This window comes from Neltuma alba, unplaced genomic scaffold, assembly GCF_004799145.2.
Source record: "Neltuma alba isolate B1F8T4 unplaced genomic scaffold, ASM479914v2 tig00010170_pilon, whole genome shotgun sequence".
Lineage (NCBI taxonomy): Eukaryota > Viridiplantae > Streptophyta > Magnoliopsida > Fabales > Fabaceae > Neltuma > Neltuma alba.
The window spans coordinates 328,509-400,597 of NW_021635113.1; the positions used below are offsets into that span (position 1 = coordinate 328,509).

General features: G+C 35.8%; 3 protein-coding genes across 3 annotated transcripts; 1 reads left to right on the forward strand and 2 right to left on the reverse strand.

The window, feature by feature from the left end:
• The first annotated feature begins 17,815 nt into the window (after nucleotides 1-17,815).
• On the forward strand, nucleotides 17,816-19,285 carry LOC114754600 (uncharacterized). The gene is made up of 3 exons (XM_028943399.1): nucleotides 17,816-18,472; nucleotides 18,539-18,640; nucleotides 18,812-19,285. Exons 1-3 carry the CDS (start codon nucleotides 17,816-17,818, stop codon nucleotides 19,283-19,285), a joined length of 1,233 nt encoding a protein of 410 aa, XP_028799232.1.
• A 22,543-nt stretch (nucleotides 19,286-41,828) lies between these two features.
• On the reverse strand, nucleotides 41,829-42,182 carry LOC114754601 (vegetative cell wall protein gp1-like). The gene has a single exon (XM_028943400.1). The coding sequence runs from the start codon at nucleotides 42,180-42,182 to the stop codon at nucleotides 41,829-41,831; it is 354 nt and encodes a 117-aa protein (XP_028799233.1).
• Nucleotides 42,183-54,960: 12,778 nt separating this feature from the next.
• LOC114754602 (hydroquinone glucosyltransferase) lies at nucleotides 54,961-59,286 on the reverse strand. The gene is made up of 2 exons (XM_028943401.1): nucleotides 58,528-59,286; nucleotides 54,961-55,707 (listed from the first exon to the last, which is right to left on the reverse strand). Exons 1-2 carry the CDS (start codon nucleotides 59,224-59,226, stop codon nucleotides 54,961-54,963), a joined length of 1,446 nt encoding a protein of 481 aa, XP_028799234.1. The 5' UTR covers nucleotides 59,227-59,286.
• Between the last annotated feature and the right edge of the window lie 12,803 nt (nucleotides 59,287-72,089).

The following is a 72,089-nucleotide window of genomic DNA, read 5'->3' on the forward strand; positions in this document are numbered from 1 at the left end:
TTTTAAAAATTCATAACTAATTCTAGAAAAATTAAAATGAGATGGTTCTAATTTTTATGGAAAGCTCTTGACATGCTCTTTAAAGGAAAAATACTCATTGGCATCCCAAACTTATGCATTATCCCAGATTTTGTTCAAAGTGGTATTGTTTATTTGGACATTTTTTAATTTTCTAGGATTTATGCCCAATTTCGGAATGACATAACTTTCTGTACAAAACTCCAAATTTGATTAATTGCTACTTGTTTTAAAGCTAAAAATGAGATCTATAAGCCTGCCAAGTTTCAGCTCATAACTCATCTGATTGCATAAAATTTCATTGGTCAAACTTGGCCCTTAAAAAGTCAACTTTTATCCCCTTTTTGTAATTTTTTTCCTTTTTCTTTTCTTTTCCTCACACATAACCTTTTCAATCATACAACACATACTTAAACATGATTCCTTAGTCATTACTCACATGTAAAGCATCCTGAATCATTGATATACTATTCCAACATAGTTCATGATTGTACATAATAATACATAACAATACATAATAAATTACAAAACATAATTCAATGGCATTAGATTCAACCCTCCTCCAATATGATTTCCTTCTCTTTCTCCTTGCCTTTGGTAACACCACTTGAGGTTCCTATTGATTGTTATACATTGAGGGGAATGAGATTTCATAGAAATCTCAGTAGTAATGAATCGTAACCATCATGTTAATCAAGCTTTGCATAATGCATTATGTTATAATACTCCAAAACATTCTCAATTCATTATGTCATGCATTATGCCATGAAATAAAACAAGCTCATAATCATGTTGGCATATCATTATGCATTTAGCCAAAGCATGTCAAGTATCATAAAATCAACCATTACCATAACATAATTCAATCAACACAAAGCAAGCAACATAAACACATTAACTAAGCAAGAAAAATAATCAAATTATAGATTCAATGCTACCTCTTATACTTGAATGATAAGTCTCATATTTTATATATGTTTCCCAGTCTAAACCTATGCTTTTATGGTCTTTAATTGTGTAATTTGGGTTAAGATAGAGGTTATTGTGCATAAGGGGTATAAGGGACAATTATGTGTTTTTGTCGCACCTTACTATCAGATCCACGTAGAATTTAATTAAAACCATTTTAGACCACATTGGATGCTCTTGCGCTCAAAATTCATGAAAAACACTGATTTTTGGATTTTTACTGTTCATCGGGTAAAAATTCAGTTTTCTGGCCCAACTTCAAAAATTCATAACTTAATCTAGAAAAATCAAAATGGAGCGGTTCAAAATTCTATAAAACGATATTTGAATTATCTTTCAAGAAAAAATAATCTTATGAACCAATTCCATTGGAAAAAGTGTCAGGTGTTTGTGAAATTCACCTCTGTCCATTTGGCAAAAATCCTTTTTCCAGATCCTGAACCTTAACTTTGAAAAATCATTAAAAATCGTGTAGTTGGCCATTTTTAACATGGTACCTATTGATTTGAAGCCCAGGACGTGGAATTTAAGTATACCAAATTTCGTTGGAAATTCATTTGGTAACTTAATAAAACATGGCCCTAAACGAACGTCCTACTTAGAGATTACAGCACCAACCATTGATATTTATACATAACCAAAAGTCCACGAATTTTTATGGTGTGACACCATAATTTAGCCTCCAATCTGCAGCTTGCTCTTGGAAGTTTTAGACCCTAAAATGTTAGATTGTATTTGGGGAATGAGATTTTAAGAAATCCCAGCAGCAAGATCAATCAACCAAAATATTAACATGCATCAATTACAAGCATCCCAACCTTTTGCTATTACTAGGGAACTACTTTACCTCATACATGTAGCACTCTAACATGCAATAGCCAAGGCACATAAAGCAAGGAGTATAGCTACACAATCATCATCATCATCATCATTTAGTTCAACCACATAATAGCACATGAAATTGCATAGCAATCAATGCAACATTCAACATTAAGGTCAATTAAATCTTACTACCTTAATCCAATGCTCTTTGATTTTCTTGTTCTTCTTTCTTGCTTCCACAAATTCCAAACCCTAGTATGGCAATCCACAAAAAGGGTAGCAAGAATCATCAACCATTCCACATAAGAATCAATAACATAACTCGAGTAATTCCTAAACCCCTTAAAGCTTCAATCTTTATTCTTGAATTTTTAGAGTTTATTTCCTTTAACCCTAAAAATTCCCTCTTGACTCATTCCTACATGATTTTTCATGTAGATTCCAAATATCTACTTGGATTTAACAAAATAAATTTCCTTCTTTCAGTTTCAGCTTGACCGAACCATTAGGGTTAAAAATCCAAAAATTGCAACTTTGATTCTATGGCTTCCAACTCTTGTTCTTTAGGTTTACCCTACACTATTTTCCATTTTGAACACAATGGAAGCCTCAAAACTTTGAAAAACACATCCTAGGGTTCAGATCTTGCTTTGGCCGAAATGAGTCTTAAGCAACACAACCAAGGAAACACTCCAAAATCAACCTACAACCACTTGTAACCACTAGGATCTACCATACTTTGAAGTGTTCTAGCAAAATTGGACCATAAAACTTCCTCCCCTACCCCAAAAGTATTTTAAACAGCTCCAAATGAAGAGAGAAAACCAAAAATTTCAACCATACAAAGCAATAAAACAAAGCAAGGAACATCCTAAGACAACTTACCAAGCTTGGATCTTAGTTGGAAGATCAAATATGCTTGCTTTTTGCTTGATTTTCCTTCAAGTTCTCTCTTTTCTCTCTTGATCTCACCTTGGCTGAAATATGATCTGAATATGAGGGGAGAAAGACCTCACTTAATGCTCCCAAAATATCTCATCTACCCACATTAATGAGATGCCAAGTGTCAAATGCTTACTTAGTCTTAATCCTCTCTCTTAATTAACTTCAATTATAATGTAATTAAATTCCAAAGTCAAGATCCTCTCCATTGGTAGCTTAACACTTGGAAAGCTTTAATCACTATCCATTGAAGGCTTGACAAGTGGCAACTCATGGGCCAAGCAAAGTGTAAGACTCTGATTAATACTTTATTGGTGCACTTTTACTCCGGGTTTAACTTCTTTTCTATAATTACAGTGCTCTGCCTCTGTAATTATTTTTTGCTAGATCCATAAATTATTCTCCTCATTTTTATCTTTCCAAATTGCCCTCTTTGTCTCAAATTTAATTTCTCAATAATTAAATAAAAAGGAAAACTATTTTCCTTCTCTTTAGTGATTTTTCCTCTTTTCAAAGGAATTGGGAAAAAAATCTTGGATACTTGAGGGTCTTCTTTTAATTTCATAATCTTTTATAATTCCTTGGATATCGTAGGAATTTTCTTGGGATTTTATTCTCCTTAAAAATATTTATTTGGAATTTTTCAAATAAAAGATCTTAAACTAGCTTAAATTGCCCTTAAATTACTTTGTAATTTCTCTAAGGGCAATTTGATCATAAAACTAATTTTATAATCCCATATAATTCTCAAAGAATATTGTCCTTATTTTTTTCTTAATTTCCTGAGGCTTGGAAATATTTTTCCATAATTATTTTTGCCCAATTTTTCTTAATTAGTCAAACTTTTCATAATCGACTTGGAAAATTATAATAATTATTTTCCATCAGAAATCTTCTATTTCTCCTTATCCTTTTTGACCCTTAATTATTTAGGAATATCCCTATTCGTAAATTCCATATTACTGGATGTGACATTTCTCCCCTTCTAAATAAATTTCGTCCTCGAAATTTGAAGCGTATCTCATTGGAAAAGTTCAGGATACTTTTCTTCTATCTTAGTCTCTATCTCCCTCGTAGCTTTTTCCAATGTAAGATCTTTCTAGACAACCTCGACCAGCAAAAACTGCCTGTTTCTCAGCTGTTTGACTTTCTGATCAATGATTCGCTCTAGTATGATCTTAAAAAACGGGTTGTCTTGGAGCGCAATGTCATCATAGCTTATGACATGTGTCGGGTCTAGATGGTACTTCTTCCATTAGGAGTTATAGAAGACATCATAAACTTGACTTACATTTAGTGGAAGGGTCACTTATAATCTACTGGTCTAGTCTTGGACAAAATTTAAAACGGTCCACCGTAGTTTGAACTTAACTTCTTAAACTTCAGGGATCGACTGACTTCCGTTATTGGTTACACTTTAATCACCAACCTTAATCTTTAATAGTATCCTCTAATATCTGAGTAGCTCTTTTTTCTACTTTCAGCCGTTAGAAGTCTTTGCTGAATAACTTTAATTTATTGGAAGTTTGATCCACTATATGAGGACCATACTTACTTCTTTCACTGAGCTCTATCCAACACAAGGGAGATCTACACTTCCTCCCGAAAAGTGCTTCGTATGGCGCCATTCGGATACTTGAATGGAAATGGTTATCTTAAGTGAATTCGGCTAACGGTAAGTACATATCCTAGTTATTGCCAAAATCAAGCACATATGCGTGTAGCATATCTTCTAACATCCATAATATTCTTTGTGTCTGCCCATCCGTCTCAGGATGGTAGGCTATACTGAAGTTGAGAGTAGTGTCCATTTTTTTCATAAGGACCTCCAAAACTTCAAGTAAATCTCAGGTCTTAGTCTAAAACCATATTGCTTAGGACACTCAGTAGCCTAACAGCTTTCTTAACTTTCATCTTCCATTATCTGCTAGACTTAGTGCATTCTTACTAAAATGGCTAACATTTCTGGCTTTTGCACCCTCTTACATTACTTCCTAGAGGTTACCGATCATTGGGTTACTCTTGCCCAGGCATACTTAACTGAACAATGCTAACAGGAAACTAAGGCACTGATTCTGATAGGCTCAACCTTGGTATTTTACTGTCTTAAATCCCTTTCCTGATCTATCTTTAGTCGGATCTTTTCTACTTACATTCTTGTCTCTTGCCTCATCTTAAGGATTTATCCATCAACATTCCATCTGTCTCTGTATCGCATGGGTTCTTCCTGTATCTAGAGCTAGCCTGAATGTCTCTTTTACAGGTCTTATGGCTCTAACTCCTCTAACTTTAGCTTTCCTCTATTAAGCAAAAGGAAATTGAATCTAGCCTAATTAATGATAAGGTTTTCTGGAAGGAAGTCGTGGGTACTCTCTCGGTATCGGTTTACAACTGAAAGAGGTTTCCACATCCTCAACCCATCCCTAGTCCTTATCTTCCCAAAGTAGTACCATACTCTTAAGATCTCTGGGATACTTTTGACCATAGGACTAAGTATAGTCACCTTCTCTCAGTTAGTCAGCTGACTAATAATTCTCCAAAACTGTTCCAAGAACCAATACCATTCTCTTAGACTTCATGTCAATTCCCTAGGCTACCTATTTGTCTCTATAGGTGCCTAAGCCAATATGTCTTAGGAGTTCTCTTATTCCTCTAGCTATTCTTACCATCTCTTACTATTTTAGAACGTTATAAAGAGAGAACTTGCAACTTCTCTTTCCTCTACCTTTCTTTTCAATAGGAGCATACTCTAACAGGCATAATGCCTGGCATTTCAAATGCAAGGAGTGTAAGCTTTTACTGGTTGCTATGTCTATAGCGTGCCAACGAGGCATCTCATCCCTAAAAAGGGAGCTTCTCTTTCTGTTTGCAATTGCTTTCGAAAGTCATAGGGAGAGGTCTTTGACGTTCTTCCTCTTTTTACTTGCTCTAGTACTCTGCTAAGCTCATATACATCTGAGCTTAGCTTTGTTCTTGGCTAGTCATACTTCCATTGGGTAAGGTCGACTTCGCTTGCCTTGCCTTAACTGCTTCCTTTTCCTGCTCGGATAGGGTACCTTACTCCATCTTAAGCAATGTAAATTTTAATCTGGAGGACCAATTCTCACCCTCTCTAGGAAAACTCCTAGCTAAGACCTTATCCCTTAAAAAAGGTTCCTCTCAACCTAAACCCCAAGCAACTGAGTATCTCTTAACATTAAGGGAAACATGCCAAACTCTAAGCTAGTTCCCTGCATAGCTATCTGTCTCGTCCTCTTCTTCTTGATCCTTAAGACATTTCACTAGGACTCTCCATCTTACTTCACTATCTCAAAGTTTCTATTCATCTATTCCAGGATTTGAGATAGCTACTCTATCATGGTGTCCTAGCCCTAGCGAGGCTGTAAGAGTTTGTCTAACTTAGGTTGCCACTTACACCTTCTTAATAGTGTAAAGACTCAACCCCTAACTGTCTCGTTTGACCTTCTTTATGACTTCTACTTATCTTACTCTCTGTGACCTCTAAAAGTCGTTGTGTCTCGCTAAGATACCACCTCAACATCTGACAGTTATTGTGTTCATTTTTCGTGACTAGAATCCTTGTTTACAGCGATAGAAGTTACCACCTCCTTTGGTAATCACTCTGTATTCATCCATCGCCACTAATTCCCTTGGTTTATCATGACGAAACACACTTTTCTCTTAACCTCTACTAGTCTTAGGTAGCTTCATTTATCGTACCATTGCCTGTCTAGGCATCTGTTACGAAGTTTAACTTAACTTCTGGATTTAACTCCATTTCCCTTGGAGGTAGGATCAGGGTTTTATCCTTGCTGTTATGGGAAGACAACCAATTCAATCCAATTACCCCATCAACTTCATAGAAGGCATACTTATCAAGTCTAAGGCAATATAATAGTGCTCATAACCAAGCTAAGCCTTCTAAAACAATTTAAAAGATAAGAAAATGACTAGCACTCGAATCAAACACTGCAATCACAGGGTGGTTATTAATAATGATCATGCCTCAGCTCATTTCCGAAGACTTCTGAGTTTCTTTCCCTGTGATGGAAAATACTTATCCTCAGGTACGCGGCCTTGCCTTTTTTGTACTCTATGGACATTCTCTTAAGAAGTGTCCAAGTTTACTGCAAGTATAGCAGACATTCTGTCTGGCCATATATGGTCTGTTACCATGATTCTTACTATAGGTTGGGCATTCTTTGCCATTTGAGGGCTTGCCTCCCTTTTTACTCTTTCGGTTGTCCTATGGCCTCTTTCTCTTCCTGTTGGCGTCAGAAGAGGTGCCACCCTGATCTCCCTTCTCTAACTTGGGAGTAGGCATCAAATGATGGTTCAAGCTGTTCGCTGTAATTCGACAGGCCTCAACTGCCTTGTTGAAGTGCTCGAACTGCCGGGGAGCAATCATCTCCCTCAAGGACTGCTTTAGTCCTCTGACCATCTTTTGGTCATCTACCATTCATCATCTCGGTGACACAAGTAACTAAAGTAGTGGGAAAGACGTCTAAACTTAGCTAAGTACTCATCAAATGACTCGCTATTCCTCTACTTCAGGGTTAGGAATTCTGCTTCCTTTTCATCCCTAATTGACCTCATAAATACTTTTCGTAAGACTGCTCTAGGAACACTTCCTATGTCGCTCTCGTGTTCCGAGTATCCAAAAGAATCTTGATATTCTTCCTACTAATTATCAGTGTCCTTTTCTAGTTGGTAGATAACCATTTGGGCTTTCCACTTAGTCAGACAGTTCAGAACTTTGAAAATCATGATCCAGTCCTCTGCTGCTTGGATGTCAATCACTCCATCGAAGGATGGTGGATTGTGCTTGCAAAAGTGAGTCATCCACTACTGGATGCTGTCGGTGTCTACTGCTGGCATTATCGATCTAGGTAATTGTTATGTTGCTTGCGCTGCTGAGCTTTCTTCCTCTGGCTGCCTCCTGTTGAGGTTAGCCACTGCCACTGCTACCGCTGCTACTACTACAGCATCTCTTTCTTGTTCCTAGCTAGCTTATGCCACCTTCAGCCCTCCAATAGCCTTTTATTACTATTCTAAGCAATCCAAAATTAATCGTAGTGGATTAGAAGGGACCTTTACGTCGTGTCCTGAGGGTCTTTCTAGCAAAGCATTTCATCGGGTTCTAACCACTATGCTAACTAAACAAACAGTATATCCGAGGAACAAGAAATAAACATCATGCTTGGATTTCATTTAGTAACATATGCATGCATAATACATCAGTCATTAGTCACAGTAATATAGTTTAACATACATAGCCATCAAACATGCCAGACTAACCTACTCAGGTTAGCTGTACCAAAACAAAGTTCTACATTAATTTTACGAGGATCTGACTATCTAAAAATAGTGAATCTTAACAAAGTTTTCAACATGCTGGATGTAATCCTTAACAACTAAATCCACTATCTAATTCAGGTGACAGAACTCATGTACCCAGAAGGATAAATATGGAAGTATGTCCGTCATCATAAAGATCCAGTCCTTGGTGTCTAGATAAGGGTTACCCAGTCCTTGAATCTGATATAACACCTTTACTCCCTGGAGGTATTCTAGGTAGATGTTCAGGTCTTGCTCATCCTCGTCTTTCCTAATATGTCGACCTAAGAATTCCAACTTCTCTCTCAGCTGATCCTGACTACAGATCTTAGGCTCAGTTGGAACAGGGATACGTAGTCTAGGTGTTAGGGGTATCCCTGGCTTGGTACTAGGTTTGGGATGTCACTTGGGTGTACACTTGGGCTAACAAGCTGTCAATGAGACTGAATGTCAAAACTAGGATCCATTGGTTCCTGATACATTTCAATTGTGGGATCCACCGAGTTACTGGGTACAGGAAGGTTCATTAAATCCTCAACAGTAACCCCTAAAAGGTTAGCCCCATGCTCTGGATAATTGTTGGATTTCTTTGTTGAGTATCTTGGGCTAGCAGTCCCCATAGTCCATCCCATCAGCTCCTCTTTGGTGATATCAGTCATGTTAACATCCCAATCATTGACCGACTTCTCAGATCTTGCGTCCTAATCCATTGTGTTTTCCATCACAACTCTTGCAACAATATGTCAATTTTTCCTTTAACTGACATATTAACTAAGCAGAACATTCTATCCTATGCTAGAACCTTCGCTCTGATAGCAAAAATGTCACACCTTACCATCGGATCCACTTAGAATTTAATTAAACCATTTTAGACCACATTGGATGGTCTTGGGCTCAAAATTCATGAAAAATGCTGATTTTCAGATTTTTACTGTTCATCGGGTAAAAATCTAGTTTTCTAGCCCAACTTCAAAAATTCATAACTTAATATAGAAAAATTAAAATAGAGTGGCTCAAAATTTTGTAAAAATCTCTTTGAATTCTCTTTCAAGGAAAAATAATCTTATGCACCAATTCTATTGGAAAAAGCGTCAGGTTCTTGTGAAATTCACCTCTGTCCATTTGGCAAAAATCCTTTTTCCAGATTCTAAACCTTAACTTTGAAAAATCATTAAAAATCGTGTAGTTGGCCATTTTTAACGTGCTACCTATCGATTTGAAGATCAGGACATGAACTTTAAGTATACCAATTCGTTTGGTAACTTAATAAACAATGGCCCTAAACAAACGTCCTGCTTAGAGATTACAGCACCAACCATTGATATTTATATATAACTAAATGTCCACGAATTTTTATGGTGTGACACCATAATTTAGCCTCCAATCTGCAACTTACTCTTGGGAGTTTCAGGCCCTAAAATGTTAGATTGTATTTGGGGAATGAGATTTTATGAAATCCCTGTAGCAAGATCAATCAACCAAAACATTAACGTGCATTAATTATAAGCATTCCAACTTTTTGCTATTAATAGGGAACTACTTTACCTCATACATGTAGCACTCTAACATGCAATAGCCAAGGCACATAAAGGAGTATAGCTACACAATCATCATCATCATCATCATTTAGTTCAACCACATAATAGCATATGAAATTGCATAGCAATCAATGCAACACTCAACATTAAGGCTAGCTAATTAAATCTTATTACCTTAATCCAATGCTCTTTGATTTTCTTGTTCTTCTTTCTTGCTTCCACAAATGCCAAACCCTAGTATGGCAATCCACAAAAAGGGCAACAAGAATCATCAACCATTCCACATAAGAATTGTAACATCTCAAATTTTGGCTCATAGATACAAGTAATAGCACAAGGAAAGGATAATTACTAAGTCCAATGCAACGAAAGTCCCGGAGATCCTTCAGAAGGAAAAAGAGATTTTTCAAGGGTAAATGTGTAAAATAATAGTGTTCGAGGACTAAAGAATGATGAACTGGAAACAACTAAGGGCCAGAGGTTATACTAGAAACTTGCAAGAGATGGTTTCGAAGGTTAGGCTTAAGGAGGGACCAAATTGCAAAGAAGAGATTTCGAGGCCAACTAGGGACCTAATTGTAAATAATAAAGGTTCTAGTTGGCCAATGCCCAGAGCTAACCAAAAGGGCCCAAATGACTTAGAAAAATTTCTGAAAAATGGGAATAGGATCCCAGAGTCGATATAAGGCTAGAAATGACGGAAATGCCCTGAAGTCATTCCAGGGTTTTGGATAATCTGAGATAGTAACTTAAATTGAATTATTTAAGCCATGAGAAAACATCAAATAATCAGGAAAAACTGGGGAACAATAATTGAGGAATTTACACATATTGTAAAATTAATTCCGTCCCCAAAAACTAACGAGGTTAGTTTTAATTAAATTTAAAGCCTATTTATACCCTATCCGAGGAAAGTCAAAATAGCTGTTTAAGGTTTGACTTTTGGCTTAAGAAAAATTAGAGGAAATCCTTGTGATGAAAGAGAAAGAATGAAACCCAGAGACAGATCGATAGAGTTGTGAGCCAGTAGAAAAGAATTCGGCAAAATCGACTCTGATTAAATATTATTCAATTAATTAAGTCACTGAGGAGAGAGGGATGGGATATTCCTTTCTCTATAAGTATACCTTGAGAAGATTAAGTTAAGAGTTAATAGAAGATATATTGGCAATGCTCAGAAACGCAGAAGGGAGCTGGACTGACAATGTCGGGTCCCTCAAGGGTCAAAATGGTAAATTTATGAAAAATTCTTAAAAATTTCCTAAAAATGGAAAAAAGGTACATTAGGGGTTTTTGAGTCATATATGATGTTTTGGGAGTGAAAATAAGCCAAAATAAATTATTGCGACATTTCTCAAAAATAGTGATTTTTGAAGAAAAAAGTGAAAGTTGAGGAAATATAATTATTTTAATTATACAAGGGCCTCAATAATTCAAGAAAAAATATGATTAAGTTCCTTGGGAATATATGTGAATGTATAAAATTGTTCCCAAGCATTGGAAGTGAAGGAAATAATTTATGGAGAATTTACTTCTGAAATTCTATCAGTAAAAGCCCGATTTCGGAGAAAGTGTGAAATAAATAGTTAGAGGTTATGAAAAATCCCCAAACTTTTCAGATCATACTTTTATATTAAATTTCGATTTTTCATGGAAACAAATAAATTTTTGGAGGCCCCGAGCTATTTTTCCTCATAAAGGCCTAAAAGGAGAAAATCGGGTAACGGATTACGGTTGGGATTGAACTAGATTAATCCCACTGCTTCCAAACCAGATTTGGGGCACTTAGTGAGCCCAAAGAATAAGAGGATTTCATGCTCTCTAAGCCCATGCACATAGTCAAGTTGGTTTGGATAAGGTTTAATCATGACTTTGCAAAATATCTCAAGTAAGCTTGTGAAATAAGCTTGCATATGTGGCTGATTGTTTCCCTTCCACTTGGTCTGAAATTTTGAAGATATTTTAGGTAGGATAATGCTGATTAATAGGAGAGAGAGAAGGCAGCACATGTGGCAAATTTCTTAGAGAAGAAACAAAGATCAATAGCTAGGACTAAATCAGAACCGACGGCCAGGATTTGTTCTACCTTTCTATAAATACCCCTCCCCACCCCTCCATTTCGTCCAAGCACCTTGAACCCATGGGGAAGCTCTTGCAAAATGGTTTCTAGAGAGAGAAAGAAGAGGGAGAAAGAAAGGCCAAGTGATCCCAAGCTAGATCAAGCTCTAAAACAAGGTATGAGTGTCGTTTTTGATGTAGTTTCTACCTCCCTTGTTATTTTTGAGCTGGTGGTTGGTTTGATTGGATTTTTGATGATTGAAATCCTATAGGGAGGTGCTACATGAAATTTATTGGAATAGGAGAAGATGAAATGGATGTTAGAAGAATGTTTAACGGCTTGGAAACAACAAGAATCAAGTATGTTCAAGAAAGAATCAAGTAGAGATAAGTTGATAACTTGATTCTAATAATCATTTTTCATCATGTATTGATGTGTTTAGGATCTTGGAACATCCAAGAGGATGTTTAATGGTGTTAACCAAAAATCCATAGGGTTGGAAAGACAAGGGAATGAAGAAAGCTATGTTACAAGATAGTAAACTTATCTATATTGTGTGCTTGATATGTATGCTTGCATGATGTGGTTGTGTTGCCATGATGTGACTAAGCTATGATAAAATGTTTGCAAAGTTATGTTTACAAGTTTATGTTATGCTTTGCCTTGGCAATATGTTATGAAAGTATGAAATGCTTTAGCTTACTTTCCATGGCATTCATGTGTTAATGTTATAACATGTCATGCATGTGCAATATGTCTTGCATGCTTATAGGTAGTATTTGCTATTGAGATTTTCCCGAATCTCACCCGTCCCTAACCAACCATTTAGGTCAATCAATGGTGGGCAATAATGGCACGAGAGGCAAGAGAAGAAAATGGAGAATTATTGACGTTAATGAATGATGTTATTACTCAATGTGTAATTCTCCTATTATGTAATTTATGTTATGGATGCCAATGATGCCATGTATTTAATTAAAATATTTATGGGATTAATAGAAATATATGAGGATGATTGGGAAAGTGTAAACCCAATTTATGTATGCCAAAGAAATAGAAAGAATTAAAGTAAAAAGGAGGTTGAGGGATAAAACGTAGGTTCTAAAGCAGTGAGTTTATGGCTCCAGTTTGACCTATCAAATGAATGAGTTAAGCCATGAAATTTGGTAGAGTTATAGTACACATCCCAGGCTTTAAAATGAGTGCAAGATCACCTTAATTGGATGTGTACACAAGGAGATATGATTTTTATGGCATTAGTTATGATTTTTCAAAATTGGACTTGAAATCTGAATTTAAACAGTGAATAGTAATCCGAGCAGTTATGTTGATATTTTAAATCCATGGGCTTGTGTCATGACTTGCTTGAACCATAACACTTACAAATGCACACTCTGAGGGGTTAAAGGTAGGATGTTTCAAGAATCAATAACATAACTCAAGTAATTCCTAAACCCCTTAAAGCTTCAATCTTTATTCTTGAATTTTTAGAGTTTATTTCCTTTAACCCTAAAAATTCCCTCTTGACTCATTCCTACATAATTTTTCATGTAGATTCCAAATATCTACTTGGATTTAACAAAATAAATTTCCTTCTTTCAGTTTTAGCTTGACCGAACCATTAGGGTTAAAAATCCAAAAATTGCAACTTTGATTCTATGGCTTCTAACTCTTGTTCTTTAGGTTTACCCTACACTATTTTCCATTTTGAACACAATGGAAGCCTCAAAAATTTGAAAAACACATCCTAGAGTTCAGATCTTGCAGTTGCCAAAATGGGTCTTGTTAGAAAGCCTATGATACTCGCCTATCATTATGCATGAGAATAAAATTCCTGATTGTATGTTGTCATTGATTGGAATTTATTTCTGAATGATTCTAACTGATTATTCTCACCGTCCGGACCCTATATATTGTAATCATCTCATATGGAATAATATATGGAGTGAAATATTCACAGTTTAGACATAGTATCAGAGCTGTGGGTTTGGATCCGTCCTGAACCCTTGCCGTAAATAGAAAGAGCGAGGATAGAGAGTGAGACGCCGGCACCCTCAGATCTGAAGGCTAGAGAAGGACGTGACTGACACCACCCCTCCAATCCTCACTGGAATCCTCTAATCGGTGCATCCCCAGAAGCCAGCATCCAACGGAGCAGCGCGTGAAGCTCACGCGCCTTCACAAGCCTTTGCGTGTGAATCCCACGCGCTGTCACAAACCTCCGAGCATGAAGCCCACCCGCCATCGCCAGATTCATCCCAGTACAGCACTTCGTCTAGAAGATGAATCCATCAGACTTTCCACCACTTTTTGGGTCTGTTCGCAATATGCCTATCACAAAAGGCACCATTCCAATGGCTTTTATGTTTGGCACATCCTCAAATACTCAAGGTACTCCTTCTTCACCTGTAGCCCCTTCTAAAACCTCTGATTCAATGCTAGATTTGACAATAGCCACTGAACAGCAAGCTATGATGGTGGCTCACAAACTAAATGGTAGCAACTATCTCTAATGGTCCCAAAGTGTATTGATGTATCTACGTGGGAAGCATAAGGAAAAGTATATCAATAGAGAAGCAAAACAACCGGCACACAATGATCCCAATTTTGACACCTGGTTCGCTGAAAATAATCAGGTGATGTCTTTGTAACATCCAAAGTTTTAAGCCTAGAAGTTCCAGAAATAGCCTAAATTAAATAGGTTACCAGACCCCTGTGAGCAGAAGTCCCAAAGATGAGAAAGAAAGTCAAAGCAGTTTCAGGGACTACACTGCAAAGTAAAAGTTTTTAGGGGCTCGGGTATAATTAAGGTTAGAGGCTCCAATAAAGTCTCGAAGGCCCAAAAAGAGAAAAGAGGCTAGACACAGGTCAAAGGTTAAGTTAGAAACCTCAAAGAGAGGATTGTATGAAGCTAAGTCCAAGTAAGGACTAAACTGTAAATTCAGAAAGTTATGACCAACAGGGGTAAAAATGGAATAGTACGCAGAGAATTCTAAGAAAATCCTAGAAAATTGGAAATAATATTCTAAGGCTCTTCTATGAAGAGAAAAGATGAAAATACCCCTGAGGCAGCTTCAACGGAATTTATGAGGTTATTACCGGTAAAAAGTATACCATGTGAGGTAATTATTTAAAATAGCAAGAGACTTCAAAAGTGTATACAAAAATGAGATTAAAGGGTTGAAAGGTTGTACTAATTTATAAAATTATTCCCGCAACCAAAAGGCCAGTAGAGTGGCTTTAAGAAATTAAAGAGCCGGTTTTGCCAATAAAAGGGCATTTTGGTAAATGAATTTTTATGCAAGGTTTAAAGGAAGTGTTATGGCCTAAGAAAATTCATAGATATTCTCTAGAATTAAAGAGAATTTATGGATCTGACAGAAAATAATTACAGAGGCCAGAGCACTGTAATTAGAGAAAAGAAGTTAAACCTGGAGTAAAAGTGCACCGATAAAGTATTAATCAGAGTCTTGCACTTTACTTGGGCCACAAGTCGCCACTTGTCAAGCCTTTAATGGATGGTAATTAAAGCTTTCCAAGTGTCAAGCTACCAATGGAGAGGATCTTGACTTTGGAATTTAATTACATTATGATTTAAGTTAATTAAGAGAGAGGATTAAGATTAAGTAGGCTAATGACACTTGGCATAACATTAATGATGGTTGGTGGGATATTTTGTACACATTAATGAGCTCATCTCTCCCCTAAATCAGATGGGAATTTCGTGCAAGGCATGAAGAGAGGGTAAAAGAGAGAGTTTTGAGGGAAAACCAAGAGAAAGGCATCAACTTTGGTCATACAATCAAGGTTCAAGGTGAGTTCTTGGCTCTAGATGTGTTCTTGCCTTGGTTTCTTTCTCTTTTATGGTTGAAAATATGTCTTCTCTCCCTTTTGATGGCTGGTCGAAATGGTTGATGAGTGGGGAAGGGAGTTTGGTTGTTAGATCTTGCTAGAACACCTCAAAGTATGGTAGATCCAAGTGGATCTATGTGAAAATTGGAAGAATTACGTGCTGATTTGATGGCTTTTTCGAATTAGTTACTGTTTATATCTAGTTCTGAAATTTGGCATGCTTAAAGTATACTCTATGAGCTTTAAATGCATGGGTAGAAAACTTTATTTGGATATGTGTACGATTTATGGTGATTTTTCAAAGTTAGGATTTGAAATCTGGAAACAGTGTTGAACTTTTGGGAGATTGTCGAGTTCCGTACAATTATGGTACTGTTCTGGGTAGAATTGGTTCCTGAAACTATTTTTCCTTTAAATTTAACTTAATTATCTTTCAGTGAGACTTGGAAGCACTCAATTTGGAGTTTTCTAGATTTAATTATGAATTTTCAAAGTTGAGCAAAAATTCTGGAGATTCTGCGTGAACAGTACCCGCGAACCAAAATTTCCAGATTTGATATTTTTGAATCTAAAGCCATCTAAAGTGGTCCTAATTGATAGGAAATAGATCATAAGGATATAAAATGATAAGATTTATATTAGAAAAGTAGAAAGAAAACCCTAAGACTAAGAGAAAGGGTTGAGGTTTAAGAAAGCTAGTCTTGAACTTTATGTAATTTCTTGGTCCTAATGGGTTGTGTGACCAATGTGATTATGTTTAGGATCTTGGAACATCTAAGAGGATGTTTGATGATGTTGGGCAAAAGCTACCATGGTTGGAAAGTCATGGGAGTCAAAGGAAAAGTGAAAGGAAAGCTTGAGGTGCAAGGTAGTGAACTTACCTATTGTCATTGCTTGATGTTGTATGCTTGTGTGTTGCCGTGTACATGTTATTGAATGTTATTGTGACATGTTTTAGCTACTGTAATTGCTATTCATGATGAGTAGATTATGTCTCCATGGCCATGCATCAAGAATTTAGCTTTGAGCATGCTAGTATGTCACTAATTAACAAGAGAATAAACAAGTTGCGTGTAGTGCATGAGCATCCATTTAGCATGATTAATATGGTATTGTTTGCTACTGAGATTCTCCCAAATCTCACCCCCTCCCTAACCAACCATTTAGGTCAATCAATGATGGGCACTAATGGCATGAGAAGCAAGGAGAAGAAGTGGAGAATTATTAATGCAAATGATTGATATGAATATTCAATGTATAATTCTCCTATGCTGTAAATTATGTTATAAATGCTATTACTTCAATGTATATGCTTAGGATGTTTATGGCATGAATGAAAGTATATGAGTATGAATGAGAAAGATTAAGCCCATGCTATGTATGTCAAAGAAATAAAAAGAATTAAAGTAAGGAGATATTAAGGGATAAAACGTAGGTCCTGAAGCAGTTAATTTCAAGCTTCAGTTCGACCTATCATATGAATGAGTTAAGCTACAGAATTTGGTACACTTATAATGCATATCCCAAGCTTTAAAATGAGTGGTAAATCACATCATTTGGATGTGTATACAATGAGATATGAATTTTCAAAGTTAAGGTGCAGAATCTGGAAAGTCCAGATTTTACCAAATGAATAGTAATCTTAATCCAATAAACTGTACGAATTGGGCAAGAATAAGTCCAATTGAGTATTTTTACCTTAAAGAGCATTGAAGTAGCTTTCCGTAGAATTTTGTAACACCTCCATACGATTTTTCTAGAATTAGTTATGGTTTTTTAAAGTTGGACCTGTAATCTGAAAACTGGACAGTGAACAGTAATTTTCCGAAAATTAACGTCCAAATTGAAATTTTTAAGCTTAAGACCATCCAAAGTGGTCTGGAATGGTTCTAAATGAATGCTAAGGTATTATATAAGTAAGGTGTGACAGTCTTGGCTATGCAACTCAATGACTCTCGAAATCAGTAAGGGACACCTTCTTGCAAGCACAGCCAAGGAGATCTGGGATGCTGCTAAGCACACTTACTCTACATTAGACAACACTGCTGCTTTGTTGGACCTAAGGAGGCAACTCAAAGAACTGAAGTAAGGAAGCTTGACTGTAACACAATACTACAGTACTCTGACAAAGATATGGCAGCAATTAGATCTCTTTGAAGTACATCCTTGGAAGAATATTGATGATGCTAATTACTACAGACAGCTAGTTGAAAAGGGATGAACATATGATTTTCTGTTGGGCCTAAATGATGTTTTTGAAGAAGTAAGAGGCAGAATTATGGGTCTAAAGCCCCTTCCATCCCTATTTGTAGTCTTCAGTATGGTTAAGTTAGAAGAAAGTCGGAGACACCTCACCCAGGGTAACCAAACTCCAGTTGATGGCTTAGCTTTAGTCATAAGAGGTCCCCAGACATCAGAGAGCTCTGAAAGAAAAGGGAACAAGTGGTGCAATCACTGTAACAAGAAAGGCCACACCAGAGATGAATGCTGGAAACTACATGGAAAGCCAACCCATGGGAAACAGCAACAACGTCGAGATGGAAAAAGCCACCACGCCTCCTCTGAGGAAAGAGGCGATGATGGAGACTGCTTAACCAGAGAAGAACTTCAAATGCTCCGTAAGATGCTTGAAAGGCAAAACTCATCAAAAAAGGTTCCCAACGTGAACTTGATTCAGTCAAGAAATTCTGTTATTGCTCTTAATGCAATGGTCACTAGTGATGAGACATGGATTGTTGACTCCGGTGCTACAGACCACATGACTGGTACTAAATCCCTCTTCAAAACTCTCAATTCTTGCCATGAGAACCTCAGAGTAAAAGTGGCAACTGGACTATATACTAAAGTTGAGGGTGTTGGCACTGTGGCCCTCTCTGATGATCTGGAAATTCATAACGTTTTGTTTGTTCCTGCTCTCACTTACAATCTTATATCTGTAAGCAAACTGACTAAAAGACAAGTATATCGGGTGATCTTTGATGATGTTAATTGTGTTTTTCAGGATTCGATCTTGGGGAGGAAGATTTTGACTACTAAGGAATGGGATAGACTCTACTACTTTGAAGGAAAGGATATGAAGAAAAAAGGAGCAAGGAAGGCTATGGTTAGCTCCAATTCTCAAAATAAAAATGTAATGTTATGGCATCAAAGATTAGGCCACCCTAGTTTTGATTATATGAAGCATGTGTTTCCAACATTATTCAATAAAAATTCTTCTCCTTTCCGATGTGAAACTTGTCAAATTGCTAAACAAACTCGCACATCTTATCCCAAGCATATTTACAAACCCACTAACCCTTTTACAATGATCCACACCGACATTTGGGGACCCGCCAGAACCAAAACCCGAACGGGCACAAGGTGGTTTATCACATTCATCGATGATCATACACGGGTTACATGGGTTTATCTGATGAAAGAGAAATCTGAAACCTTACAAATTTTCAAAAACTTTCACTCTTTTGTGAAAACCCAATTCCAAACTCCCATCAAAGTACTGAGGAGTGACAATGCCAAAGAGTATGTGAGTGGAGCCTTTAGGGAATTTCTTGAGGAACAGGGAATCCATCACCAAACCTTGTGTGTCTATACCCCACAACAAAATGGAGTTGCCGAGTGGAAAAATAGGCACCTTTTGGAAGTAACCCGAGCCATTATGATGGAAAGAAATGTTCCAAGCATGTTTTGGGGAGATGCGGTGCTAACTGTAGCCTATCTTATTAACCGAATGGCCTCCAAAATTGAGTAAAATGGCTAATTACACCTGAACCTGAGACCAACGCACCTCCTAATCCTCCTGAACCCTATATACCACACGAAGAAATCCCTGAACCTGAACCGGAAACCCCTAAACCTACACCTCAACCAGAACAGCCCAAAACCCCCACAAACAATACTCATACAATGGAAATGAATGCTGAAATTAATGCAGGGGTGATAGAGCACTCAAGATCTCAATCAAGTGAACAAGACAATAGTAGTAGGGTTCTTTCCATTCCAAGGCAGCAATATGATTCCAATCCGGAGTTGGATCCTGAAGAACTAGGATGGCCTATTGCACTTAGAAAGGGGGTAAGGTCTTGTACTTAGCATCCTATACAAAGATTTGTCTCTTATGGCAATCTATCCGCTAGAATGCAAACCTTTGTGGTGAATAGCTCACAAGTGAAAATTCCAGAAACATTTCAACAGGCCATGAAAGATCCTAACTGGAAACATGCAGCATACGAAGAGTTGAAAGCCCTGGAGGAGAATAACACGTGGGATATAACCACACTCCCTAAGGGCAAGAAAGCAGTGGGTTACAGGTGGATCTTCACACTGAAATTAAACCCTGACGGAAGCATCAACAAGTACAAAGGGAGATTAGTTGCAAAAGGGTACACTCAAACTTATGGGATTGATTATCAAGAAACGTTTGCTCCCGTGGCAAAGTTCAATACCATCTAAGTACTTTTGTCCCTAGCTGCTAATCTTGACTGGTCCCTACATCAACTGGATGTAAAGAATGCTTTCCTAAATGGAGATTTAGAGGAGGAAGTATACATGGAAGTTCCAGATGGAGTAATAGCTCCACCTAATTCGGTTTGCAAACTGAAGAAGTCATTATATGGCCTGAATCAGTCTCCACGGGCATGGTTTGATAGGTTTGCCAAAGCAATCAAAAGGTTTGGTTACAACCAAGGACAAGCTGATCACACTTTTTTTGTCAAACACAATGATGGAAAGGTAACGATCCTAATTGTGTATGTGGATGATATAGTCATAACTGGTTGTGATGAAGCTTCTATCTCTTAACTCAAGAAAGCCCTGGCTAGGGAATTCCAAGTGAAGGACTTAGGACAAATGAGGTACTTTCTCGGAATGGAGGTTGCTAGATCCAAAAAGGGTATAAGTGTGTCACAACGGAAATACACACTTGATTTACTCCATGAAACAGGAATACTTGGGGCTAAACCGAATGAAACACCTATGGAAGAGTCATGCAATCTGGAGGTTAAACCAGACGGGGTACCAGTTGACTCAAAAAGATACAGAAAACTTGTGGGTAAACTGATCTACTTGACCCATACATGACCTGACATTAGTTATGCAGTTGGGGTGGTAAGTCAATTTATGCACCAACCTCAGGAAGAACATATGGAGGCTGTGTACAGAATCCTGACCTACCTCAAACTCAATCCTGGAAGGGGAATATTCTTTAAAAAGGGGAATACAAGAAACATAGAGGTCTATACTGATGCAAATCATGGGAGAGCTGTAGATAACAGGAGATCTGTCACAGGTTACTGCACTTATGTTTGGGGAAACCTTGTGACTTGGCGAAGCAAGAAATAGACCGTAGTCTCAAGGAGCAGTGCTGAAGCTGAACTAAGAGCTGTAGCTTTAGGGGTGTGTGAAGGAATGTGGGTGATTAGACTCCTGAAGGAATTGAGAATTCCCTATGAAGGGCCAGTGAACCTCTGGTGTGACAACCAAGCTAGTATTGAAATGACAAAGAATCTGGTATATCATGACCGAACAAAACATGTCGACATTGATTGGCATTTTATCAAAGAAAAGGTAGAAGGTGGTATCATCAACTTAAGCTATGTGCGCTTGATTGATCAGATTGTTGACATTATGACCAAACCTTTAGCCAGAGTCAAGTTTGAAGGGCTTCGAAGCAAGCTGGGGATGGTTAACATCTACTCTCCAGCTTGAGGGGGAGTGTTAGAAAGCCCATGATACTTGCCTATCATTATCCATGAGAATAAAATTCCTGATTGTATGCTGTCATTGATTGTAATTTATTTCTGAATGATTCTAACCAGATTATTCTCACCGTCCGGACCCTATATATTGTAATCATCTCATATGGAATAATATATGGAGTGAAATATTCACAGTTTAGACAGGTCTCAAGCAACACAACCAAGGAAACACTCCAAAATCAACCTACAACCACTTGTAACTACTAGGATCTACCATACTTTGAAGTGTTCTAGCAAGATTGGACCATAAAACTTCCTCCCCTACCCCAAAAGCATTTCAGCCAGCTCCAAATAAAGAGGAAAAACCAGAAATTTCAACCATACAAACCAATAAAACAAAGCAAGGAACATCTTAAGACAACTTACCAAGCTTGGATCTTAGTTAGAAGATCAAATATGCTTGCTTTTTGCTTGATTTCCCTTCAAGTTCTCTCTTTTCTCTCTTAATCTCACCTTGGTCGAAATATGATCTGAATATGAGGGGAGAAAGACCTCACTTAATGCTCCTAAAATATCTCATCTACCCACATTAATGAGATACCAAGTGTCAAGTGCTTACTTAGTCTTAATCCTGTAAGGAATTGAAAGACACACAGCGGAAATTAACCTTTAAAATTTTTCAATTCCTTGCCCGGATCTACCGATTGTGTTTAAGTCAAGTGGTAAGAGATGTTACATGCAGTATTCAAATTGATGGTGACTCGGGGATTTCGACGTTCGGGATGCCTATGCTCTTGGTGTGATCATGAGAAGTCAACGACTCAGATCGGCTTCCTCTACTGGTATCCACACGAACAGCGTTCCAATCACAAACGACGTGCTAGCGCCTCTTGTCCTTCTAGGGTTTTTGATAATCCGTCCTCACCGTCTCTCTATTGACCGTTTCTTATCTGTAAACGTTTTGCACCCTCTCACGCCCAAAAACCCTAGCTCCTAATATCAAATATATATAGGACGCTAAGGATATTGGATTTCAGAATTAATCCTAAATTAATTCCGAAATTAATACAATATCACATATTACATAATCTGATAAAAAATTAATTAAATAAATACGGTTTTTATATTAAATCCATCCTACATATTTAATTCACCTATTCATTTAATTCAAAATAAAGATATGACAGAATTATGTTTGATTTATTCTAATAAATCAAATCTGAGATATTATACCTTATCAATTAAAAAAAATGATATAGATTTAATTTGTCCTTATAAATCAAATCTTATAAATATCTCTTATATTATATATATATACACACAAATTTTTATATATATATATATATACACACACGTCCACCTTAGATTATTCATTGAATCTAGACATATCTTAGATTCAATGAATATGGACATCATAGCTCGTGTTGGGCTATTTTGTGTGCGACCCTGTAGGCCCATATAAGTTGGCAGTGGCCATTCACTATAATAACTCACAAGTCGTAAGCGATCTCTAGCAAGACATCATGACTACCCACATCATATGAGGATCGATGAACGATGCAACCTTTCATACAACCATATCACGTCCCTTTTGTCACACGACATTTCGGTCATGGATGAGGCATGGAGAACGTCATCTTCCTATTCCTGACCGTTGCTTTCTTGATCCCTGAGTAGTCTGAGTATAGAAATGGAACTACCTTTCCATTATAGTATGGCCATACATTTCTCAGACTCACTCATCAAGGGGCCCAGTAATATCTCTCTACGAATGTGAGGGACAAATTCCATCTTGATCATTCACATTCCTCCATATAAAAAACCACTAAGCCTGAACATAGTCTTTATGATCACTCAGTCAAAAGTGACTTTTGACTAGGTCAAAGCCGAGCGTTTCTCATGTAGGAATCCATGATGATCTCAGGTCAAAGGGCATAGTGACATGGTTTGTATATGAGAGAAGCTTATGACTTAACCCATGCAACTCTCTCATAGCGGGTCGGTCCAACACCTTGTACTCTTACATGTGCTTATGACTTTGATTTATATCTCTATACATCTTCAAAGTCATACTGGTCTTATTTCATCTCTGCTCCCACATAGATGACCGACCAGGGACATTTAGGATAAAATCATAAGTTATCCAAGGATAGTCATCACAATAAACATGCAAATAATATGATAACATAATTAAGAAATTCATAAATCAACAATATTCATAACACAATGATTGGCCCCTAGGGCACAATTTCCAACAAATCCTCTCTCTTAATTAACTTAAATCATAATGTAATTAAATTCCAAAGTCAAGATCCTCTCCATTGGTAGCTTGACACTTAGAAAGCTTTAATCACCATCCATTGAAGGCTTGACAAGTGGCAACTTATGGGCCAAGCAAAGTGTAAGACTCTGATTAACACTTTATCGGTGCACTTTTACTCCAGGTTTAACTTCTTTTCTATAATTATAGTGCTCTGGCCTCTGTAATTATTTTTTGTTAGATCCATAAATTATTCTCCTCATTTTTATCTTCCCAAATTGCCCTCTTTGTCTCAAATTTAATTTCCCAATAATTAAATAAAAAGGAAAACTATTTTCCTTCTCTTTAGTGATTTTTCCTCTTTTCAAAGGAATTGGGAAAAAAATCTTGGATACTTGAGGGTCTTCTTTTAATTTCATAATCTCTTATAATTCCTTGGGATATCATAGGAATTTTCTTGGGATTTTATTCTCCTTATAAATATTTATTTGGAATTTTCTAAATAAAAGATCTTAAACTAGCTTAAATCCCCCTTAAATTCCTTCGTAATTTCTCTAAGGGCAATTTGGTCATAAAACCAATTTTATAATCCCATATAATTCTCAAGGAATATTGTCCTTATTTTTTTCTTAATTTCCTAAGGCTTGGAAATATTTTTTCATAATTATTCTTGACCAATTTTTCTTAATTAGTCAAACTTTTCATAATCGACTTGGAAAATTATAATAATTATTTTCCATCAGAAATCTTCTATTTCTCCTTATCCTTTTTGACCCTTAATTATTTAGAAATATCCCTATTCCTAAATTTCATATTATTGGATGTGATAGTTTTTATATGTTAATTCTTGAGTTTACTTCATTCATTGACTCCTAAGTATCCCATATACCGTAGAATAGATTACTATAAGCTTAAATTGATGTTACAAGTGATCAAAGGTTGAAGAAAATCAAGGGAATTTGGTTCTGCCTATATTCATCGTGACCAAATATGGTATTCGCCGCTACTAATATTTGTCTATAGGGAAACACTGTCACTTATTCATACAGTGTCGTTTTTAAGTTAGTTGCGACCAACATATTAATTAGTCATGACGAAACTCGAAATTCCCATATTTAAATTCTAGAACACGCGCCAGTTCGTCACTCTGTGATTTCTTCCATTTTTAGCTTTGTTCTCTTCGTCCAGAGCCCTCCCACTTCGTCTCTCTTCACTCCGCTACCATTCTCCATCATCAATCCACCATTTCTACTTCAATTCTTCCATTTCCACCAATTATTCTCTTCCATTTCCCTTTAGATCATTGCTGCTATGGCCATGGAAGTTGCAGAACTTAGTAAAGCTGTGATTTCAGTCATGAAAGGCTAGATCTTCATTCCTTGGTGTTCAATGAAGCCAATATGAGTTCATGGAGCTGCAATTGGGAGTTTCTCCTACCTTAATCTTAGTTTCACTCTCTACATTCATACATTGTAGTTCTATGGTTTAGATCTGGGATTTGTAATTGTAAAGAGGTGTAATCTGGTTGTTTTACATTGAGACTGAGATTTGGATTGTATTTTGCAATCTAATTGATCAGTTGAATTGATATTTCCTTCTGTTATATTGATTCTTTCTTCTTAAGTGTTTGAATCTCTTGATTGGCTAGTTAGGGTGCTAGCATTGTTAATTAAGAGAGTTAAATACCTTCTGCAGAGCATAATCCAATATTAGACATTTAGGTGAGTTTGATGATTTAGGGTTCTAGCTTATTGAATTCATTGTTTGTAGAAGATCTTCACAAACCGAGTCTAGTAAAGGAACTGAACTCAATAAACAGAGGAACTAGGATGATTGGTGGACTTGGCCATCAAGGATAATTCATACATTGCATTCACTTCATTTATTAAAATACAAAAATTACAAAGAGTTTAGATAGTTGTACTTAGGTTTTGATATAATCACTGGTTATATACATACTTCATACATCATACTTGGTTAAATTGATATTTGTGATAAGATTACTGAGGCATTCAAAGGCTCCTCAAGAGATCGACATTTATGTTAGTACTACTATATTGCATTTAGCTTAGTTTTATTTGAGAGTCTAACGTCAAGGCTTCATCAAATTTGGCACCGTTGCTAGGGAGCCTAGCTCTTTGGTAATTGTGCATCCAAATATCATTTTGTGACTCAGTTTTGCTATAGTTTTTCCTTACTTGTGATTTCTGGTTTCTGAGGAAATCTTCTGAAAATCCCACAAAAATTTTGGAGTATCATAGATTCTTTAATTTGTTTAGTGTTCTTGCTTGTGTATCTACTGGAAAATTGCTATTGGAAGTTGTCTTGGTGAGTTAGGAAGTGGTTGTGATAGGAACTGATTGAAATCCGCTCTATTTTGTATCAGGAATTCGATTCTGCCAAAATTTTCACCCTGGCGAATTACCCTATTCATCGTGACTAAACCTTGAAAAAAGGAGAAGTTCAATTCGGCCAAAGTTTTTTGCTGCGACCAACACTACCTTTAGCCGTGACAAAGTTCCATTCTGCAGACACTTTCAGGGACTTTTCTGAACTATCTTCCATAGCATTCTTTGAACTTTTTGCCATTCTCTATAGTATCTTAACTGCTATTGACTTGAATTCATTGATTCTTTGATTGGTTCTTTCAAATTTTTGGATTTTTAAAGATTGAATTGTTTTTGGGTGCTTAATTGCTTGAAGTAGTCTAAGTGTTGTATGATCCAATCTGGAAAAGAAACACTTTTGCTACTTGACACTAAAATAAATAAGACTTTGAGAGCACTTAGGAAAGAAAGATTACTTGAGGGTACTAGTGGTTTACATTTTGAACATCCTACACTTTTTACACCTACATTTTCACACATTCTATGTATTCTTGTGATTCATCTAAGTTTTCTAAATCTGATTCTTCACTTGGTAATTACATAGACCATCATTTTATCATGGATCAGAATAATATGTCTAAAGATAATGAACCACCTAGGCTTAATGAGGTTCATAGAGACGAAGAAAGGCCTAATTTGAATAACAATGTACAAGAGCAACAGGCTGAAAACAATAGAGCTAATGTTAGGTATAGAAGCATAAGAGAAATGAATTCTTCTAAGGTTGATTATAATCCTTATGGCTTCTACAATTTTAATGCTGATTTTGAATTGAAAGGAGCTTTGATAAGTGCCTTACCTAAATTTCATGGCAATGCAGGAGAGGATCCACAAAGGCATCTCCAAAACCTTCACATGATATGCTCATCCATAAAGCCTCTCGGAGCCCACCTTGATGATGTACTAAGTAGATCCTTCTTGTTTTCTGTGGAAGGTAAGGCTAAGGAATGGTTGCACATGTTGCCTCAACATTTTGCAATACTTTCATAGGAGCAATTGAAGAAGCAATTCTTGAAAAAGTATTTTCCATCTTCAAGGACAGCTAGAATGAGGAAGGAGATCTACAGTGTTCAATAAGGGATTAGAGAAAGCTTGTATGAATACTGGATAAGATTTATAGCCCTTCTTGCCAAATGCCCACATCACCAGATTTCTCAACCACATTTGGTTCAATATTTCTATGATGGATTGCTAGATCATCAAAAGTCTACCATTGATGCTGCTGCTGGTGGTTCTTTAATTAATTTGACTTCTTAAGGTGCTTGGGATTTGTTAGAGAAGATGGCTGTAAATAATCAACAGTTTGGAGTTAAAGATACTGCTCAAGTACATGGAGTAGGGGCTTGGCAAGCTGATGAAATTTTGAATAAGTTGGCCATTCTAAGTGATCAAATGGTCTGTATGCAAAATGAAACACCCTGCCATTAACCCCTCAGAGCATGCATTCGTAAGCGTTATGGTTCAAGCAGATCATGACACAAGCCCGTGGATTTAAAATTTCAACATAATTACTCGGGTTACTATTCATTGTTAAATTTCCAAATTACAGGTCAAACTTCAAAAATTCATAACTAATTCCATAAAAATCGTATTGAGGTGTTCTAAAATTCTACAAAAAGCTATTTTGATGCTCTTTAAGGGAAAAATATTCAATTGGACTTATCCTTGCCCAATTAGTACAATTTAATTTATAAATGTTACTGTTTATTTCATAAAATCTAGAACTTTCAGATTCTGTGCTTCAACTTTAGAAATTCGTATCTCCTTGTGTACACATCCAATTGAGATGATCTACCTCTCATTTTAAAGCTTGGGACGTGTACTATAAGTTTGCCAAATCTTGTGACTTTTTCATTTGATAGGTCAAACTGGAGCTACAAACTCGCTGCTCCAGGACCTACGTTTTATCTCTTAGCATTTCTTTACTTTAATTCTTTTTATTTTGTTCGCATACATAACATGGGCTTACTCTTTCCCATTCATGCTCATACATTTCTATACATGCCATAATTATTATAATTAAATACATGGCATCATTGACATCCATAACAATAATTACATAATAGGAGAATTACATATTGAATGATAATATCATTCATTAACATCAACAATTCTCCACTTTCGTCTCCTTGCTTTTCATGCCGTTATTGCCCATCATTGATTGACCTATATGGTTGGTTAGGGAGGGGTGAGATTCAGGAGAATCTCAGTAGCAAACAATACCATATTAATCATGCTAGATGGATGCTAATGCACTACACGTAACTTGTTTATTCTCTTGTTAATTAGTGACATATTAGCATGCTCAAAGCTAACTTCTTGATGCATGGCCATGGAGACATAATCTATTCATCATGAATAGCAATTACAATGGCCAAAACATGTGACAATAACATTCAATAACATGTACATGGCAACACACAAGCATACAACATCAAGCAATGATAATAGGTAAGTTCACTACCTTGCACCTCAAGCTTTCCTCTTACTTTTCCTTTGACTCCCTTGACTTTCCAACCATGTGGGCATTCGGATAAATATCACCAAACATCCTCTTGGATGTTCTAAAGGTCCTAAATATAACCATAATGATTAATAAATCCATTAGGACCACTAGATTACATAAAGTTCAAGGCTAGCTCTCTTGAACCTCAACCCTTTCTCTTAGTCTTAAGGTTTCCTTTCTAACTTTTCTAACCTAAATCTCATCATTTCCCATCCTTAAGATCTATTTCTTGTCAATTAGGACCACTTTAGATGGCTTTAGATTCAAGAATATCAAATCTGGAAATTGTGCTTCGTGGGTACTGTTCACGCAGAAACTCCAGAATTTTTGCTCAACTTTGAAAATTCATAATTAATTCTAGAAACATAAAAAATGAGTGGTTCCAAGTCTCACTGAAAGCTCCTTAAGTTAAATTTAAAGGAAAAATAGTTTCAGGAACCAATTCTATGATGAACAGTACCGGAATTGTACGGAACTCAAAACTCTTCTAAAAGTTCAACACTGTTTCCAGATTTCAAACCCTAACTTTGAAAAATCACCATAAATCGTACACATATCCAAATGAAATGTTCTACCCATGGATTTAAAGCTCACAGAGTGTACTTTAAGCATACAAAATTTCAGAATCAGATATGAATAGTACTAATTCAAAATAGGTATCAAATTAGATGCTATAACCACTGCATACCTTGATCTTGAAGCTTGAACTTAGGTGGACTTTCTCTCACTAAAAATGGCTCTTTCTCTCTCTAGATGCAAGAGCGGCAGAACTTTCCCTATATATCCTTGCTTGACCGAAATATGAAGGGAGGGAGTTCCTATTTATAGCCAAAAATTTGGCTTGAATGGACCAAAATACCTTTGGTGGCTAATAGAAAGGGTAAGGGCAATTTTGGAACTTCAATTTAACTTTTACATCATCATTGCATTATCCTCTTGCATCATGCTTACCTCAACCTTCTAGAAGATGCCAAGTGTCATGAAAGTGGTGGAGGAGATGGGAGATTAGATCTTAGCCATTGGATCAAACTTAATTCCTCTGAATTTACTTGGCCCACGTTTCTCCGGCTTCCTTTATGGCCTTCCAGAGCTCAGAAAATTCTTCTGTCTGCTCCATAAATTCCCTTTAATTCTAGAGAATATCTATGAATTTTCTTAGGCCATAACACTTCCTTTAAACCTTGCATAAAAAATTCATTTACCAAAATGCCCTTTTATCGGCAAAACCGGCTCTTTAATTTATTAAAGCCACTCCACTGGCCTTTTGGTTGCGGGATTAATTTTATAAATTAGTACAACCTTTCAACCATTTAATCTCATTTTTGTATACATTTTTGAGGTCTCTTGCTATTTTAAATAATTACCTCAAATGGTATACTTTTTACTGGTAATAACCTTATAAATTCCATTTAAGCTGCCTCAGGGGTATTTTCGTCTTTTCTCTTCACAGAAGAGCCTTAGAATATTATTTCTATTTTCTAGGATTTTATTGGAATTCTCTGTATACTCGTTTATTTTTATCCCTGTTGGTCATAACTTTCTGAATTTACGGTTTAGTCCCTACTTGGACTTAACTTCATATAATCTTCTCTTTGAGGTTTCTAACTTAACCTTTAGCCTGTATCTAGCCTCTTTTTTCTCTCTGGGCCTTCGAGACTTTACTGGAGCCTCTAACTTTGACTACACTTTAGCCCTTTAAAACTTTTACTTTGTAATTTAGTCCCTGAAACTGCTTTGCCTTCCTTTCTCATCTTTGGGACTTCTGCTCAAAAGGGGTCTAGTAGCCTATTCAATCTAGGCTATTTCTGGTACTTCTAGGCCCAAAAGTTTGGATGTTACACAAAAGGCCATGCAAACTCAACAAAGCCACCAAGTTAGAGCTCTACACTCCATCCCCATGACTCAAGCTCTTGTTCCTACCACTTGTGATGTGTATGCTAGTTCTATACACACTACTCTTAATTTTCCCTCTATGATTGAGTCAAGAGATGTAGCTGCCATGAACTTCCAAAGACCCAACCGCTTCTCTCAAAACACTTACAATAATGGTTGGAGAGGAGACTTCACACCTAAGTGGAGTAGCAATGATCATAGAGGAATTCAAGGTGGTCAAGGCAAGGAAAATACGTATAGAGGTACTGGAAATTCTCAAAGACAGTTTGAGAATGCCTTTATAGGAAATTATGTAGGACCATTTACAACAAGAGAGATCCCAATTCAAGAATTAAATAAAGAGGACACTTTATTGAAGATGATGAGCAAGCTATATGACAAAGTGGAGCAACTTGAGGTCAAAAACAACAATCTCCAAGCCTATGTTACTCAAATAGTAAGTTCTAAAACTGAGGAAGATGCTGGGAAAGGAAATTTTCCATCCAACACTGTAATTAATCCCAAGAGCTTAAATACCATAAGCTTGAGAAGTGGCAAGCTAGTTGGGGAGAAAGATGAAGATGTAGGAGTCGATTTTGATAAAAGTTTACAACTTAAGGAGGCAACCCTTACAGCTATACCTTCATGTGAAACTATAAAAGAGAAGAGCATCTTAAAGAAGAAGTCATTCAAAGGCTCCTCAAGAGATTGACATCTAGGTTAGTTCTACTATATCACATTTAGCTTAGCTTTATTTGAGAGTCTAACGACAGGGCTTCATCAAAGATAAGTCTCATATTTTATATGTGTTTCCCAATCCAAACTTATGCTTTTGTGGTCTTTAATTGTGTAATCTGGGTTAAGATAGAGATTATTGTGCAAAAGGGGTATAAGGGATAAGTATGTGCTTTTATATGTTAATTCCTGAGTTTACTTCCTTCATTGACTCCTAAGTATCCCACATACCCTAAAATAGATGACTGTGAGCTTAAATTGATGTTACAGGTGATCAAAGGTTGAAGAAATCAAGGGAATCTGGTTCTGCCTATATTTGTCATGACCGCATATGGTATTCACCGTGACTAATATTCGTCCTAAGGGAAACACTGTCACTTATTCGTAAGGTGTCATTTTTAAGTTAGTCGTGACCAACATATTAATTAGTCATGACGAAACTCGAGATTCCCATATTTAAATTCCAGAACGCGTGCTAGTTCATCAGTCTGTGATTTCTTCCATTCTTAGCTTCAGTCTCTCCATCTAGAGCCCTCCTACTTCATCTCTCTTCACTCCCCTACCATTCTCCATCATCAATCCACCATTTCTACTTCAATTCTTCCATTTCCACCAATTATTCTCTTCCATTTCCCTTCAGATCATTGCTGCTATGGCCATGGAAGTTGCAGAACTTAGTGAAGCTGTGATTTCAGTCATGAAAGGCTAGATCTTCATTCCTTGGTGTTCAATGAAGCCAATATGAGTTCATGGAGCTGCAATTGGGAGTTTCTCCTACCTTAATCTTAGTTTCACTCTCTACATTCATACATTGTAGTTCTATGGTTTAGATCTGGGATTCGTGATTGTAAAAAGGTGTAATCTGGTTGTTTTACATTGAGACTGAGATTTGGATTGTATTTACAATCTAATTGATCAGTTAAATTGATATTTCCTTCTGTTATATTGATTCTTTCTTCTTAAGTGTTTGAATCTCTTGATTGGTCAGTTAGGGTGCTAGCATTGTTAATTAAGAGAGTTAAATACCTTCTGCGGAACATAATCCATATTAGACATTTAGGTGAGTTTGATGATTTAGGGTTCTAGCTCATTGAATTTATTGTTTGTAGAAGATCTTCACAAACTGAGCCTAGTAAAGGAACTGAACTCAATAAACAGAGGAACTAGGATGATTGGTGGACTTGCCCATCAAGGATAATTCATACATTGCATTCACTTCATTCATTAAAATATAGAAATTACAAAGAGTTTAGATAGTTGTACTTAGGTTTTGATATAATCACTGGTTATATACATACTTCATACATCATACTTGGTTAGATTGATATTTGTGATAAGATTACTAAGGCATTCAAAGGTTCCTTAAGAGATCTAGGTTAGTGCTACTATATTGCATTTAGCTTAGTTTTATTTGAGAGTCTAACGATAGGGCTTAATCATTGAACAAATTCAGTTTCTTGAAGGTTTAGTGCCCTCCTTGGTTCTTCTCCATAAAACCTATCAATTCAAGTATCATTACAAGCCACATCAACAACCATTCAAGCTTGAACACAAACAATTAACCTTAAACCTACTTAAATCCCCCTTTTCTTTAATTTTTGACATAATCATTCCTCATCTAATTCCATCAATCTCTTAGCTCATTCCTATATAATTTTTCATGTAGAATCTAAATATCAATTCAGATTTATCAAAATCATACTCCTTTCCCTTCAATTCACCTTGGCCGAATAGGTAGGATTTATGTTCCAAAATTTTCATTTTTGATTCCAATGATTTTAAATACTTTCCTTTGGTGTTTTCCTACACAGAAATAACTTTTAAACTCATTGGAATAACCAAATCAAAGCAAAACAAACTCCTATCTTAAGAAACCATAGTGGCCGAATAATATGTCTTGAAATCCCTAACTTAGTTTTCTTCCAAAAATCAATCCAAACGCCACTTAAACATGATAATTCAAGCTTATATTCAAGGCTTCTATCCTTCCTTAACACATATTCAATTCAACCAAAATGGGACAACATAAGAATCCTGGATTACAACTTGAATTTCTAACAATAACAAGCCTTAAACTTAACTAAAATCAAGCCTAAACTTACCTTAGTTAATCCTTGATCAAAGCTTGATATTTCCTCTGCCAATTGCATGGTCTAAAGCTTTCTTTTAAGCTTGAGATTTTAGTTTGGCGGCACCTCCCCAAGGCTCTCTAGTTTTGGCCAAAAATATTCAAATGGAGGGGGTATTTATAGAAAATTTTAGGCCAACCTCCCCTCTTAATCTATGACCAAAAATTGGCTATGTGGCTGCCATCCAATGTCTAAAAATCTAATCTTGCCAAGTATCTAAATTCCAAGAATATTCTACTAATATTTTGACTTAATTTGGGCTTAAATCCATTTAAATGTTGGGCCATGTTTTGCACTAAAATTTGAGCTTTCTTAGCTCAAAATGAAGCCTAAATCTGATCCAAAAAGGAAGAAAAAGTGGGACCTACTCATAAATATCAATTTTAAACAAAAATGAAGTTTATCGGTTACTATTCACTTGTAACTTTTCATAATTTTTCTAGGCCTCCAAAATCACATTTTTCTCCATGAAAAATCCTATTTTAATCTAATAATACAATCTAAAAAATTTTAGAATTTTTTTCCACCTCTAACTATTTATTTTGAATTTCCTCTGAGTAGGGCTTTATCGGTAAAACTTTCAGGAATAAATTTTCTAAAATTAACTCCTATACTTCCAAAGCCTAAAATCAATTTTATACATTCAATCAAATATTTAGATACTTATTTCATTTTTTTAGAATTATGGAGGCCTCTACATATTTAAAATAATTATTTTCCCCTCAATTTCTACTATTTTTCCCCAAAAAGTTATGTTTTTAGGAAATTCTGTAAATAGCTATTTTCATATCATTTTCACCTTTAGGGCCTCTATTGAGGTTTCAAAACCTCTAATGTACCTTTTTATCATTTCTTGGGAATTTTTTGGAAATTTTATCTTATTCTCCCATTTTGCCTTTCTTGGACCGATAATTCCAAAAATATCAGTTCGGACCCTATTCGAGATTTACATCATGCCTGGCTTTATCAGCTAGTCTACCTTCTATATTGGCCCTTGACTCAATTTTTCATATCTATTGCTAGGGTTAATTTTTGTGGGATGTGACAGAATTCAAATATCAATTTGGTTTTATCAAAATTAAACTCCTCCCTATAGCATTGAGCTTGGCTGAATAAGATACATATTAGGGTTAGAATTTTTATTTTTGATTCCAATGCTTTTAAACACTTTCTCTTGGTATATTCCCACACAAAATCACCTTTTAAACTCATTGGAGTCATTAAATTAATCTAAAACAACTCCTAACTCTTTGTACCAAGCTTGGCCGAATAGTCTCCATAATTAGGTAATTTAGAAAATCAATCAAAATATCAACCAAATAAGCTAATCCAAGCTCTAAATCATTGTTTCTATCCCTCCCTAATTATTCCTCAATATTTCAAAATTCTGGGCAGTATGGTACCTCATGATTTTTGTCACCAAACTCTACTTGAAACAAGGTAAAACCATAATTAAATGAAAGCTCTTACATGCCTTGATTAATCCTTGATCTTGGCTTGATAATTCCTTGATGTTTTCAGTTCCTTGCCCCTCAAGACCAGTTTCTCTATAGCAAAACCTTCCTTCTTTAAGGTCCCAAAATGACCAAATTAAAGGGCATGGGAGGGGGTACATATAGGCCAAGATTTCGGCCTCTTTGCCCTCTAAGTGTCCCATAAAAATCTGTTGGTCCAAACCCATTGTCCACCTCCATATGCTATGAAAAAGTAGAGCAAGCAAAGTGTTCCATGTAATTAAATGTTTAGGATAAACCGCGTACTAATTTTCCAATATTTTATTGCTTAATCATATGGGCCACTTAGGCCATAAAATTTCTAGACTCTCCTGGCCCAAAATCACATCCAATGGGCTAGAAAAAGAAGGAAGAAGTGTTACCTTTCAATTCCCAACATTTCTCTATCCTATTTCATTGCATCAGCTAAAATTCCTATCCAATTTTTAATAATATTTATAGACCTCCAAAAATTCATTTATACCTATATAAAATCATATTTTAATATAGGATAGCCCCCTAAATTTTTTTAGAATTTATTTCACCCTCTAACTATCTGTATTGAATTTTCTCTGAAATTGGGTTTTACCGATAAGATTTTGGCAATAATTATTCTAAAATCAATATTTTCACTTTCAAATCCTGGAAATAATTTTATAACCTCAATTTATTCCTTAAGTAATTTTGTTATATATTTTTTTAAATTATTGAGGCCTCCATATATTTAAAATAATTGTTTACGGCTGATTTTCTACTATTTTATTGGAAAAAGCTCTGTTTACAGAAAATTCTGTAATAAATTATTTTCATACTAATTTTACTTCTAGGGCTCCAAATGTGGTTCCAAACTCTAATTTATTTTTCTATGATTTATTCAGGGCCCTCCATCTATTTTATTATTCACACTGCAGAGTTAAAATTAGTGGGATGTGACAACAAACAATAAAACCCTATGATTTTAGGGACCCTAATCTTTCACATAAAAAGAAAAATAGGTTATAAGGGAACAAGCCTAAGAAATAGTAAAAGGCCTAAATTCCTTTAACACTCCCCCTCAGGCTGGTAAATAGATATTGATTATTCCTAGCTTGCCTACAAAGCCTTTACAATTTTCTTGAGTAAGAGACTTAGTCATCGCGTCTGTAATCTGTTAACCCAAGGGAATATATGATAGATTAATTACCTTATTCCATTTTTTTTTTTTATAAAGTGGCGATCAATCTCCATATATTTTTTGTGGTCATGATGGATAGGATTATTAGTTATCTTAATAGTTGAAATGTTATCACACCACACTTTATTCTCTTCTTCTAGCTCTAGCAGTCATAAGTAATATTCCATTATTCCCTCACCCAGAAGCACGTCTCTTACTTGCAAGCATTATGAGAAATGGCCTTGATAGGTAAAGCTACGAGATCACATACACATATAACTTGAGATTTATGGGTAGCATAGTAAACAATGCTAGTAGATTCTAAGCTCTTTCAATAATCTAACCAACCACATTCCTTCACAAATTCCAAGAGCCAAAGCCCATATTCACATTCAGCTGAACTCCGAGACACTACTTGCAAGCATTGAGGTTTGCTACTAGAGCTAATGTCTCTTGGTAATCAACACTGTAAGTTTGAGTAAATCCCTAAGCCACTAAATGAATTTTATACTTATTCACATTCCTATTGGTATTATATTTGATAGTGAAAAACCATTTGCTGCTTACCATAATCTTGCCTTTAGGTACGTTAATAATTCTCCAAGGTTTATTCTTGTAAAATTCATATGGTTCTTCTATAGCCTCTTCCACTTAAGATGAGAAGCAACCTCTTTAAAATTCTTTGGGATGGATTCATTTTCCACGTTCACCATAAACATCTTTAATTTTAGAGATAATTTTTGCTAGGAGACATCTTGTAAATCTTTAAGGCTTCCCTTAGGTGCAAATTCATGGCTATGTATTGTTTGAGTAGGCTCTTCATCACTATACTGCTGTTGGGATGGCATCTAAGATTCTTTCTCCTTAGTCTTGGATAGCTCACTTATGGAAAGAGATTCAAAGGGATTGATATCTTGAAAGTTAGATTTCAAAAGAGGGGTTGGATGAAGAGTTGATAGGTTTTTCAAGGCTATTTTCTATGGAGCTTTTAGTGTGATCATAAGGAGGGACATTTGTTGATTAAGGAATAAAGTGTAAGGAGGGAATTATAATGGAATTGGGTAATGTTTGCGGTTCATAAGTTTGCTGTCCAAGCTGTGAAAAATTTTAATTTTGATGATCATTCTTGGTGTCACAAATAAGACATCTACTCACACTTCTCTCCCAATGAACGGTTGATTTGTTGAAAAATAGTTGTTGTTTAAGAAATTTTATATTAATAGTGATATATACTTTATTATTTCCATAACTGAACACTTGTAGCCCTTTAGATTTGAAGGATAACCCACAAAAATGGTTCTAATAACCTTATGGTCTAATTTTCCCCCAATACTGTTAAAAACATAAGACTTGTACCCAAAAACTTTATGAGGAATTAAGGTAATGAGAGGTAAATCTCAGTATATTTCCTAAAATTTTTTAAGAGTAAGAAATTTTAAAACATTTAATAACATTCAGTTTATTAGTATTAGTGGCAGTCTCACCCAAGAGGGGGTGAATTGGGTGAGTTATAAAAATTTTGTGAAATTTAAAACAATGAACTATCGGAAACAGAGAGTGTGAGTTAGAAAGATTTCACCGTAGAAAGGAAGACACAGGATTTATACTGGTTCGGTCTCAACCACTTGACCTACATCTAGTCCTCAAAACACCTCTGAGATGTAAGTTTATGGCTCAGTTTGAGATGTAAAGGTAGATTTAATTGTTTGAGTCATAAGGAAACCTCAGAAAATTATGGTAAAATGGGGATGTATGATCTAAGAGACTGTAGAAAATTATAAAATTAGTCTCATCCCTAGAAGACCAGCAAAATGGCTTTAAGAATACTTAAAAGCTAGTTGTGTTGAAAAAGGGCATTTTAAAGAATGATTTTTAAGTGGGGCTACAGGTTGAGTTATGACCTGAGAAAATTCACAGATTTTCTCTAGAATATGAGGAATTTTATGATATTTTTGGATGAATTTTTAGAGCTCTAGAATGAATAAAATGCTCCAGTCAAATATTAAATAATTTTGTCCCCTAAATAGGAGACAAAACCAAAGAAAATATCTAAGGGCCATCATGACGATGCTGAGTCAACATGCTGAGTCGCCAAGCATAATGATGACACCTATGAGTCATCATGCTGAGTCACCAAGCATAATCATGACACCTACGAGTCATCATGCTGAGTCAGCAGAAGATATTTATGGACAGCATAAAAATCAGAAAGCAGTATGGGAATATTTTAGACAGTCCTTTGTCTACCCGTTATAGTGAAATCTCTACTATGTGACTCAGTAAGGTCAAGTAGCCTGTCAGTAAAGCTAATTATTTTCATCTATGCTCCTCTAAGATGGCGCCATATGCATACCTTTTATTGGCTAGAATTTTAAGAAGTTGTCCGGGTGATACAGGGTAAGTTAGGACTCAAAAAATATCTGTTACGGTGCAAGATTGGCTTGATAAGTGGAGAAATAATTAAGAAAATATTTTTACACAAATTTTCTATTTATTTCCTCCCTATTTTAATGCCAAGTTGATGAGTGGGCATGAAAGGAATTCTTCAAGTTGTTAGAAGAATCTAGAGCAATCAAGAAGAGTATAGAAGAATCTAGAGGGAACTAGAAATCTCTAGAAGCATCTACAAGCTTCTTGAAGTCATGACTCACCAAGACACTTGTCATCTTCTTAGGCTATGTTGCTTAAGATGTGTACACGTGGAAAGGGTGGTTGAATGGAGGGCTACGATCAAGTCTTATGTAAGAAGGGCATATGTGAATTTTGGAAAGTATGAAGCCTATAAATACCCCCATCCATAGTTCATTTTCGTTCAAGCCCATTTTAAGAGGGGAAACTCTTGCAAAATCAAATATAGAGAGAGAAAGAGCCATTTTTAGTGAGAGAAAGTCCACCTAAGTTCAAGCTTCAAGATTAAGGTATGTGATGGTTATAGCACCTGATTTTATGCCTATTTCGAATTAGTTACTGTTCATATCTGATTCTAAAATTTTGTATGATTAAAGTACACTCTATGATCTTTAAATCCATAGGTAGAACACTTCATTTGGATATGTATACGATTTATGGTGATTTTTCAAAGTTAGGGTTTGAAATCTGGAAACAGTGTTGAACTTTTGGAAGAGTTTCAAGTTCCGTACAATTCCGGTACTGTTTTGTGTAGAATTGGTTCCTAAAAATATTTTTCATTTAAATTTAACTTAAGGAGGTTTCAGTGAGACTTGGAACCACTCAGTTTTGATGTTTCTAGAATTAATTATGAATTTTCAAAGTTGAGTAAAAATTCTGGAGATTCTGCGTGAACAGTACCCGCGAAGCAAATTTTCTATATTTGATATTCTTGAATCTAAGGCCATCTAAAGTAGTCCTAATTGACAAGAAATGGATCATAAGGATGGGAAATAATGAGATTTATGTTAGAAAAGCTAGAAAGAAAACCCTAAGACTAAGAGAAAGGGTTGAGGTTCAAGAGAGATAGTCTTGAACTTTATGTAATCTAGTGGTCCTAGTGGATTGTATGATCATTATGGTTATGTTTAGGACCTTTGGAACATCCAAGAGGATGTTTGGTGATGTTGACCGAATACCCACATGGTTGGAAAGTCAAGGGAGTCAAAGGAAAAGCAAGAGGAAAGCTTGAGATGCAAGGTAGTGAACTTACCTATTGTCATTGCTTGATGTTGTATGCTTGTGTGTTGCCGTGTACATGTTATTGAATGTTATTGTGACATACTTTAGCTACTTTAATTGCTATTCATGATGAGTAGATTATGTTTCCATGGCCATGCATCAAGAAGTTAGCTTTGAGCATGCTAATATGTCACTAATTAACAAGAGAATAAACAAGTTACGTGTAGTGCATTAGCATCCATCTAGCATGATTAATATGGTATTGTTTGCTACTGAAATTCCCCCGAATCTCACCCCTCCCTAACCAACCATATAGGTTAATCATCAATGGGCAATAATGGCATGAGAAGCAAAGAGAAGAAAGTGGAGAATTATTGATGTCAATGAATGATATTATTATTCATTGTGTAATTCTCTTATTATGTAATTTATGTTATGGATGCATATGATGCCATGTAATTAATTATAATGCTTATGGCATGTATAGAAATGTATGAGCATGAATAGGAAAGAGTAAGCCCATGTTATGTATGCCAAAGAAATAAAAAGAATTAAAGTAAAGAGATGTTAAGGGATAAAACGTAGGTCCTGGAGTAGTAAGTTTGTAGCTCCAGTTTGACCTATCAAACGAATGATTTAAGTCACGAGATTTGGCAAACTTATAGTACATATCCCTAGCTTTAAAATGAGAGGTAGATCACCTCAATTGTATGTGTATACAAGGAGATACTAATTTCTAGAGTTAAAGCACAGAATCTAGAAGTTCTAGATTTTACGAAATAAATAGTAACATTTATAAATTAAACTGTATGAATTGGGAAAGGATAAGTCCAATTGGATATTTTTCTCTTAAAGATCATCGAAATAGCTTTCTATAGAATCTTAGAACACCCTAATATGATTTTTATGGATTTAGTTATGAATTTTTGAAGTTGGACCTATAATCTGAAATTTAAACAGTGAATAGTAACCCGAGTAATTATGTCGAAATTTTTAATCCACGGGCTTGTGTCATGATCCGCTTGAACCATACGCTTACAAATGCGCACTCTGAGGGGTTAAAGGTAGGATATTTTAGAAAGCTTTGAAACAGATAACTAAGATTATCGATCAAGTGATGGGTCAATGATTTATCGATCAAGTGATCGATAAAAGGAAATAGTGACATCATACTGGTATGCATAGAAAAGGAAGATCAAGGTCACTTTTGATTTTGAAACTCTTTAAATAGTGAATTAAGACATTTATGAAGGCTGAGAAAAGCTCGATTGAAATAGATGACGCACTATGAAAAACATTGAGACTAGTTAAAGTTTAAACTGAAATCGCCTCATGATCGAACAAGTGATCGAACACTCGTTGATCGATCAGGTTATCAGTAAACAAAGTGTTATAGAAATAAATTTTGAGACACTAATTTTTGAACACCTTATCAATAAATAGATGATGGATGACCTTATCGACAAACAATAAGCAAAAGTATATTTACTGAAAACACAGGCTATGTAGGTTGATCGAATAGGTGATCGATAAAAGGCTGATCGATAATGTTATCGATAAAGAGGTTTATTCTCATAAAATCAAAGAGCTGATTTATCAATCAGGTTATGTGAAAACAAGGGAAACATGAAGTGCAGTGATCGATTATATTATTGATAATGAGATTATCGATCCGGTGATCTAAGAGTCATGATTTAATAATGATGTGCTGATTATCGATCATATGATCGATAATTTGCTGATCAATCAGGTGATCAATAAGCCACTAAAATAAGTTCCTGCACGCAAAGTGTTATGAAGCAATATTTGATCATATTATCGATAAATGGCTGATTGATAATGTGATCAATAAATGGTGATTAAATCAAAACATAGAATGAGTAGAGCGCATTATCATTTATCTGTCTTCTCATCGATAATTTATTTATCAATCATGTGATCGATAAATACCTATCAAATTTGTATCCCGATATTCGATCATCCTGATTATCAATCAAGTGATTGATAATTTACTCCAGACTTTCATTCACGACTAAGTTAAGAATGATCGATCAACACATTATCTAACACGTTACCGATCAAAGTTTCTGTTAAGTTACTTAATTGAATAGAGATATTATCTAACAGCTTATCGATAAAACCTTAATCAATCAGATGATTGATCAACATACTGAAACACAAATTACTTACTTTGTTATCATTAAAACCTTAATCCTAACATTCTCCCCCTTTTTGATGATGACAAAACATAGGTGAGAAATATTAACCAAATAATATCAGAATCAGTAAAATTAAAATAGCCAAGGTATTTGATAGATCAAAGTGAGAAAAAAATACTTTACCGAAGGAATAAACTTGTCAGAATACATAGCAGTAGAGAGGCATATCAGTAGAAAGCTAAACATCAGGAAAAAAACTCATCAGAAAAAGAGACTAAGCATCAGAATCCTTCTCCCCCTTTTTATCAGCATCAGATGAAGAAGGGGAAGGAGTAGAAACAGTAGGAATGGACAGGGGAATAGGAAGAGGGGGAAGGTGAGAAAGTGGAGATAATGGTGGAATATGTAGAGAGGGAACCGGCCGGGGAACAGTGATCAGAGCCAAAGTAGGAGAAGGAGTGGGAGAAGTAGGGGGTACTGGTGGTGAAGTGGAAATAGGAGAAGTGGGTATAAGAGAGGTAGAAGGTCCAGGCTCATGATGAGGAGGAGATGGTGGATGATGGAGTAAGTCCTCAAAGCTAAAAGTAGTGCTGGGGGCAGAGAAGTTGTTACAGAGAGAGGCTACCATCCCTTTGAGCTCTCGAATCTCTCTGTCAACATAATCAAATCTCTGAGAAACCTCCTTTTCCAAAACCATCATTGCTTGTCGGTGAAGGTCTAGGATTTTGGAAATCCCCTTAAATTTTTTGTCTGAGAATTCCCCATATTCTCTGGCAATGACATAGACTCTCTTCTCAAACTCTTGAAGTTCAGCTTGAAACAGCTCTCTGAGAGATCTCTCCATAAATGAGGGTCCAGGCGTATGAGAAGGAACTGTAGTGGATTCGGCCTCATCCTGAGTCCTAGAGGTGCTGACAGCTGGTTGCTTCCTTTTGTTCTTTTGAGGCACCTTTTGTGAGGGTCTAAAAGGTAGAGGGGTCCTCATCTTATGTAGCTGTGTGATGCCAAAGGCAGGAACCTTAGTCTTGGACTCTGCAGCTCAAAAGGGGCAATGTTATTTGCCTGTAGGATGTATGTGGCCAACTAAGGGTAGGGGATTGGTGTAGACTTGGATTTGTTGAGAACAAAATCGTTCATCTTATTATAGATCAAAGCCCCTATATTAATCTTTTCTCCACTGATTATCCGAGCCAGCAGTAAATAGTCATCTTGAGTTCAATGTGAAAAGCTCCCAGATTTATTGATCATACTCCTTGAATAGATATAGTGGATTATTCTATATAGTGGATTATTCTATAATAATCACACATCTGTTTAGGTGGAAAGTTTAGCTCACCAGGGTAGTCATCACTTTGCATCAAAATCTTATAAGCTTTAATTTCATTCATATCTCCCCCTCTCATCAACTCTTAAGTTCCCATCAATTCATTGATCTTAGTACCAGTAAGATGGAAGGTTCTACCTCTAAGTTTGACCCTTAAATAGTCATTTCCAGATTGTCCTGCTCATCATATTCTTCTACTGATTCCATATTATAGTAGAACCTTTTAATCACTTCAGGATAAAATTCTCCACCAATTATCGGCCAGTTTGAATAATATTCCAGAGGATCACTCAAGTCCAAATTAATCTATGTATTTTTCTTTAAACTCTTAATATCCACAGGTACAATAGGACAAAATCTTCAGTTTGCAAAATCTGCCTTAAACTTAGCCGAATTCATGTCTTTATCTAGGTTTCCAACTAATAACTCAGAAAAATCAGATGGAATACCTTCTGTGGGAATTTGTCGTGCCATACCTTCACTGGCTCTCTGCTTTTTCTGCCTCAGTTGCTTGGGAATGGGAATTATTAATGCGGTCTCCACAGCTTTCTGAACTGAGGCTCCATCATCTGACTCGGTTTCTTATTCCTCGGTGACTGTCGGTAGCTTGGATTTGGATCGAGGAGATTTTCTTGGAGGAACAGGTTGCTCTTCAGTCCAACTTTCTCGGATTTTCAGGACACCTCTCTTCTTGGATGATTCTTCCCTCACTTTCAGTCTATACCGCTTCTTAGTGGCTGAGGGAGTAGTGTCACTCGATTGGACTCGTTTCTCAGAGCTTTCTTCCCTCTCCATATTTAGCCGTTTCACTCGGGCCATTTTAGAGGTACCGACGGATTTCTGAGAAATTAATCAGTTGAAAGAGAGTATTTCGAATTCGGTGGTAGTCAAGAAAGTGGTAGAGATGGATTCGAGTGGATGGGTGACCGAAAATTTAATGGAATAGTGATTTTGGACCGTTGCTAGAAACAGAGGAGCGGTTTTGTTCGAGTTAGGGTTCGATAACTAACGGGGGGTTTTCAAAATTTTAACGTTATAAACTTCAGAATTATCGATCATGTTATCGATCAACGGATAATCGATCACGTGTTCGATAAATATGAAGAACACATAAGAATACTGAAGACAATTATCAATCACATTATCGAACAATCAATTATCGAACATGTTATCGATAAAGTTAGTAGAGGAAATGCGTACTTGGTCTTTTTATCGATCATTTCATCGATAATCCATTTATCGATTAGCTTATCAATTAATGCTTACCAAAATTTGAACAAAGTGTCGCAAAATACTTGCCGCTCCTGATCGATGTTCTGATCAATAATCCATTTATCGATCAGCTTATCGATAATCATCGTTCTAAGTCTCTTCTTTTTCTTCTTATGCTACATTTATCGATCAGGTGATCAATAAATTATCCCTTTATGGCTTCATGATTATCGATGTCTTGTTCGATCATTCCATACTCTGTTTACCTCTATTTTTCTTTGACAAAATAGAGCTTCCTGCAAAACAAATTTCTATCCACTCTGATGCTTAAGTTAGTCATTTAATCACCAAAACATTAAATTTAAGGATTCAAATTTGAGAGATAATATGAGATTTCTTACAACTCATTAGGATTTACCATTCCCAATTCTCTTCGAAAGAAGTTGAACTTCTGTTGATCTAGAGGCTTCGTGAAGATGTCCGCTATTTGATATTCAGTGGGGATGAATTCTACCTTTACATCTTTCTTTTGCACATGCTCCCAAATGAAATGATGCCGAACATCGATATGCTTAGTTTAGGCATGATGGACTGGATTCTTGGACAGACTTATCATACTCGTGTTATCACATAGGATTGGAATCTCTCGTAAGTTGATTCCTAGATCCTGTAGTTTTTGCTTTAACCATAGAATCTGAGTACAACAGCTGGCAGTGGCCACATATTCTGATTCTGTTGAGGAGATTGCCACAGTATTCTGCTTTTTGCTTGACCACGAGACAAGGCACCCTCCAAAAAATTGACATTGTCTACTGGTGCTTTTTCTGTCTGTCTTATATTCTCTATGATCTACGTCTGAGTATCCCGTTAGATATTCTGCTCCCTTTTTTAGATACCAGATCCCCAAATTTTGAGTTTCGATAAGGTATCTGAGAATTCTCTTAACGGCTTCTTCATGTGACTCTTTTGGAGCTGATTGATATCTTGCACACATTCTCACACTGAATTGAATATCTGGTCTACTAGCAGTGAGATATAGTAATGAGCTAATGATTCCTCTATATCTGGTCAGATTCACGTCCTTGCCATTTTCATTTGCATCTAGCGAGATGGTTGAGCTCATAGGAGTTTTTACACTTATAGCATTTTCTAATCCATATTTCTTTAGTAACTCCTTCAAATACTTCGTCTGGGATATAAATATGCCATTTTTCTTCTGCTTGATTTGTAATCCCAAAAAGAAATTCAACTCTCCCATCATCGGCATTTCGAACTCTCCCCGCATTAGCTTAGCAAAATCTTGACAAAGATCTTCATTAGTAGCTCCAAAAATAATATCATCCACATAAATTTGAACAATCAAAAGATCTTTCCTACTTCTTTTAATGAAAAGAGTAGCATCTACTTTGCCTCTTTCAAATCCTTTTTCTATCAGAAAATTGCTAAGTCGTTCATACCAAGCTTTAGGAGCTTGTTTTAAACCATATAAAGCCTTTTTTAGTTTATGAACGTGATCAGGAAAGTTTGAATCTTCAAAACCAGGAGGTTGTTAGATAAAAACTTCTTCTAAAATATAGCCGTTCAAAAATGCACTTTTAACATCCATTTGATATAATTTGAAATCCTTAATGCAAGCAAAGGCTTAGAGCACTCGTATGGCCTCCAATCTAGCTAATGGAGCATAAGTTTCTTCATAATTAATGCCTTCTTCTTGATTATATCCTTTAGCTACTAATCTGGCTTTGTTTCTGACGATTTGTGCAAACTCATCGAGCTTATTTTTCAATACCGATGTGGTGCCTATGACCGGATGATCATTAGGTCTGGGTACCAGTTTCCAAACTTGATTTCTCTCGAATTGGTTAAGCTCTTCCTGCATTACGACTATCTAGAATTCGTCAGATAGGACCTCGTCAACATTGGTAGGTTCAATATGGGATATAAATGCAGAGAAGCACACTTCATTGAACACTTGTCTCTGGGTTTTAACCCCTTATTGACTTTACCAATGACTTGCTCCAGTAGATGGTCTCAGTTATGTCTCTAAGCCTTAGGCTGCTCTAAATTTTCTTGCGAAGAAGGTTCATTTAAATCATTTTTGTTTTCTGAATATTCTTCTGAAGGTAATTTGTTTGAAGACTTGTTTGAATCTAATTTTTGAAAATTTTGAATGATCTCAGCATCATCATCTAGAGGTTTTAAAATCGATTCGGTTTCAGCAAACACAACATGTATTGATTCTTCAATTGTAAAAGTACATTTGTTGAAAACCCTATAGGCTTTACTACAAATAGAGTAACCAAGAAATAAACCTTCATCAGCTTTAGGATCGAATTTATCCAGATTTTCTTTGTTGTTGTTACGAATGTAGCATTTACTCCCAAGGATCCTTAGATGAGCCAGGTTAGGCTTTCTTCCTTTGTATAGCTCATATATAGTGTTTTCCCGAGTAGCATTCTAATATAGGCTCTATTGGAGATGTTGCAAGCCGTGCTCATTGCTTCTGCCCAGAACACTTGTGAAATTCCTTTATCGTTCAGCATTGCCCTTGTCATTTCTGTGAGCACTCTGTTTTTCCATTCGACAACACCGTTTTGTTGAGGAGTTCTTGGTGCTTAAAAATTGTGAGCAATTCCATGCTCGTCACAGTAGTCTGCAAATTTGTTGTTTTCAAATTCTCCTCTGTGATCAGACCTAATTGACACAATGGAAATACCTTTCTCATTTTGGACCTTTTTAGCAAAAACAATGAATGCATTAAATGTTTCATCTTTAGAGGAAAGAAACAAAGTCCAAGTGAATCTTGAATAGTCATCAACTATCATAAGAGTGTACAGGTTTCCACCGAAACTTTTTACTCTCGACGGACCAACCAAATCCATATAAAGCATTTGGAGTGGCCTTTTAGTTTAGACTGTCTTCTTTGATTTAGATGAAGACTTTGTTTGTTTACCCTTTTGACAGGTGTCACAGATAATATCATGTTCGTACTGAATTTTTAGTAAACCAATAACCAAATCCCTTTTTGTTAATTTTGAAAGTTGATTCATATTAACATGTGCAAGACGTTTATGCCAAACCCAACTTTTCTCCTTTTTACTAATAAAACAATTTTCAAAAGATTTAGAGTCAATTTGAAGTGTATAACAGTTACCGTCCCTTGGAGCTCTGAGCTTTATATTCAACTCTTCTTTCTTCAATGGCAGGTCATCTTTACTTATTACTAAGCATTCTTCGGAATCAAAGATCACCCAGTTGTTTTTGTTGGTACTCTGACTAACGCTGAGTAGATTGTGACACAGACCTTCCACGTAGTACACATCTTCAACCTTCATTCCTTTGTTACTTCTTATCTCTTTGATTCCAGCAATTCTTCCGAATTGATTACCACCAAAACTTACTTTGCCTCCGTCTTTTGGTTTGAGTAATGTGAACTTCTTAGTATCACCCGTTATATGTCTGGAGCATCTACTATCGATGTACCATGTGTTCATTCTGGATGCTTTGAGGCATACCTGCAAAAAACCCAATCATGTTTTAGGTACCCATACCTTCTTGGGTCCTTTTTGGTTAGTATGAGTTGTCCTAGGCACATAAGTACCTTTGGTCACCCATTTTAATGTCCCGTAAATTTCTTTCTTCTTGTGATAACACGAAGAGGTTGTATGACCTTTACAGTTGCAATAAGAGCAAAGTACAAAAGGATTAGAGGAATGAATAGCATTTCTAAAGAATGTAAGATACGATCGACCACTACTCTTCTTTCCCTTTGTCTTATCTTGAACAGGATCATATCCTATTTCGGTTTTATCCATAGAGCACCATTGAGCTCCTAAAATTACTTTGAGCATTTCACTACCCTTGGTGAATTTTTCTAAGGTTTTTGTGAGATCCTCGGCCTTCTTTCTGTTCTGTTCGCATTCCATGCATACTAGAGGCGAGACTACGTTGTCTTTTGGCTTCGTTTGCTATTCCTTCAGCAACTTTATTCTTTTCTTGGAGCTTACCAACTCCTTCACAATTCTTACTAATTCCAAATGTAATGCATTGTATTTAGACTGTAATTCATCATAAGAAGGTTCAAAAGTGATTACCTCATCTGTCTTTGATTCTTCGTCTTCCTGGGCCACGAGACAGATGTTGGTGGTTTCTTCATCATCACTTTCTTCTTCTTCTTCTGAAGAACTATCACCCCAGATTGATGTGACAAAGACTTTCTTCTTTCTAAATCTTTCTTTCTTCTTTTCTTTATCCTTCATCTTGGATAGCTGGGGACACTCTACTTTGATGTGTCCTGGTTTCTTGCATTCGAAGCAGATGATTGGTTCTTTTGACTCATTCTGAGATGTTGAGATTCTGCGTTTTGACTGGAACTTCCTTCCAGCTCTGCTCTTATAGAATTTCTTGAATCTTCTGACGATAAGACCTATTTCATCATCCTCCAGGTCTTCTTCGTTGTCATCTTCGCTCTCTTGAGTTTTAAGAGCGATACTTTTACGGTTCTTCTTGTTCATCTCCTTTTATATCTTTGCTTGCTCTCATATTCTACAAGACTTCCGAATAGTGCTGCAACAGAGCCAATTTATTCTCCCTTTGTTTCTTCAATTGCTGTTACCTTCAGCTCCTATTCTTTTGTGAGACCACTTAAAATTTTTCTCACTTAGTCCTCCTGACTACACTTCTTTCGAAGTGCCGTGAGATGATTTATGAGATGTGAGAATCTAACTTCCATGTCTCGGACACTCTCTCCATCCTTTATTCTGAATAGCTCGAATTATGTGGTGAGAGTATTGATTCTACTCTGTTTTACACTGGTGGTCCCTTCATGAGCTATCTCTAGTGTTTCTCACATTTCTTTCCCGGTTTCTAGGCTGGAAACTCGAAAGTATTCTTGTTGGCCCAGTGCACAGGTAAGTATGTTGATGGCTTTGTCGTTTAGGGTCACCAACTTTCTGTCTTTTTCATCGAACTCACTAGGACTCTTGCGTACTTGTTGTCCGTCAATAGTTTTCATAGGGACGTAGTTACCATGCTCTATCACGTCCCATAATCTATACTCGGTTGCCTTGATGAAGATTTTCATCTCATCTTCCTGAAGGTATAGTTTTCACCGTTGAAGCCTGGCGGTTTGGATGTTGAACACCCTTCCGGTAGCACACTATCTCCGAATCCTGCCATGGGATCTCTCTTCGGACTGTCAAGTCTTTACTGAAGAGACCTGCTCTGATACCAAATGTTAGTGGCAGTCTCACTCAAGGGGGGTGAATTGGGTGAGTTATAAAAATTTTACGAAATTTAAAACAATGAACTATCAGAAACAAAGAGTGTGAGTTAGAAAGATTTCACCGTAGAAAGGAAGATATAGGATTTATACTGGTTTGGTCTCAACCACTTGACCTACATCCAGTCCTCAGAACACCTCTGAGTATTTTAGCATGTTCCAGGATTGATCAGGCTCTTGGCGCCTCAGTACAGTAATTGATACTCTCAATCACTCCCCCTTACTTCCCGTAAGGTTACAAACCCACTCAAGAGTCCACACTCTTGAGTATCACACAAGACGTGATTAATGATGAATAAGTAAACTCTCTCATGGAGTGAATAAATGATAATCACTGACGCTCGGTGTTATGGAAGAACAGAGTATTGAATGCAACAGTAAATAATCAACAGAAGGTAGCTCACGTATTCAATATATTCATTTAATGCTTCTTCGCGCCTGTTATAGTTGAGGTAGTTTAGTAACCGTTAGATAGAAGAGCTTCTAGCTATTGAGAGTCCGGTTGCGTGTTTTTCCAGTTGCAACGGTTTTTGCCATTAATGCCTCTGACAAGGTAGGTTACAGGCTACTTAGACAACCATTAGAGAGCTGTTGGGTTTTTCATCACAATCTACAAAAATACATTGATTCAATAAGTTTTTCTTTGCAGAGTAAGATCAAAAGTAGAATTGAACAAATGATAAAATGAATACTCATAGTTTATGGTTAGAATCAATCAGTTGTTAAATATGCTGGGTAAGAACTGAACGTGCTTGATCGAAGTGATGTTCGATTACTACTTGATCGATCAGGTTATCGATTATTTTGAGTGAAAGCTTTTGAAACAGATAACTAAGATTATCGATCAAGTGATGGATCAATGATTTATCGATCAAGTGATCGATAAAAGGAAATAGTGACATCATACTGGTATGCATAGAAAAGGAAGATCAAGGCCACTTTTCATTTTGAAACTCTTTAAATAGTGAATTAAGACATTTATGAAGGCTGAGAAAAGCTCGAATGAAATAGATGATGCACTTTGAAAAACATCGAGACTAGTTAAAGTTTAAACTGAAATCGCCTCATGATCGAACAAGTAATCGAACACTAGTTGATTGATCAAGTTATCGGTAAACAAAGTATTATAGAAATAAATTTTGAGACAATAATTTTCGAACACCTTATCGATAAATAGATGATGGATGACCTTATCGATAAATAATAAGCAAAAGTATATTTACTGAAAACACAGGCTATGTAGGTTGATCGAATAGGTGATCGATAAAAGGCTGATCGATAATGTTATCGATAAAGAGGTTTATTCTCATAAAATCAAAGAGCTGATTTATCAATCATGTTATGTGAAAACAAGGGAAACATGAAGTGCAGTGATCGATTATATTATTGATAATGAGATTATCGATCCGGTGATCTAAGAGTCATGATTTAATAATGATGTGCTGATTATCGATCATATGATCGATAATTTGCTGATCGATCAAGTGATCAATAAGATCCACAATAAGCCACTAAAATAAGTTCCTGCACGCAAAGTGTTATGAAGCAATATTTGATCATATTATCGATAAATGGCTGATTGATAATGTGATCAATAAATGGTGATTAAATCAAAACATAGAATGAGTAGAGCGCATTATCATTTATCTGTCTTCTCATCGATAATTTATTTATCAATCATGTGATCGATAAATACCTATCAAATTTGTATCCCGATATTCGATCATCCTGATTATCAATCAAGTGATTGATAATTTACTCCAGACTTTCATTCACGACTAAGTTAAGAATGATCGATCAATTGATCGATCAACACATTATCTAACACGTTATCAATCAAAGTTTCTGTTAAGTTACTTAATTGAATAGAGATATTATCTAACAGCTTATCGATAAAACCTTGATCGATTAGATGATCGATCAACATACTGAAACACAAATTACTTACTTTGTTATCATCAAAACCTTAATCGTAACAATTAGATATGCAAAAGTTAAAATAGCGTCCCCTCAAAATCTATTTAGCATATTATTTTCATAATATAATATCTTTATTCATCAAAGCAAAGAGAACAACTTGGGCTTAAGATTTATTTAGTTATGATGCACAAAGGTAGTAGAGCTCATTCCACATCTTCGTATTACCAATAATCTTCCCCAGGGTCAAATCTTGAAAATTATAGCTGTGTTTGTCAAAGATAACTAGGCAATTTATTTTAAAGGCAATCTTTCATACAAACAACAGATTGCACGTAATTTCAAGGACATATAGAACATCTCCTAAGAAAATATTATCATATATAATAATAGTTCTAAATCCCATTACTTTAGCATACTATCTATTAGCTGCCTCAATAGTATCATGCTCAGAAATTCAGAAAAATTATAAAATAATTTTTTAAAAGTTGAGATATGATTGTTACTCCAGAATCAACTACCATACCAATAAGAGCTTCAATAAGAGCTGTACCTACTTATGCTAAAGTGATTGAGGGAGTAGTTTTCTCACTCATTTTAGCTGAGGCAATTGCATGTTTATCCATGATCCTTTTTAAAACTTGAAGTTCTTCAACATTCAAGGATTCTCACTCAAATTTTGCTAAGCTAGCTATTAGCCCTTTCATTTTCTATTCCAGGTTTGTAGGTTTGCCATAGAGCTTCCAACTGACTTCCTCAATGTGACCATCTTTGTTAGAATAGTCCTACCACTAATAGAAAAAAGGCATTTAATGGTGGTTAAAATGGACTTTCTATGGCGGTTTTGGACCTGTAATGAATTCTGTTGACGTTGTAAAGAGAAAATTTCACAACAATTTATAACTGCGGTGGAAAAAGACTTTCCACGACGGTTTTTATATATGCTGCCATGGAAAAAGACTTTCCACTATGGTTTTTGTTTTATGAAAGAAACCCCTGTGGTATAACCGTCGTTAAAAAGCTTTTTCACGATAGTTATTAAAATAATCGCCGTTAAATGTTTGTGAATTTTTTTTCCATACTGCGTTCAATTTCTTATATAACCTCTCGACAATTTACAGACTAACTATAATTAGCATAGCAGAAGAATACAAAACAATTTCAAGACAAACTCAATCCTAACACTAATATCTGATCCTTATTTAATCAACTACACCTAATAATCAACAACTTAACTAGTTAATAATCAAACAATGAACTAAAATGTGATGAATGACTTAACTATTTCACATTTTCAAAATTTTCAAGCAATATTGTTGACAAAGTATCCCTTATTATGTTGATTTCTTGGATGTCAGATGGCACACTATCTTGGAATGCCTGTAAGGTAAAAAAAGCAATCAATATACAGCAAGCTTGAATGAGTTATTATACTATTGAGATTTCTCGAATCTTACCCAAATTCTAACCATGCAAGGTAAAAAGAGCGATCAATATACAGCAAGCTAGAAATGAAAGCAAGAATTTCAAGAAGGTAGTGATAAGTAAAGTGCCAAGTTTGAGACCTATTGTTCCAAATTACATACAAATTCATATGAGCTATGTAAATTTACTCTGAGATAGTATTTTGCATTTTTTGATATGATAAGAGTGATAAATAATAAATTGTAGCGTTATAAATGCCTTGGAGCTATGATATAATTATGGAAATATGCAGGAGTTTTTTGATGTCTATGACTATTTCATTGAACCGTTTATAATAACTGATGTTCAATGATCATGATAATTTTTATGTGGAAAGTAGACCACAAAGAGCTTTCCAACATGTCCTAAATAAGATCAACTAGATGTATACAACATGAGTTACGAATTTTTGACCTTAAAGCACAATTTTTGTCTGAAGAATAAGACTGCATCAATAAATAGAATCATTCTAGGATGATACATATTTTAAATTGTCATGTCTAGATTGGTGCACCATGCATGTTTGCATGTTTTATTATGATAGTTTAAACTACGGATGTGGGCTTCTTTCATATGTGGAGAAGGGTGCAAAATTAGAAACTCAAGTTTTTTTTCCCCGGATTTCAGAGTTCATATTAGAGTTTTAGAGTGAAATCTGATTCAAATATAATTGGAATAAGAGGCTTTGCATGGTCTTGACATAAATTCATTTGTGTATTAATTGTTAGATTAGGCAGAAATTTTGTCAACACACGTTCAGATCGTCTGGTTTTTCATTCCTAGTTAAGTTGCCTTGTGTGAGAGAGATTTTGTTCACAATGACAAGTTGGCAATTAGCATTAATTTGTGCCATTCATTAAAACTCTTTTTGTACTCCCATATTTAAATGAAGAAGTTGTTTTTCTTAGTTTGGATGATTTGTGGATTCTTAATAGGGTAAAGGTACACCTAGCATCCCAATCTTTTTCTTTTCAGGAGCACCTAGTACCCTAATCTTCTTAGTAGTGCAATTTATCGAACATCTTTTTTTTCGGTGCAATTTTACCTACCACTAACAGTCTTCTAAATGCCTGTTAACACGTAAACAGTTTTTTGTGAAAAAAATCCACATAGGCATTTGAAAGACACATAATATCTTATTAGATTAAAGCTCTAGTTTATTCATTTATTCAATTTAAGAAAAACACAAGTGAAGTAAAGAAGAATAGCAACAAAAAGAACGAACCCTCACGAGAATTGTAGAGTGCAGCAGCAAAGGTTGCGAGGAAGACGGTGAATCAAAAAAATCTCCATTGCTAAAGTAAAATCGACATTGGCTTGTTTCAATTGAATATTTGTCGCCTTCTCCTTCTCCAGATACTAGAATTCACAATCGCAGAGCCAGAAACAAATGGGGTTCCAATACTTGTAAAGTGAGTGCACAAAGATAGATAGGTTCGTTTGTTTTCCTTTTATCTCTAAATAAATTATTATGTGGCAATTTTCATCCCCATATTACGTCTCAGCCACATGATCTCCTAATGTGGACTTTAAAAAAAAAAAAAGTGTGTTAACAAACATTAGAGTACCATTAGAAATGGGTAAAATTGCCTCGAAAGAAAAATGATGGTGGGTGAAATTGCACCACTAATAAAAAAGATTAAGGCACTAAGCACTTTTGAAAAAAAAAAAAAAAAGATTGGGGTGTTCAGAACACCTTTATCATTTTTAATAACTACTTCTATTTTAAGGGGTTTTTTTTCATGCTCAAATTTTTGGTTCTCTCGATGTATTAGTGTTATTTAACTGTTTGATTATTTCTCATAGATTCTTGGGAATTTATTTTCGCACCATATTTATTAGGTTAATTGTTTTCTCATCACAAATAGGGACGATCTTCCTTTGTTTCTGTAATTTTATGTTAAAATATTATTTTTCATAAAATTTACTTTAAAAAAATAAAAAATTTTAAACCATCCAAATCTGATACATTATACGATCAAGAAAAAGATATTTCAGTGTACGTCAAACACCATGGCTAAAAAGTGTAAAACTTACAACAATACGAACAAGCGCAGACCTTCCCTTTAGTTTAATTTTCTGCATAATATAAGCACCCCAGGCCCCAGCACTTAATTAATGAAATATTAAAAAAACAGAAACTAAAAAAAATTCACACAAGCTGCAGTCTTTTTTTTTGGAGCAAAAAGAAAGTTCATTTTTTACTTTTTATATTGTGCCTCTGAACTTTTTCCACTTCATCGCCAAATCCGACAAAGTCTTTGTGGATGACCCATCCTCCATTATGGCACTTTCAGCAGCATCCTTCAGCTTCTTCATTCTTCTACGAACTTCTTTGCCTTCTTCATCTTCCATCGCACTCTTTATCACCTTCGCTATTTCCTCCTTCTCCACCAAGCCATTCTGGTGATCATGAACCCCTGATGGTGATCTCACTGCCACCTTCAAGCCATCCACGAGCATCGCCGCGTTCGTCCTCTGCTCGGCGAACAGCGGCCAAGCAATCAGCGGCACTCCGCTAACGACGCTTTCGAGCACCGAGTTCCAACCACAGTGAGTCAAGAACGCGGCGGTGGCTTCGTGACGGAGGACGTCCACTTGTGGGGCCCAAGAAGCCATGACTAAACCTCGCTCCCGGGTTCTCTCTTGGAACCCTTTTGGTAAGAAACTCTCGAGCTGGTCATTTTCAGGCTTTATCAGGTAAGAGGCCGACGCTTTGCTGCTTGGAGCCTTCACGTTGACCCATAAGAACCTTACGTTGCTCAGTTCTAGTCCTAATGCTAGCTCTTTGATTTGGTCTTCAGAGAGGGACCCACCACTTCCGAAAGAAATGTACAGCACAGAGTTGGGTGGTTGCAGGTCCAACCATTTCAAGCAATCTGACCCAATTTCCCGATTCGTTGACCCGGTTTGTATGATGGGTCCAACTGGATAGACATTCGTAGCTTCTCCATCCTGCAAGGCAATACGCTTCGGCTTTTCACATTATGATACTGAAACGAGGCCTATACTCAAGTGAAAACATCATCAACATAAAATGTATAAAAATATATGAACTCTCAAAATATGAAAGATATAGAGTTTTGTTATATTCATGAATTAAATGATATACTATCTCCTGTTTTTAATATGAGAATGAATTGGCGATTGAATTTGGTTATAAAGAACTCAATTTACTTTGTCTTTAATATTTATCTATTTTGCCTTCTAATCTTTATGGTGATTGCACATGTTAAGAAGTTCTTATTAATCAGTAATTCAAATACATGTAATTAATAAAAGTATTTTAGAGAAGATAACATTTATTTATTACAAAAAGCTAACTTAACTAATTTTTTGAATATTTGTAAATTAATTATTCAGCTCTTATATTAAGGACAAGAGGTTATATATTAAGTTTCATATACATATACATGAAATTTACACAATAATTAATTAATCTATATAAATACTTCATTGAGTGGGTGAAAATATTTATTTGTTCTTGTTGGGAAGATTCGTGGTCCGTTTCATTCAGATGGTTCGGTCAATTATGTGTTCCTAAAAACTGCAAAAATTGAAATGTGGTTGGACCAAACAACATTTTAGAGTTCAGGTGGAAGAAAACATCAAGCTAACCCTTTGCATTTATTATAGACCAGCCCGATCAGATCGACTTCCGTCCTATAGTTCAGAAAATAGACATTGTCTGAACTAAAAATAAAGAAAATATTGAGATTACCGATCCAAAATTTTAGTTTTTTAAGAGTTAAATATAGTTCTACGATCACAAATAACATAATACTATAAAATTTATAATCACAAAAAGTTTCATAATTAAGTAATTAAAAGTCGCAGTGCAGTTTATTTCTAAAAACATGTGTACTGTAGAAATGTATGTTGTTATAAAGTAATATTAAAGAAAGGAAGACGTATCATTTGCATATCAATGTGTATTTCTATGAGTATCTCTCTGCATATAGAAAGGAAAAGTGATATTCCAATTATTTATAATAAAGACAAAACATTTTATTTGATATGGAAGTTACATCTAGATTATGATTTTTACACAGGCCACACACAAAAAAATTCCATTCCATGGCTAATTGATTAATTTTGTATCTAAATTAATTTGGGACAAAATTTTCATTATTAATTTATTGTGTTTTTATAGAGACAGAAATCATGCTAACATTTTTAATGGATTAAGGTGCAAATCTACCCATGAAGTATTCTGTCAGGGATACCAAATACCATAAACTTTTTCAGGCATAAAAATACACATGAAATATTTGAATTGGTACAAAAATAGCACAGTCGTTAAGTCAACTAATGTTAACTGCTTAACAAATATATCAAGTAAAAATGGTGCAAAAAATACATATTAAGTTTCCAACAGCTGTGATATTTTTGCACCATTTTGAAAATTTTATGTATATTTTTGTACTATTTTCTTAACCTACATTTTTGTTAAACAGCTAAGGTTAGTTGACTTAACAGTTGTGATATTTTTACGTTACTTTGAAAATTTCATATGTAATTTTACATCTAAAAAAAACTTTTGGTGCTAGATGCTCCTAGCAAAATTCTTCATGGGTAAATTTTATAGCTTGGCCTTTTTTTTAAATCCTAACCCAGCCACTTAAGTTGTTATATTGTACAACATGCGTATACACTAAGCATTAATTGCTAGCATCTCCCAATATACTCACTTCAGAAAAACGTGTGACAATGAACAGTTTAAATTAAACATTTGAACTGATTTTGTGTGAAGAAAAAGGACAAAATAATACGTGTAATAACAGATCCTACTTTTTAGAGGATCCACTTCTTAAAGAAACAGAGTCTTGTTAGTAAAAGTCAATATGTATGTGTGTGTATCATTAATCAACAGTTATTAGATCGTCTGATTAAAAAAAATTCGATATTGTTAAACAAAATGATGAGTTTTAATTTTGTGAGTGGAGTACCTAAATAAAGATATTTCTCCTCTTGAAGTATGGTTTCTCTACTTGAATTCAAATTAGTTAATACTCCACTAGTGCCTAATATATAAATTTTTGTAGGGTTCTATTTAGTTTTAAATATAAGATTTAATTCATTTTTCCCATATTCCTCATGTTTACCCAAACAAATTTACATAACTTATGAACTGATACATAATCTAATGTTACATAAGCATAATTCTAGGAAGATCACATCATATGTGTAATAATTAACTAATTTATCTAACTTTTTAATACACTAAAACTAGTTATTTGGCTCTTATATAAATAATGGAAGGTATCATGTGGGTAGATTTATCACACAACATATAGACATACGCATGATTAAGGGTTAGTTTGTTTAAGCTGACAGAGAAAGAGATTTTTAGTTGGGCTAAACATGACAATGTTCTTGAGAGTATGTGAGAATTGTTGGGCGATGATTTAAGCTAAACACATTAAGGATGTGTTAAGAAAAAGTTATTTCAATAAGCTATTTGAAATAATTTAAAAAAAGATAAAAAATATTTCTCCAACAAAAACTTCATGATTAGCTTAATTTCTCTCAACATAAATCAATTGCTAAACTTAAGTAAAATTACCTTTTTTACCGTAAATATTATCATGTGATTCACCTTGAATTGAGGTGGAACTTATTGAATTGGAAAAAAAAAAAAATCTATTTAGAAAAAGATCCCTCCAATTAAAACATGACTCACCTTGAAGTCAAATTTGTTGTTAAGATCATATAAAGAGGAGATTTCCCAGAATAGCGTGTTTCTGCGTGTGAGATATCAATAAGATTGCTTACCTCGAAGGGTCCTTTCTCTTGCATCTTTTTGATGGGACCGCTTTCCATCTCAACGAAGCTATTGACGAAAATACCATCAGCCAAACGGTGCCGTTTGCATCGTTGAAGGAACTGCTTGTACGCTAGATCCCTTCGATCTTGAAGATTATCTGGAAGATCTATGCCACGAACAGGGACGCAACCTGGAATCTCTATAAATCCGGGAAGGTCTCGGAACTCACAGTTCGAAACGACCTTCTCGTCCAGCTTCGTTGAATAAAGACAAAGCGAGAGCAACATGGCAGACGAAGGGAAGTAAATATACGACAAGACGTTTAGCTCCTTGGCCAGTTCAATCGCCTCATTAGCGAAGGGATCAACGACAACTGCGACTAGGTTCGTTGAAGCTATGAGGGACCTCAAGGCTTCCCGCACGTAAGGGATGGAGCGAGAAACGGCGAGCTGAAGCTGGACTTGAAGCGACGTCTTTTCAGGAAGGTCGTGGAAGCTCACGGGGGGAAGAAAAACGTGATCTATAGCCGGAGGAAGAGCTCGAAGGAACGGCACGGAGGCGGAGGGAGCAGATTCGATGGTCGGGATGATGCAGGTCACGTGGAAGTCAGGGTGGAGATGAACAAGACGCTTCGCGAATTCAAGAATCGAGACTTGGTGGCTAAACGCCGGGATCGAGATGAGAGCGACGTGCGTTTTGGTCTCCATGGGAGTTCAAGCTATGGCCAAGCTGTGTTCTGTCAGAGAAACTTTTTTTCCTTTTTTTGGTTTTTGTTTCCTTAAAGGTGAAGAAAAAGAAGAAGGGTTTGTTCTGTGGAGAGAGAGAGAGAAGTGGAGAACTTTATTGAAAAGATTGAACTTCGTTTTTAAACAAAGGTTTTGGAAGGGTATTGCTTGTGAGCCTGCAATTGCACTGATATGCATCCCCTTATACGACATAATTCTAACAAGAAAAAGACAAGAAAAACTGTTTGAAATACGTTCACGTCTATGGGTAGGCAAATAAGAAGAGTAGGTGTTCTGATTTAAATGTCATATAGACATACATAAAGCGACATGTCATACTATACAGCGTCAGCTTGTTCTCCTTGAGGCTGTAACCATTTGCTTGGTTCAGAATGAAAATAAAAACAAGAAAGGCAATTAATGAAAATGATATACCGGTTTACAGTAGACATGAGGTGGGTAAAGCACATAGCATGTGGTCATCCAAAAATGGTAGATAGAAACTGAAAAGGATATAATGGTCAATGAAATTATTAAGTGAGGCCCTTTTATTACCAATTTATTTTAATATTTAACTGTTGCTAAATTACAATGGTATCATATGATCTATATATAGAGCCAACTTCACCTAGCTAGTGACATAATACTTGTTATTACTGTAGTAATACCAAATGCAACACAATTGCATAAGCGCGGCTAAATTAATTAGAACAATTAATTTGGTTTGGAACCTCTAATGTGCCTCTATTTCATCTTCTATAATGCGTTTTGCAACATCACATCCTCTCAAATATTTTTCCCCCTCTTTTGATCATTAGATTTTACATAAACTAAGTGACATTTTGATATTTTTAAAAAAATATGAAATGATGCAGTTTGATTTGTGTTTTTATGTTTTTTTTTTTAAGAAAGTAAATCCAAATTGCCCAATTTTGGAGTTTTCTTTTGAAAAATTACGAAAATTCATCAAAATATCACTTATTTTATGTAAAATATAATAATCAAAATAAAAAAGAACTCTTCTAGTCTTTAATATAGGACCTATTTGTTGAGTTGATTTTATTCCTAAATATAAGACTTATTTCTTATGTTTATCAATTTTTCTTAAATTATCCCTATGGATCTCCCTCAACCATAATCAAGTGGAAGAGGGAGAGAGGATATTAAAGAAGATGATCATGGTGTTTTAGGAAAAACATGTCATATTTCTTATAATTAACTAACTTACCTAACTTGCTTAATCTAATCAAATTAGTTAAATAGGTTTTATATTAATGACCAGAGGAGTATTTAGGAAGTTGAGGTATTACAATAGCACTATACAAAGGCACATTAAATGCTTAAAGAAAAGGTAGAATTTTATTGTGTGTGCGTGCGCGTGTGTCGTTGGATAACCAAACATTACTTCTCTGATCCTATTTATGAGGCATTTCCAGCCTGTTACATATAGACTAAGAAAAACGTTAAACTTCATTAACTCTTACTTAAAATTTAATGACTTTTCAATTTTATTCTTATTTAATATACATTATACCTTATATAAACAAAGTCAACACAATAATAAATGAGGGGTAAAATTATATATTCATACAAAATATTTCTCTCAGTGCCCTATAAATAAGACCAAAAATATCTTTTCTCTCTGTCTTATAAATAGGATTAAAACATATCTTCTCTCTCTACCCTATAAATAGGACCAGAGAAGTGTTTTTGTACATAAATGGCAAAAAAAGGCCAAAAGAAAAAGAAAAGAAATTAAAAGGGAGGGAACTCAAACTCTTGACTTAAAACAGGGGGAATGCTTTCACAGCCCAACCATCATCTTTTCTTGGTGTGGTGCATATCCTTCTTCGCACAGAACGGAGTGATTATAGAACTCGAAATGAATCATATACTATTGGCCGCTTGTTAGTTGTTACCATAAGAGAATTTATTATATGATATCATATATATATCGATATTTGATTATTCAAATTCGTGTTTTGACGTGGACCACGCGATGGCATGGCCTGAACTGATGAACATGAATGCGTTATTCCTTGATGGCCATAGTTGATCTTGGGATGCCACGTGGTGGGAACCAATGTTTTAATAAGTTTAAAATTAAATCTAAGAATTTTTTATGCAAAAGATTAAAAATGAAAAAACAAGGCTTTGTAAAATTTTTAAAATCTAAGTGTCAAATTATATTTTAAATAGTAACAAGTCGAAGCAATTAAAGAATAATTATTGTTCAATTTTTTGTAAATTTTTTAAATTTAATAATAAATCTCATAAAATAAAGCAACAAGTTACTATTTGACGAAGTGTAGTAATACTTTTTGACCGAAATTTTACTTCTATACGATTTAAATAAAACAACCAATTACATTAGGGTCTCTGAAAACTATAAAAGAAAAGAATTATAGAATAGGCTGGCACCAACCACCTAAAAGAGCGATAGGCAATAAAACAATAAACAATATGAAAAACAGAGCAACTCAAAGATGAGCTTCGAAAAAAAACTATAGAGAAAATGAATACAAGAGATTTATATTAATTTAGTCTAAACTTTTGGCCTACATCCAGTTCCTATGCTTCCCACTTGAGTTCTATTTTGCTCTTACAAGTTTTCAAAATCAGGGCACTTACAACTATATTACAATCACAAGACTTAGTCTTCATTCTCAAACTCAAGGATGACACTATACCTTGAGTTTCTACCTAACGATTGAAATGTATGAAGGGAATTGAAAGACGCGCAACGGAAATAAATTTAAAAATTTCAATCCCTTGTCCGGATCTACCGATCGTGTTTAAGTCAAGTAGTAAGAAGCATTACCTTCGATGTTCGGTTTCTTGGTGGCTCGGTGATTCCGCCGTTCAGGATGCCTCTGCTCGCCTCCTTTGTCGTTCGAAGTCGACAACTCCGGTTGGCTTCCTCTACCGGTATCCACACGAATAGCTCTCCAGTCACGAACGACGTGCTAGCGCCTCTTTGTCCGTCTAGGGTTTTTCAAAGAGTCCGTCCTCCTTCTCTATTTTTTGGCTGTCTCTTATCTGCAAGTGTTTTCACTCTCTCACTCAAAACCCTAGCTCCTAATATCAAATATATAGGATGCTATAGGTATTATGAATGATATTTAATTTCGAAATTAATCCTAAATTAATTTCAAAATTAATACAATATCAAATATTGCCTAATCAGATAAGAGAACAATTAAATAAATATGGTTTATATTAAATCCTTCTCACAGATTTAATTCACCTATTTATTTAATTCAAAATAAAGATATGACGGAATTAATTTATATAGATTTAATTTATCCTTATAAATTAAATCTAACAATTAATATCTCTTATATTTATATAATATGTATATATATACGAATTTATATATATATACACGTCCACCCTATATTATTCATTGAATCTGGACATATCTTAGATTTAATGAATCTGGACATCATAACTCGTGTTGGGCTATTTTGTGTGCGACCCTGTAGGCCCATATGAAGTTGGCAGTGGGCCATTAACTATAATTACTCATAAGTCGTAAGCGGTCTCTAGCAAGACATCACGACTACCCAAATCATATGAGGATCGTTGAACGATGTAACCTTTCATACAACCATATTGCGTCCCTTTTGTCACATGACATTTTGGTCATGGATGAGGCATGGAAAACGTCATCCTCCTATTCATGACCGTTACTTTCTCAATCCCTGAGTAGTCTTAGTATCGAAACGGAACTACCTTTCCATTATAGTATGGCCATACATTTCTCAGACTCACTCATCGAAGGGCCCAGTAATATCTCTCTACGAATGTGAGGGACAAATTCCATCTTGACCATTCACATTCCTCCGCATGAAAAACCACTAAGCCTGAACATAGTCTTTATGATCACTCGGTCAAAAGTGACTTTTGACTAGGTCAAAGCTAAGCGTTTCTCACGTAGGAATCCATGATGATCTCAGGTCAAAGGGCACAGTGACATGGTTTGTATATGAGAGAAGCTTATGACTTAACACATGCAGCTCTCTCATAGCGGGTCGGTCCAACACCTTGTACTCTTACATGTGCCTATGACTTTAATTTATATCTCTATATATCTTTAAAGTCATACTGGTCTTATTTCATCTCTGCTCCCACATAGATAACCGACCAGGGACATTTAGGATAAATCATGAGTTATCCAAGGATAGTCATCACAGTAAACATGCAAATAATATGATAACGTAATTAATAAATTCATAAATCAATAATGTTCATAGCAAAATGATTGGCCCCTAGGGCACAATTTCCAACATCCTCCCACTTGCACTAGGTACAATCATTAATTTGTCTAATTCCCATTGACCTAACATGACGCTCATGCTTTGCTTGCACAAGCGGCTTTGTTAGAGGATCAGCAACATTGTCTTCTCCTGCTACTTTGCATAGTTTTATATCACCTCTATCGTTGATTTCTCTGATGAGATGAAATCGCCTGAGTATATGCTTGGTCCTTTGATGTGACCTAGGCTCTTTGGCCTGTGCAATGGCACCTCTATTGTCACAGAACAAAGTTATTGGATCTGAGATGGTAGGTATGACCCCAAGTTCAGTAATGAACTTCCTTATCCAAATGGCTTCCTTAGCTGCATCAGATGCTGCTATATACTCAGCTTCCGTTGCAGAATCCGCTATAGTGCCCTGCTTAGAGCTCTTCCAGCTTACTGCTCCATTATTCAGGAGGAATATATATCCCGATTGCGATTTACTGTCGTCCTGGTCAGTTTGGAAACTTGCATCTATGTAACCTGTTACACAGAGCTCATCATCCAATCCACCATAGACCAAGAATAAGTCCTTAGTCCTTCTTAAGTACTTAAGGATATTCTTGACAGCAGTCCAATGGCCCTCACCAGGGTCCTGTTGATATCTGCTAGTCATACTTAAGGCAAACGAGACATCCGGTCGAGTACATAACATGGCGTACATGATAGATCCTATAGCCGAGGCATAAGGAACCTTACTCATGCGACCTCGCTGATCAGGTGTACTAGGACACAAATCCTTGCTGAGGTGAATACCATGAGACATGGGTATGAAACCCCTCTTTGATTCTTGCATACTGAACCTATGCAGTATTTTGTCTATGTATGTGCTCTGACTTAGTCCTAGAAGTCTTTTAGATCTATCTCTATAAATCCTAATTCCTAGGATGTAGGTGGCTTCACCCAAGTCTTTCATTAAGAAAGACTTTCCTAACCAAGACTTGACAATCTGCAAGGTAGGAATGTCATTCCCAACAAGTAGGATGTCATCGACATAGAGTACCAAAAACACAACTGTGCTCCCACTAACCTTCTTGTACATACAAGGTTCATCAGCATTTTGAAGAAATCCAAACCCTTTGACTACTTCATCAAAACGATGATTCCAACTCCGAGATGCTTGCTTCAATCCATAAATGGACCTTTGAAGTTTGCACACCTTACCAGAGTCCTTGGAAAGCACAAACCCTTCAGGTTGTGTCATGTACACATCCTCAAGTAGCTTTCCATTAAGGAATGCTGTCTTAACGTCCATCTGCCATATTTCATAGTCATAATATGCTGCAATGGCAAGGAGGATTCTGATTGACTTGGCCATTGCAACTGGGGAAAAAGTCTCATCATAGTCCACACTATGAGTTTGAGTAAATCCTTTTGCAACCAGCCGTGCCTTGTAGACATTTACATTGCCATCCATGTCGGTTTTCTCCTTAAAAACCCACTTGCACCCGACAATTTTTACACCTTCAGGCAGATCAACTAAGGTCCAAACCTGATTGTCGTACATGGATTGCATCTCAGACTTCATGGCAGTAAGCCATTTTTCAGAGTTTGGTCCCACTATAGCCTCTTGATAGGTAGTCGGCTCATTATGCTCAATGAGCAACACATCACGATTGTCAGAAATCAGGAATCCATATCTCTGAGGCTGAAACCGTGCCCTATTAGATCTCCGTGGACCTTGCGTGACTTGAGGAGCCTCAACAACTTGTTGTGAGTTATCTCCGATTTCCACCTGTAGGTCTGTGGTGTCTTGTGGCTCTCGAACTTCTTCGAGTTGTACCTTGCTCCCACTGGTTCTTTTAGAGATAAATTCTTGTTCGAGAAAGATACCATTTCTGACAACAAACACTTTGTTATCGGTGGGGTTGTAGACATAGTATCCCTTGGTTTCCTTAGGATATCCCACAAAAAGGCACTTTGAGGATTTGGGCTCTAATTTATCTGAGGCTTGTTGCTTAACATAGACCTCACATCCCCAAATCTTGAGAAAAGACAAACTAGGTTTTCTCCCAATCCATATCTCATAGGGAGTCTTTTCAATTGCCTTAGATGGAACACGATTCAGTATGAACGCAGCTGTCTCTAGGGCATGGCCCCAAAAGGACGGTGGAAGATTTGTTTGACCCATCATGGATCGAACCATATCTAATAGTGTTCGATTCCTTCGTTCAGAAACACCATTCCATTGTGGTGTTCCTGGAGGAGTCAATTGTGAGACTATCCTACAACTCCTAAGATGATCAATGAACTCTTGGCTCAAATATTCACCACCCTGATCAGATCGAAGGGCTTTAATTGTTTTGCCAAGCTGGTTTTGTACTTCATTTTGAAATATCTTGAACATTTCAAAAGACTCGGATTTATGTTTCATCAGATAGATGTACCCATATCTGCTAAAATCATCTATAAATGTGATGAAGTACGAATAACCTCCTTTGGCATTTGTATTCATCGGTCCACACACATCTATATGTATGAGGCCCAACAAATCTGTGGCCCTCTCACTGTGCCCAATGAAAGGTGACTTAGTCATCTTTCTTAACAAGCAAGACTCGCAAGTATCATATGATTCAAAATTAAATGAGTTGAGAAATCCATCTTGATGGAGTTTAGAAATGCGTTTCTCATTTATGTGGCCTAGACGACAGTGCCAGAGGTATGTCAGATTCAAATCGTTTGGTTTGACCCTTTTGGCGGTTATGTTATAGATATTTCCATGATTGAGTTGTTCTAAATTCAATATATAATGATCACCATGCAAATCACCATGAGCATAGAAAACATCACTACGATAAATAGAACATCTACCATTCCCAGCAATGGAAGTATAACCTTCCTTATCCAAATAAGAAAGAGAAACAATGTTACTACTCAAAGCAGGAACATAATAGCAATTGTTCAAAACTAACAAAAGCCCAGTGGGCAGAACTAATTCATAAGCGCCTACAGCTAAAGCAGCAACCCTTGCTCTGTTTCCAACTCGTAGGTCAACTTCGCCCTTCTTCAGCTTCCTACTGTCCTTTAGACCCTGCACATTTGTACAAATGTGAGAACCACATGCAGTATCTAATACCCATGTAGTGGAAGTAGAAAGATGAATGTCTATAACATAAATACCTGAAGTGATAGCCCCGCTATCCTTCTTGTTCTTTTCCAGATCTTCGAGGTAGAGCATGCAATTCCTCTTCCAATGACCAGGTTCATTGCAGAAGAAGCAGACTCCTTCCTTTGGAGGCTTTGCCTTCTTTGGTGCAGGCTTGGTTTGAGGATTGCCTGACTCTTTGGTCTTACCAGATGAGCCATAACCTTTCCCTTTGCCCTTGCCTTTGCCTTTCTTCTTTATATCCTTTCCTTTCTGAACCATCAAAATAGAACTGGGCTTCTTCTTAACACTCGGCTCAGTAGTTTTAAGCATCCCATGCAGTTTAGAAATAGATTTCTCCATGTTGTTCATGTTGTAGTTCATGACAAACTGGTCATAACTTTCGGGGAGTGAGTTCAAGATCAAATCTGTAGCTAACTCCTAGCTCATGGGAAATCCAAGCCTTTCAAGGTGATCAATGTACCCTTTCATCTTTAAGACATGAGCACTGACTGATGCACCTTCAGCCATCTTGCAGGAATGTAAGGCCTTAGTGGTCTCATACCTCTCTTGCCTTGCCTGTTGCTGGAACATTTCCTTGAGATGGACAATCATCTCATAAACCTCCATGTGGTCCAGATCTCTTTGGAGCTCTGGAACCATGGTGGTAAGCATCAAGCATCCCACATCAACAGAGTCTTCCTTATGCTTTGCGTAAGCATCTCTATAAGCTCTAGGAGCGTTGGCTGCTGGCTCTTCAGGAATGGGTTGATCTAGGACATGTGCCTTTCTTTCATGCTTGAGAACAATTCTCAAGTTCCTAAACTAGTCAAGAAAGTTTGTCCCATTGAGTTTGTCCTTCTCAAGGACAGATCGCAACGATAATGTAGCAGTATTACTAGTCGTCATGATTCTACAATTAAAATATGCAATTGAATTAGCAATCTCCCACTAAATATACAACCCTCAATGTATTAATTAATGGGCTAAGATCCATATTTGGCTTAAACTTAAGTCCGCTTTGGCAGGACGCTTAAAATTAAGTTATTTAGGTAGGTAACACCTTTACCAATTACATCAAATGTAACTCTTAGATGTTCATGGGATTCTATCATCATATGATCTGGCATGTCTTAATCCCATCTAATGCCTTGAGACCCAAAACCATTTTGTTAGTCTCAATTAAGTCAATTATCAAACCTATGTGTTTCTTCACCTAAATAATTCCACACATCATTGGTTCTAATTCCGGCAGTTACCATAGAATTAATAAGCTTACCTTTAGTTGCAAGAATATTCCTAGCAGAACACACAAGGTGTCTATGCTCTTGTTTTACAAATTCATGGTTATGCTCATTAATCAACTTAGTTATCTTCCATAACCCATCCACTTAAACAGTAAACTGAGCCATGGCTTGACAATTTGTCCTTGCGTTTATTTTAGTAAATGAACTACCGCTACCTTCTTCTAAATATTTAGATCCTTTTTTTGAACACACATACTCTCTTATACAGATATTTTTAGTTCCAGGAGCATAGGTTTGTTTCCATTTTCTTATAGAAAAACCCATCCGATACGCATATTTTAAATATAAAGTATAAGCTTCATCTTCATTGTTTACAACTTGACCCAAATGAATGTCTGGCTCTAATTCATTTGGTATTTCCATTCTCTACAATACTAAATTTGATTGAAAACCTACATCAAAATAATACAAGAGATAAACGAAAAATTAAAAAACACAAACAATATATGAAAATTGCTGAACATAACAAGAAAGAGAAGTTTCACTAGAGAAGGCAAAGCTACTAACTTCAAGACCTTTTCAGCAAATAAATCATCATTTATCACAGCACTACATAACTAGTGAGCAAAAACTTTCCCCTGTTCAGAGGTACTGTCATATGCATTTTTCATAGCTTCTAATTTTTTCAAACGTCATCTAGACTCCAAAAAAAACTAGACAATTCATCGTAGTCAAATGGCAATACATATATAAAAAAAAATGATCTTGAGCTACCGTTATCACTTATCATGTGCGAATGGCAGATTTCATGAAACAGGGGAGGGAAAAAATCGTTATCATGAATAGCAGATTTTCTTCCATAAACTAAGTAAATTTACAATCTTTATCAGAAGTGTGAATCCAACCTTTTAGCCCAAAACCAAGCCTTAAAAAAACACGAGAGAAGAAAGAATGTGTGCCGGAAGCCACCAACAAGTATGGAGAAGACACGATAGAAAGCACGACACAAGCCATGGACTCTTCACTAACAGCGTTAAGGTATCTCTAGTTCTCCATGGCCAAAGAAGATGATGCAGAGCAAGGCGCTAGGGCACCCTCCTTCAATTCTTCCAATTTCTTGATGGTCGTTTACGCGGGAATGGATTCATACGAGTTTTTGTTCATCCAGATTTTGGGGTTTTTTTATCTTTTTAAAAAAATAAATGTGAACCCATTCAGCACATGAGTCATCCGCCAAGTAGATTAAAATAAATTGAGTTGGGCTATTTTGATTGACGAGAGTTAAAGTGAGGTGGCACTCTGAGAGTATATAAGAATTTCTCACCACCGCTTCTTCACGCTCTCTTTCTTGCCACAGGCACTATGCCTCCCACGGTTCCAATCTTCATCAATACCCTTTCCTCCATCATTCATCTTCACCTGACACACACCACTACCCCTTTGAGATTTATTTATTGATTTCCTATCCATTCTATCCATCACGCCACTTCTCCAATCATTTCATCATCCACTAATTAATCATATAATCATCATGGCCGTGAGTTTCTTAGGGCTTGGCGGAAGGGTAGTTTTCATGGCAGTTTGAGCTTGTTTGGAAGATAACTTGAGAGGAGCATGGAGAAAGCTAGAGCTTTGAACTAACACTTGAATATTATAAGGGAAGGATTTTATTTATTTATTTTTAACTTAAGAGCTTGAGATTATTTAGTTTTAAGTAATTTTGAGTTGTATTGCTTTGAAACAATTTAGTTCTAGGTTGTCATTATTTTTATTCTCAGATTGAATTGGTGTTTGAATCATATTTGCTGCAATTTATGTTTAGGAGCCCTTACATTATTAATTAAATTTATAATTGCGTCTCATTATGGATTTGATGTGGCTTGAATTGCAAATTTAGATTTCTTGCCTCCTGTTTCTTGAGTTGGTAGATTGTTCAATTGTTTAACTAGATAATTTTCAGCATAAATTTGAATTAATTGTTATTAGTTTTAATGTGTTTAATTAACTGGCCTTATGCCATTATGAGTTTTTCAATGGTTTAAGTGTTATTGAAATTGAAATTAAGGGTTTCCTAAGTAGGTAATTAAATCTCTTAATTCCACTTCTTGATCACCTTCCATTTGGCCTAATTAATTGATGGGTAAAGATACAGAAATACCTCTAAATTTTTTCTCAATTAGTGCACCCACCACCATAAGCTTTTTACAGGTGCAAAATTACCCATAACCTTACAAATCTAGAGCAAAAATGACACAACTGTTAAATTTGATTAACAACCATTACTTTTTGTGGTAGAGCTCACTCTAATGTTATAAGAGTACTAAAATAACCCTAACTCAAAGAAACATAAAAAGGATAATGATGTTAAAATGCCTATAAACTTTTAGTTAATGAGCGCCAAATACCATATGTTTTTCTTGTAGGTGCATGATGACCATACAAATAAATTAATTCTTTTAATTTTAGCAAAAGCAAAACTTTATTAAATTTTTAGGAAAAATTAATCTTTTAGTCCTTCAAGTCATAACTCAGTTATGACTCAATTTCTCAACTATAACTCAATATGACTTAATCTCTAATATTTTTATTTAATAAATTAATGTTTTTTTATTCATAACTTATATTGAGTCATCATCCACTCACCAAAAATTGCTAGTGTGGCTTCCAAATAAGCTGACATATATGTCATCAGTGGTCGATCCACCACACTGCCATGTTCCCTCCCCTCTTTTTGACACAACTAAAGTCAATAACATTGTCTCAGTGAGTGTTTCCCGAGATGTTATCAATCTCAAAACCCAAATCATACAATATGTATATATAGAGATATATATATATATATATATATAATTGACAATTTTAATATCTATCTCATCTTCCCTGGCTAACTCCAATAAGCAAGTCCATATTACGTTGAACTCGAAAGATGTTTTTAACAAGTGCGTCTTCTTGGAACCACCCATTCCATGGATCCTAACCGGCTTGAATTCCTCATCTTACTTCGAGAGGCACTTCATTATGTTCTGCTTCTACACATGTCCATCAAAATCCAAAATATAAAGTGAACCAAATCTGTAGATTGTAAATTGATCCAATAAGAAATCTGACAAGGAACCTTTAGAGTTATTTCATTGCCCTTTAAGTTGATCTTTGACAGGGACTAAGCATCCCCCAAGTCCGAAACCTCTAAGGTCCTTGTTTGCCCGGTCTCGTCACCTCTTGGCCACTATTCTATCATACTTGGGAAATAGGGGACGGACCATGGGAGTGTGGGTAATCAACGAGCGATGAAATGTGAGATTATTTGGAAGCCACATCAGTAATTTTTGGTGAGTGGATGATGACTCAATATAAGTTGTGAATGAGAATAGGTCTTAACCAAGTTAAAAGTTGAGTGACGGAGTCATATTGAGTTATAGTTGAGGATCTGAGTCATAACTAAGTTAAAACTTGAAGGACCAAAATGAAAAAAGTTTGATATTGAGTATCCTGAATTTGAAAAAAAAGATAGGAATCTATGCCTTGCATTGGCTACTGACAAGATGAACTCATATGGGATGCAAAACAAAACAGTAAATTCTTTATTTTTATCCTTAGAATTTAATTAAATTTATAAATAAATATCTTTTAGTATCAAATTAATGGAGATTAAAATATAGACAAATTTTTTTAATTAATCATGACTCTGTGTGTGAATGTGTGTATGTGTGTGTGATATTATAGAAATAAATAAGTATAGCACAGTATAGAAGTCTCACATCAACTAAGTACTAAAATGAAAGACCTTTGAGAGCCTATATATAGGAGGTAATGGGTGGAGTTAAGAGTAAGCAAACAATTTTGGCACATATCAAAGGCAGTCTCAGAAAGGTGCTAGTTTTTGAGTATGTCAACCAATTTGGGACATCCAACTCATCAATTTCAATGGTTGGATAGTCAATCCGATCTTTGAGTTACAAATTATTAGATACATTTTTAACTCATTTTCCAAAATTGACAGATAGAACCCTAAATAGTAAATTAATGTTTTTAATTTGTTCACTATTGGATCAACCCAAAATTTAGAGAGTAGACTTGTGACATGCAAGATATTAAATTCGACAGTTAGATCAATAATTAGACTTCTATTGTGAGAATAAATTAACTCATATTAAATATGTTTCTCTAAATTCTATGAAGATAAAACATAAACTATTAATTGGGGGTTTTCTA

Bases quoted from the DNA above. Each gene is read 5' to 3' on its own strand.
- LOC114754600 (XM_028943399.1), top strand. From the start codon at position 17,816: ATGGGTCTAAAGCCCCTTCCATCCCTATTTGTAGTCTTCAGTATGGTT. The intron at 18,473-18,538 runs GTAAGCAAACTG...TGTGTTTTTCAG, and splicing joins TCACTTACAATCTTATATCT to GATTCGATCTTGGGGAGGAA. The intron at 18,641-18,811 runs GTTAGCTCCAAT...TCTTATCCCAAG, and splicing joins AAGGAGCAAGGAAGGCTATG to CATATTTACAAACCCACTAA.
- LOC114754601 (XM_028943400.1), bottom strand. From the start codon at position 42,182: ATGGTAGCCTCTCTCTGTAACAACTTCTCTGCCCCCAGCACTACTTTT.
- LOC114754602 (XM_028943401.1), bottom strand. From the start codon at position 59,226: ATGGAGACCAAAACGCACGTCGCTCTCATCTCGATCCCGGCGTTTAGC. The intron at 55,708-58,527 runs GTAAGCAATCTT...ATTGCCTTGCAG, and splicing joins AAGAGAAAGGACCCTTCGAG to GATGGAGAAGCTACGAATGT.